Source organism: Alosa pseudoharengus, unplaced genomic scaffold (genome assembly GCF_046254945.1).
Source record: "Alosa pseudoharengus isolate Yale_2024_CS ecotype anadromous, Long Island Sound unplaced genomic scaffold, YU_APseudo_1.1 YU_APseudo_1.1_scf_14, whole genome shotgun sequence".
NCBI lineage: Eukaryota > Metazoa > Chordata > Actinopteri > Clupeiformes > Clupeidae > Alosa > Alosa pseudoharengus.
In genome coordinates, this window is record NW_027468609.1 from 10,264,677 (window position 1) to 10,322,045 (window position 57,369).

The 57,369-nt window shown below is 42.0% G+C and overlaps 4 protein-coding genes across 6 annotated transcripts; 2 read left to right on the forward strand and 2 right to left on the reverse strand.

Annotated features, from left to right (window-relative positions):
• Positions 1 to 4,105: 4,105 nt before the first annotated feature.
• Positions 4,106 to 8,759, reverse strand: dck (deoxycytidine kinase). Its single transcript, XM_076283824.1, has 7 exons — positions 8,560 to 8,759; positions 8,066 to 8,181; positions 6,224 to 6,417; positions 5,923 to 6,070; positions 5,237 to 5,352; positions 4,810 to 4,909; positions 4,106 to 4,538 (listed from the first exon to the last, which is right to left on the reverse strand). Exons 1-7 carry the CDS (start codon positions 8,645 to 8,647, stop codon positions 4,512 to 4,514), a joined length of 789 nt encoding a protein of 262 aa, XP_076139939.1. The 5' UTR covers positions 8,648 to 8,759; the 3' UTR covers positions 4,106 to 4,511.
• Positions 8,202 to 13,410, forward strand: cunh18orf54 (chromosome unknown C18orf54 homolog). Of its 2 annotated transcripts, none has more exons than XM_076283823.1 (8): positions 8,202 to 8,261; positions 9,952 to 10,261; positions 10,433 to 11,320; positions 11,662 to 11,815; positions 12,012 to 12,087; positions 12,208 to 12,402; positions 12,499 to 12,554; positions 12,672 to 13,410. In XM_076283823.1, exons 2-8 carry the CDS (start codon positions 9,988 to 9,990, stop codon positions 12,769 to 12,771), a joined length of 1,743 nt encoding a protein of 580 aa, XP_076139938.1. In that variant the 5' UTR covers positions 8,202 to 8,261; positions 9,952 to 9,987; the 3' UTR covers positions 12,772 to 13,410. The 2 variants fall into 2 exon arrangements, with proteins under 2 accessions (XP_076139938.1, XP_076139936.1); XM_076283821.1 differs by lacking the exon at positions 8,202 to 8,261 and adding an exon at positions 9,262 to 9,589.
• Positions 13,411 to 14,248: 838 nt separating this feature from the next.
• On the reverse strand, positions 14,249 to 21,930 carry wdr91 (WD repeat domain 91). The gene is made up of 16 exons (XM_076283820.1): positions 21,898 to 21,930; positions 21,416 to 21,546; positions 21,142 to 21,321; positions 20,705 to 20,912; positions 20,246 to 20,328; positions 19,914 to 20,020; positions 18,759 to 18,924; positions 18,311 to 18,466; positions 17,641 to 17,825; positions 17,374 to 17,524; positions 17,102 to 17,196; positions 16,845 to 17,001; positions 16,042 to 16,150; positions 15,381 to 15,493; positions 15,009 to 15,206; positions 14,249 to 14,773 (listed from the first exon to the last, which is right to left on the reverse strand). Exons 2-16 carry the CDS (start codon positions 21,536 to 21,538, stop codon positions 14,609 to 14,611), a joined length of 2,196 nt encoding a protein of 731 aa, XP_076139935.1. The 5' UTR covers positions 21,539 to 21,546; positions 21,898 to 21,930; the 3' UTR covers positions 14,249 to 14,608.
• A 3,838-nt stretch (positions 21,931 to 25,768) lies between these two features.
• On the forward strand, positions 25,769 to 56,811 carry rab27b (RAB27B, member RAS oncogene family). Of its 2 annotated transcripts, XM_076283825.1 has the most exons (7): positions 25,769 to 25,888; positions 25,990 to 26,072; positions 44,859 to 45,030; positions 50,308 to 50,393; positions 51,733 to 51,836; positions 52,134 to 52,257; positions 53,026 to 56,811. In XM_076283825.1, coding segments are annotated over exons 2-7 (675 nt in total). In that variant the 5' UTR covers positions 25,769 to 25,888; positions 25,990 to 26,070; the 3' UTR covers positions 53,213 to 56,811. The 2 variants fall into 2 exon arrangements, with proteins under 2 accessions (XP_076139940.1, XP_076139941.1); XM_076283826.1 differs by lacking the exons at positions 25,769 to 25,888; positions 25,990 to 26,072 and adding an exon at positions 36,966 to 37,055.
• Positions 56,812 to 57,369: the final 558 nt, after the last annotated feature.

Genomic DNA, 57,369 nt, shown 5'->3' on the forward strand with positions numbered 1-57,369 from the left:
AATGCGTTGCGAGACTGTTCAACACATTTTAACGGGCAAAGTTGAAGAGCTACTGTCCGTTATTGTTTGTGCAAATAATATGCTGATTCATGTTCCCTTGCATTTTGCAACTATGAGGTCCATGGTTAAGCTCAATCTTTTGACGCAATCTTTTGATTTTCACCCAGCCTAGTCCATGGTATGCGCCCGATAGAAATATTGTTTAATTTTGCGATTGAGATATCCACGCACTGGCGCCCCCCCCTGCGACGTGTTCGCCCCCCGGTTTTAGAGCTATTCTAAATGCAAAAATACATAGAGGGAGTTATGACAAAACCGTGACTGTTAACAAACTATAAGCTATATAAGGTAGGCCCTATGCTAGGCCTATTACACAACACAAATTGTCACTAGGCTATGCTGGCGACCCAAATAAAATCTCTTCTTTGGAACCAATGGCTTACACCTTACAGTATCAAGCTGCCACCTCTTGGCGAAAAGTTAATAGTTTTGCATATCAGTAGTAACACATTTCACGTAGCTGTGTGAATCACGGAAAGGGCTAATGAAGTGGACACTTCTAAATGGAACCCAACCCACTGTACAGTAGCTCAAGGTCTGTGGCTAAAGCAGCCATAATGAAAGCGTTATCATTGTTTGGATACTTCACACACACGTGTTTTTTAATCGCATAGACTACAACTACCAAGCTGGAATCAAAGCACATTGACTCCCCTCTCACACCCTAAACACGCACTTCGAACAAACAAAAAGCGCCTCAGTCTCACGGAATAGCCATAGGCAAAACTGTATCTGACCGGTGTAACGTTGGTACTAAATCATCCATCGCAAAGACTGATTTTTGTAGCACGTGCAACAAATATGTGTATGTACAGCCCTGCCCTGAATACATCTCAACGTGCGCTCTAAAACATCTGGTTTAAATGGAGATGTAGATCATCAAGGGTGCGTTAATAAATCTACATTGCGGCGATTGCGGTTGACACAAATTATTCACTTTGACGAATTTATGTAGTTTCAGTTACTTTACTTTGAGCCATGCTCTTCCTTACTTGAATCACCTTTGAAAATAGAGGATTGATAGCCTATATGGGTGTTTGGGAATGAACGTTGACTCAGATGCTTTTTGAGACCTTGAGCAGAAATCAGACAGGTTATCTTTCAGGTAGCCTATATATTTTCCATTAAAAAACCATCACGTAGCGAACGTGTTGTGGCTAACTCACTTAGCTCCTGTTAGTAGCCTAGGTTATGGTCATAAGCAAATGAGATGACAGTCGAAAGATACAATTAGTGCTGTTTTCGATTTGCTTGGTAGCCTATAAACGCATTTATGGTTTTCTACAAATACATCAATAATCAAATTGGCCTCCATCACTCAACCATGCTAACCGTAACATTATTTTACCTACTGTTCTGCTATTGATAGGATTAACGTAGCCTATACCTGCAGTAAAAAACAAGCATGTCCGATAAACATTCTCAGATTTATTTCGGCTTCAAGAGGAAATGGGAATTACATGTCATGCAGAAATAATCCTACCCTTAGACGTTCTCTGCGGTAAACTACTGTAGCCTACAGTCTTGTCCTTGTAGGAAGCGTAGTGTCTTTCCAACCCACTTTTGATTAACTTCCAACAAAATTACGTCTCACTGCAACGATGCGCCATCTAGTGGACAAACGACTACTTATCGCCAATACTGGAAATGCAGCCATGATAATGATGAATATTTATTTTGGCTTTCTTTTAATCCTACTGAATTTGTAATTATGTATCGGCCGTTCTAATACCGATGTGGTATGTGGATGCCTGTGTGTGTGTGTGCATGTGTATATGTATATGTGTGCACCACCATCTACAGGCCAATGAGTGTACAGTCACTAAATGTACACATAACTTAATTTTTTAGACCCCCCCCCCCCATGGATGAAATTCTACGAAACTTGGCATACCCCCAGAGAATGTCAGGTTAATCATACAGATAAAATTTGGTGCAGTTCTGAACGTCTTTACTGAAGAGAGGGGCGATTAAAGCAGAATGATATTGCATTTTCATTTTTTACCGGGGGGGTGCAAATCACAAATGAGTGATTATGGGCTAGGTTGATGTGGGCCCTTGAGACCAACATACCATAAAAATGTCTTCATCCTCGGTGCCACGGTTCAGGTAGTTATTTAGGAAAATCTGCATTTTTTGGGTTACGGGGGGCCCAGCGCGGAGGGGGAGTGGCCCCCGGGGACCAAACAAAATTTTTCCGTAAAAGTCTAGTGGGGCTACATACCCACCAAATTTCATGTGCCCCGGTGTTTCGGTGCCCCGGGTATCGTTGACCAAAATTTCAGGAAGTAGATGACGGGGGGGGGGACTTTGACAATCCCTATATGTTTTAAATAAAATATTATGGAAGGCCCTTCTCTGGTATCATAGAGGAATTGGATCAGTCTCTGATAATCAAGGGGAGGGCAAATAAACATCTCAAGTTTGGTAACAATTAACCATAAGTTGCAAGAGGTTCAACCAGGCGCTCAGGTGAAGTTATCAAGTCCTCAAGCGGTGCTCTTGGGGTAGGGAAAATCCAATAAAGCAATAGCAGGTCCCAGGCACTCAAATATATAAAAAAGGAGAAGGAATTCTTTAAAAAGCCTAATTGAATCTGGCTTAGGTCATTTAAAAATATTGAGCCAACATGGTCTTCTTCAGGGCAAAGTGAACTAATTAACCATTATTAATTAACCATAAGTTCTCTGGCCTAGTCCACACGTACCAAACCGATCTTTTTTCCCTCCGTCTTCCCTGTATCAAGAATATTTGCGTCCAAACGGATCCATCTCAACACGACTCAACACGTTACTTCATATCCCAGGCCTATAGGTGGCACTGTTTCTTTACAGAAATTGACCAAAGCTTGTGCGCTGTAGGCTATACAAACAGACAGAATAGGCTACGGCGAAAATGGCTAGTGCAAGGAAACCAGAATTGTTTGTGTGGACTGATGGTTAACTGTCAACTGTAAATCTAATAAACTTCATTTTTACAGTTTACGCAGGTACAAATAATCTCCTTTACTTTCTTTGGTTGTAGGATAGTCCGCGATTCACATTAGTTTTGGCCATCACCGCAATTGCATAGGCTACTAAACCAGAGCCTATCTATATGGCTCTGTACCAAACGCTAGGCCTACCCAAGTTCTAGGCTATTCCGTCGCCACATTTATAATATTGCTATAATACCTTCGTTAGTAACAGTCAATACTTTTGCCCGCATCAAATCGCGCATTCGCATTTAGTGCGCTACCATCAGCTTAACATGAGTTCTAAGCGTCTTTGTATGCTCATATCTGACTTCACTAGACTGTGAATGCATGTATTTATGTTGTAAGACATGTAAAATAAATGAATGACACCAGCACTACCCACAAATTAATTTAAACTTACACCGCACTTCCATAATAACTTCTGACTAGTTCCCTCGCGTCACTGACAGTAGTTAGCATAGCAACATGCTAACACATTCGCGCCACGCACCAGAGCGTTTGAGTGCACGTACCGACACGGGAGAGGTATGACTCAAGTCGTGAAAGTTAAGGTAAGAACATATATTACTACTGACATTGGGTGGCGTGTTCCTTTAATGAAATGCCAATAAGTATAGATCTAGGCTACATAAGGACATGCATGTTCAGTTACCACCCTTTAAACTCCCATGAGCTGCACTGCATACATCAGAAATTCTGCCATGCCTGCAACCTGTACTAGAGATCTGCAACAAAACCACATCAACATCTGTCTGTCATTTTGTTTGATTTCTCAAACCTTTACTTAAAGGAACCATATGTAAGATTGTGGCCAGAACTGGTACTACAATCACTTTCAAATTACTGTAGAGCGGTGTATCCCCTCCCCCTCCCCTCTGACTGGCAGAACTGGCAACCCGGATGCCGAAACACTACTGACTTCATGATTAGTAGATAGGTGGTGGGTGGCGCATTAGGCCAAAACACAACATGACATCAGTTGAGGGCTGCAACTTCACTTTTTAAATGACAATATCCTGGCCGGACTACTGTTGAAATGAACATGATTTCCTAATGTCTAGCGACATATCAGGGCCATTTTATGATTTATTGAAATACATTTCTTACATACGGTTCCTTTAATTTAATTAGTTCATTACAAAAAAACAGGATACAACACAAAATGCATACTAAATGTACAAGCATTACCCACATCCAGGGATGCATTAAACATAAATACCAGGGTAAAAGCACACACAAATGGGAAAACAAAGTTAACAGACGGAGGTGTAATGGAAAACAAGCTGGGATGATGAATGCCCATGTAGTATGGAATCCTTTTAAAAATGTTTGTCATAAAGTCAATAATTGTATATATTATTAAGTGCATACGAACTGGAGCTGTCATGGTGCATCTTCAAACAAGAGGATCTCTGGCAATTTTTTACATACATGCACATCAACAGGCATGATCAAACACATACAGAACAATCCTTCACAAAGTGCTCAGGAATTCTTCAACCTGGAAAAAACCCATTAAGACACATTATATACAGGATACATAAGTAGTGTAAAGATTTAGGTCAGTATACAAAGCAAAACGATTTAAACTAATGTGTTAGATATTGCTTTGTAAGCAGTGACTTCATTCTATTCACTACCATCAAAGAAATTACTACATAACTCAGGCCTCATTAGTGAAGCATTTGTAATAAAATGATTACAAGACACAAATTACAATTACAATTTAAATATAGATTTTGATAGGACAACCAAAAAAATAGTGGTCAAACCTTTTCAATCATATTGGAGCATTTTTCCTTGTTTCCTTTAAAATCTTCATTCACGTCCAGAGTAAGTATAGGGATTTCACTCAGATACTCAAACTCCATGCTAAGAGACAATGATACCGTTGGAAGGATTAGTATTTTGGTTTTATGTATCTTATGAAATATTTCTTTTGTGGAGGGTGAAGTGGTCTTGCACACTGTTTAGTAAGGTAATGTCTGGATGAAGCATGATAATATATGCTTACTGAAAAAGAGAGTTAAATCTAGTTCAAACACTGCTTGAAATTATTTAACAAAACTGAAATTGTTTCCCAAAGTCCAGTAAGCATTCTCAAGTCTGTGTGTCACAAAGCTGTCCCAAACTTGCTCTCAAGCATCAAGAGGAAAACACATAAGTACCAGAGTGATACTGTTAGCAAGTAGGTCTCACCTGAGGTTCCGATGTTGGAGCCAGCTCTCATGTTTGAAGTGTAGCTTCTCCAAGTACTCCAGTGGAATACACTGCTCCTCCTCTCGCCCCCTCAGGTGCAGCCGCTCCATGCACATCTAAACAAATACACAAGACAACAGGCATTTTCTGTTTACATATTTGTGCAGGTTGTTCATCAAAGTATAATATGTATTAGAGAGATATTCTAGTTTGGTCAGATGACACTGACTGCAGTATGCCCTTGCTGACTAGGGGTGGGACAAAATACTGAAACAGCACTATATTCATAACTTCTTTTTGCGATACGTTATAGATACACTGGCCCCAAAATATCAATATTTTTACAAAAATAATAAGTTATACAATTCATATTCTAAACTGACTTCCCAGAATCACTACTTCATGTATCTTTGAGGTCAAATGAGAGTAATCCTCTATACACTGTCACATTATTTTTAATATTTTTAAGAGGCACTAAGCTAAACCTCTATGCACTTTGTAGACTGTTTTAATTCCGTTATGAAATACATAACTCCAGTCTTTCTTCTTCTCCTTCTTCATTTACACAAATATTGTGATATTATCATTATCGTGAGGCAAAGTATCGTAACAGTATCGATGTGCGAGTTATTTTGTGATTCCCAGCCGTTATTGCTGATAGCTGTGTGCAAATTCCAGTTTCAGACCTCAGGCTTGGCCCGCAGGTAGATGATGCCATCGAGTTCAATGTGTTTGCCAAACTGTCGGTGCAGCCAGCCATGCCAGTCCTGGTATATGGCCCACTCTGTCTCATTGACACACTCGCTTTCATACAGGTTAGCAGCAAAAATGTACCTGAGAACAAACAAACACGGAAAGATTTAAATTTAATAATTGCAGCAGACATTGCTGCAACAAGAGCACATAAAGCAAGAACATTATCTTGGTACACAGAGAAGTTTAAGAAATGAAATAACATGACTTATTAACAACTATGATGGCCCTTACCGGTCACTGTAGACAGAACGCTCAAAGAATTGCACAGGGTTCTCCGCCTCTTTCAGCTTCCCGTTGGTGGACTTCATCTGGGACCGGATCCGGCTCATGCAAGCATAGCTCTGGAAGGTGTAGGCCCAGCGTTCGGGCTTCTCATACATCATCTGGAGAACGTTTCCTCCACTCTTCTGAGAAGTGGTCAGCTCCTGAGAGAACAGGAAGTCAAGGTTTAAACACTTGCACAGGGGCATATTCTAGATAGTGGCAAAAGGTTCTGAGTGCAGTTCAGTGAAAAACAACTGATGAACTATTAACACTTACGCCAATCCGTCCGGCATCTTTTGTCTTTTTGTTATGTGTCTTGTATGTGGAGCGCTTTGTGTTGCACTGTGCATGTAAAATGCGCTATAAAAGTAAAACTGACTTGACTTGACTTAGACATGATAGAACATGCTGCAGGCACAACTTCACGGTGAGACTTTTGCCTTATAGACCCTTTCATGGAATTTTCATTATCAGCATCATAATTGGCCCCACAAGACTTCCTTTTTAACATTCCATATGTTATCTTATGCAGAGGAAGTAGATTGGGGCCCAAATAGAATGTTCAAGCATTGTTTTTGTTTACCTTGTTGAAAGGGTCCATAGCAATCCTAATGAAAAACTGTATTAGTATGCTAGATGAGTGGACACTCAATGCTGTGGATGAGTAACAGTGACAGTATCGTTACTCCTCACAGAAGAAATGCAGTCTTTTTACCAAAACAGCAGGCTTGTGAGATTATGATGCCCTCTAGTGAAAAGACTACATGAGGCGTTGAAAAACATGGGGCTTTCAGACAGGAAGTGGTATGTGGTGTGCTTGACGCTGGGTTCAGCACAACATAGTAGTTGCCTAGTCATTGTGTGCCTATGTCAAGGGTGTGAGCAAGAGCGAACTGAGCAGCGAGCTGGAGCTTGTGCTGCGCTTCGTACAGCGCAGCGCCAAACCATTCTTGCGGCACACATTGAAAATAATGGGTTTCAAAGCGCAGTGGTGCATTTTACGTCCAAATATAGTCTTTAAGATCAGAATATAACTGATGACAAATGCTTTAATCACTTAAGTTAACTACCACTTTCACTTTTTTCCCAGAACTGTGCAAGAACAACAGAACTACCTTAAAATTAAATAAAATGAATAAAAGAACAATATTTCTAATACCACATAAAATGTACCACACAAATGGTAGTGAACCACCCTGTGTTTAGGTAGTTAAGGTAGTTAGTGTTACTCTTCTACAAGCCCCACTGCAGGTGTTCTTAGGTTGGAAAAAATGAGAGTTTGGAAAGATGTGTAGGACATGACAGACAGTGTTGGACTGTGCAATACTGTGCACGTTAGTTCTGAGAACATTTCAGACCAGTTCTTCAGCTGCAGACGTTTAGGTCTGAACATGTGAAGACAGTTGCTAGGCTGTTAATTATTTACAAAAAAGGTGTGTGTGCACGTGTAGCCTACACCCATTTTCAGTTAGGGTTTTGAAAGTCAAGTGGTTTTGAGTGAAGCAATTTATAGCTCTGTAGTTTTGGCGGGGTATATTAGGCCTGGCTGGGTGTGACCCAATGCATTCAGCTGTTCACTACACTAGGCTACCATGCAGCATAATCCTCGTGGGGGATCTAATGACGTATGGGCAGGCAGCTGTCATTAACACAGCTGCGAGGCACAAACGGCCAATTCTCTTACTATTTAATGCTATACAAAAAAAAAAGAATAGAACCCTCTCTTAAACTCTTATTGGTTCAATAAAGTCTTGGTCAACCACAGACAAATTACCAGGTTAAGAAGACAAGACAAGATGTTCCTCTTACCTCAAAATCGTTTTGGTTGGTTTGTACATTGCACCACCTTGCGATGGGCTCTGGCACGACTTCCCAGTCCCCATTTCGGTCATCCAAAAGGCGCACAAAGGTAGACTTGCCAGCGGCTTTAAAAACAGGAAGTACCGGGTAAAATTGCGGGGTTATCAAACGCACAAAATAATACTGCACTGAGGCTGAGCTGTTTGTAAGTATTACAAATCGTATTAGATGTTTGTGAACGAACAATTTCGGCGCCTTAATAAAAACGCAAGCTAGGCTTACTTCCAAAACAGCTGCCAGAATTACATCGTGTGTGGGCCAAACAAACAAGCCATGTATGTTTAGGTGTCTGAGCCATAGACTGTTCTATACAGTCTATGGTCTGAGCATGCACTGTCAGGTTCTGCCTTATGTGCAATTGAAATGACATATAATAAGCACACACATAGAGTCCGGGTCCGTCAAACAAAACAGCCAACACAAGGTGCTGGTAGGCTACTCACCAATATTTCCCTCAATGGAAATCCGCTTAATTCTTCTCTCGAAGCTATCGTCGGAGCTGGGGTATGTTCTTTTCGGTGTTCGCGACATAATTATCCTTTTAATGTATTTTAAATGGTTTTTGACGTAAAGAACCACAAAAGGCAACCCTCAGTGCTACCAACACTGTACACAGACACAGGAAGATTAGAAATTTGGCGCTACTTTCCCCCGACTGTACACGACTGTACAGAATATGTAGGCACCGCCCATCGTTAAAGGAGCCGGGTGGGAAGAGTCAAGATTTTTAAAACACATTTTATAGATTGGAAGACCGAGCCAATGTGACCTGTTTATTTAAGGTCTTACGTTGTAAAATAAATTGATGATGGGTTGCCCTGCAGTTTTACCAGGACATGGTTGATGACGCCCGTCCCTTATTAGATATTCTCTGGTATGCCAGTCATAGACTGTATACAGTCTATGATGCCAGTCAATGGTCTGGGTGTCCCTTTTCTAAACTTTCTTTTTGGCCATAGATTTTGTTCCATGTTCTAAAAACGATAATGGTTAAAAAAAAAAAAAAAAAAACACTTGCTGTTGCTGCGAAGGAATAAACGATGTCTTCACATGCTGCTTTTTTATTAGATCTATTTGGTTCCATAACCCCTTAACAAAGGTGCATTGATTGGATACAGTTAGGAAGAGTCGTTTTTCTAACATCCTGTGATTGGTTGTGTGTGAAGCGGGGTTTTCTTAACAGAGGGCGGGTGCTAACCTAGTAGCGTTAGCCCACTGGGATAGTTGTGGGCAAAATAGTTTGCAAGTTAGGATTCAGTGAGACAGCAATACAATAACGTTACGCTTTTGTGTTAAATCTCATCCTTTGTAGAGTAGACACCACCGTCAACTGCCAATATGGAGATCGGTTTGAGGAATCACAATCTAGCTTCATTGGCTAGCCAACTAACCTTAGTGGAATAAAAACCAACCTGTTGACTGTTTCCTGCTTGACAATGCTAACGTTATTGAGTAACAAAACATTTTCACTTGGTGAGTCAACTACCTGAAGCCGAAGTAAACTTGTAATAAGAGTAAGAGTTTATACACTTGTAATAAGAATAAGAGTATGTGGATTCTCGTTACTTTAGATTTAGCTAACGCAGCTAATGTAAACAATTTCAGAGACAAGGCTAACGTTAACGTTAAAGCAGAGTACGTCTTATTGACATTAGACATTATCTGGTTAAAGTAACGTTAACGTTTTTGACATCTACCACACACGGTTATATCATGTCTTTAATTTACAGTATAAAAGTGATCTGACATTTTCATCAACCAAAATGCTGCTCTGCATACTTCCATTCATCTCCCTTAGTTGAACATTGAACAAGTTACTTTGGCTTATTTCCCAGGAAACCATAACCTGAAGTGAATCAGTGAGTGACAGAATGACTACTGCTGATGGTTTCCTGTCCCCTGAGTCTACTGTCACATCCTTACTAGCTAGTTCTGGACACATCAGGAGCACACTGCATCCTGAAACCACACAAAACATCTGGTATAAAGACAAAACCTATGAGTCTGCTTCAGAAGCTCTGGATGCCTATATTGCTGACTTCCAGAGGAGCCAGTTGACTTTCGGGCAATCTACAGGACAACTGAAGATTCCAAAGACCCCAGTTACCTCTCATCTGCCCAATTCTGGGTTCAGAAACAAAGATGGTAAGCTTGAGCTGTACCACAACTGTATTTGAATCAGGGCTTTAAAACAAAATGTGTGGTGCACTGTAGTTTTTCTGAAGTAAAGATGCAGTGTTTTTGGAAACTGCTGTGTAAAAGGTGCACTGATTGCATGATCACAATTACATCCTGTATTTATTATGTTTTCTCCAGTACTGAAGGAAAGCCTGACTGACAGAGAGTTGAATTTCCTCCGTTTGCCTGTTGGGGCTCGACGCCAAGGTCCAGATCGCCTGAGCCTTAGCACAGACGACCTACTGGTGCTGCCCTGTGATGGCTCTCTGCCGGTCACCCGCACCTCCGCTTTCCTCTCCCAGTCTGGGATGCAGCTACCAGGGCACAGCTCCTGTTCTCTAACTCAGTTGAGGATCCAGCCTACAACCACGGCAAGCCACAAGTCCCATTCCAAACCCAAGCATGGACGCAACCCTCTTAAACAAAGCTATTGTCATTGGTCCTCGGTCAGACCCAAGCTGAGTAGCACTACGAATGCCGCTAAAAAGCCATCAGGAGAAAGGTCACTCAGGGTAGAGGCAGCAAAGAGATCTGGGAGTATAGAAGGCCTTCTGCCAGGGAACATGCAGCCAGGCAGTAATCCTGTACACTTGGATAATACACTAGAGGTTCCGGAAGGCACTCCTCTGGTCCACCATTATCCACGTTGGATGACCAGTCAGAGGTCAGAGATGGACTTCTCAGGAATCACCAGCGTTCCTGAGCTTAAGTATCCTGCGTGGCTTCAAGAGTGTGACCCTCCGGCAGAGCCCAGCAATAGTACACAGCCCTATCATCCATCTGTTCCTTCCTGGCTAGGAGAACTGGAGGAGTCATATCAAGAAAAAAACAAGAAGAAACAGAAAGACTTGCCTGGTCATGAGAGCCTCATGTTCTGTGCGGAGACAATGCACAGAACCCAGACAACATCCCTCTTGCAGAATCAGGCCAATCACTTATCTGTGAGGGAGCTCAGGCTGCAGTTTGCTGAGCAACTAACCTTGGAAGAGGAGAATCAGAGACATGACAACAGCCAGCCATTTAGAGGTCAGAAGACCAAAAGTTATTTACTTAACCAAGGTTATTGTGTGTGGACTTATGTTTTGTTTATATCTGCGTCAGTCTTTTTCGTCTAGGCATGCAAATTATGAATTTAAACTTACTAAACTATAAACATACAATTGAGTTTGGTCTGTAAACTATGACATGGCAGCATCATATGTTAGAGTTTGCACTGGTTTTCAGCACATATTATTCTATACCATTTCAAAGCAGATGACAATGAACACATTAGTACACCAACCAACTGTGAAATGATTTTACCTGGTTCACTGTTGCAATGCTGTTTCTGTAGGATATTAACAAGATGGTTCTCCTTGTATTTGTAGATGACAAGATTGAGTCTTTGATCCTGAGGGCAGAGAACGCTCTGAACTCCCCCTCATTGGGGATCAGCAACCAGTCGCAGAAGCAAAGCAGTCCAGGAGGCACAGAAGAAGTCTTGGAAGCAGATCGTTCTTGGGATAATCCACCTGTTACATTGTTAGTGAGAAACTTCTTCCAATGTGTAGTCTTTGATAATCGATTATAAAGAATCTGAAGGGAAAATCAAATATGTAATACAGTGTTATCAGACAAAAGCAGGGAAAGAGCCACCCCTATTTTACAACAGCAATCCTGTTACCTTGTAATTTGACAATCAAGTTCAATGTAAGGTTAATTTTTGTTTTCCCTGCAGTAAATCTCCTGTGCCAGTAGGGGTCAGTGACACTCCACAGAAGTCTGAAGAGGGCCAGGCTACCATCAGAGAAGAGGTTTGAGTTTTCATGGGCAGTCACTCCCTTTTAAACAAATATTTTAAGTAAGCTTCTTTTCATTCATAAACACACAGGGTTATTGCCTTACCTGTTCACCCCATTGTCTGTGCTCCCCAGACCTTCTGCTCAAGCTCATCCGGTTACAGCAGCAGGAAGCATCCTGGTCCAGTGGAGGCCCTCAAACAGATGCTTTTCAGCCTACAAGCAGTGGAGCATAAGGTTGCCCAGGACAACCACCCGGTTGCAGAGGATGACGTGGGTGCTGATAGACAGACCCTGCTTTTACAGGAGCACCCAGCCCTAACAGAAGAGGTCAGGGCCCAGGGGTCAACCATGTGTTTTGTTTTGTTTTTTTCAGTTGAATAAGTGTCTGTGAGCTAGCTTATGCCTTTTTTGATTTTGCCCAAGGTTCCTAACTCGGTGGAGGATTACGGAATTGTACCTGGTGGCGAGTCACTACAAAGGTGGGTATTTTTACATTTAAATAACTATTACTTTTTTCTGAATAGAGCCTTTCAAGGACGCAGTCAATAATAACTGTCTTAAAATGGTCTGCAATTGTGGTGCTGTTAACTGCACAGGGCACTGCATCACCTGGGACGACTGAAAAACTTGGTAGACGACATCAAGGAGAAGAAAGAGAAAGGACAGCAGGCATCCAGAAACAGTCATGTTACATGACAGGTACACATGTTTACCCTGGAACCCCTAGAAGTGCACTACACCTGTTTGACTGTAATCACCTATACATCGTACTGTTGAAAGAATCCTCACAAAGACAATAACCCTGCTGTGCTGTTACCAAATATGAAATGAAGCCAGTTTTCAAAAGGTCCTAAATGCTCTGAAGATTTACACTATAGAAATACAGAAACAACAGATGTTTTGACAATGGGATCAACAACATGTAAATGTTCAGAATTCTTTGGTAATAAATCCTGAAGGAATTTTGACATGAAGTATAAATAGTGCATGGCATTTACACTAAGCTGCTGTTAATGATTATACATCAAACAACACTTTCACATTTAAGTAACAATTATGTGCTACAATGTTACATTCTGGAAATGTTATGTACCTGCTAAAGCATTGCACAAAGAATCCTGTTTTTTTGTTCTATGGATTTATGGGTTTTTAGAGGCCTTTTCTGCTTTTATTGGATCATTTTTTTAATTCAAAGCTGCCATACAGCTCGGCTGAAACAGTAAAATGTATCTCCCATTACAAGAGCAATTCTATTTAATTTCAGCTACACTAATTGAGGATGTCTGAATAAAGGATGTCTGGATATGTGTCTGGATAAAGTTGCACTGCTTCAAATATTTGATTTTTACATTTTTCATTTTTCTTTTAACATTGTAATTTGTTCTGCTGCTCATCGATCAGACTGCTAGCTCTGAGAAATCTAATTAAATGTCGCATTGAACTTTAGCTGTATCCTGATGCTAATTAAGGAGAGCGGGCAGGAGAAGCCACAGGCTGTGTGGTGAACGAGTGAGTGGGAAAAGCAGGGATGAAAGGAGTGAGAAAGAGAAAAGGTGGTGGAACAGTGACTCAGTCATTACTCAGCTGCTGTCAAAATGCTGGTCCATCTCTGGCACCCCCACTTCTATCTCACCTAAGAGCTTACATTGCGCGCAGCAGTGCGTCAGTGATAACTCTGAAGTTCTTATGAATTAAAAGTAGATAGATAGATGGATATATAGATAGATAGACTTTATTGATCCCTAGGGGAAATTCAAGAAAGTACCCTTAAACAGAGGACACTAGAGCAGTGTTTCCCAAACTTTTTTTCTGGGGACCCACTTTTTAAAAATGCCAGACTATAGCGACCCAACTCGTGACTGTGGTAGTTAACAAACTAGATCCTAATGGAAAGCTGTTAGCTTTCTTAAGCTATATAAGGTATTACACAACATAAATTGTCACTAGGCTATGCTGGCGACCCAAATAAAATCTCCTACGACCCACCTGTGGATCGCGACCCAGTCTTTGGGAACCAATGCACTAGAGGACATTCTGAATTGGGCTGTTGTGAAGTCTGTTAAGTTCTTAGGAAATGAAAGTACCCTTAAGCAGGTGATCTACTAAGGCCGTTTCAGCTAAAATGACAGTGATTTCAGAGTTACTATTTACACACAGTGCCAATCTTCAAACCTTTAGAATTGGATCACAGTATGTATTTCTTCAACAACAAAACCTACAAACTGCACTTTTAACCAGTTCCGCTATATTTATACAACAGTGACATATTTATGTCCAGGAGCAAAGATAAGCACAAAATGAATTAACTCAGATGGGTCCAATTATATTTCTGATTTAATACTTCCTGGTATGGAATACCACCATAATTGGTGCCACTGCAGATAGCACAGTGTAGACAGTACTGATAAAACGCTGTTTTTAAGAGAGTTTGGTGATCAGACAACAGTGAGTGTGATCTACATCTGTGATCATCAACTGCTGCCAGCACGCAACACTACGAGTCAGGGATTGTAATCGGACGCGGGTCATCCAATCAGGACTTTTGAGCCAAGAGAGTGCTCAGTTTAATCTTGCCATCCATGGAGGCGGTGAGGCAGGTGCCACAGTCCACAGCAGAGCACCAGTCCACCGTCACCACCGGGGCTTTGTGGCCTCCCAGGGGCAGGACGCTCTCCAGCCCTGTCTCCCCCTTATTTAGCTGCAGAGAGAGAGAATGAAGGAAAGAATGAACAAAAAGAATCAGAATCACATACATACTCTACAGAGTCTGACACTGCAAAACAACACGAGAGCGAAATAAAACAGACATTTGTGCACCTTAACTGAGAAAATGTGATAGAAGTGGGGCTGGATTTAAGTTTAATGAGGCAGCAAGAATGCAACACTGAGGGCAAAATGTTCCATGCATAAAAGATGGCCAGGTAGGAAATTACCCTGTAGATGAGACCTCCATTGCTGGAACAGGTAAGCACATGTTGCCCTTCTGAGTCGAAGGCAAAGAGCCGGCCGCGGGGCACCTGCACCTGTTTGTACCCGCTGTACCCCGACAGAACAAAAGGCCCCGTAGCATCCTGAGGTAGAGAGTACTCCGACTGCTTCACTCCACTGCGGTGGATATTCCACTGGATAAACTGGAGTTGCCATGGTCATGTTGCCATGGTCACATACATATACAAACACATACACACAAACACCACTTGGTCAATTCAGACTACCATCACTGATGTGTTATGTGGATCATGTTTAGTCTGCATTCATTCTTGTTCTTCATCTAGCAAAGTGAAAGGACCATAAATGAATCTTACCTTGCCATCCTCTCCAATGCTAAACACGGTGTTCTCATCGTAGCTGAACTCCACGCTGTACACCTCTCCGTCATGAGCTTTCCAGCTCATTGCACTCTCATACCGCTGCATGTCTGTGGAAGAACAAGAGGAGATGGAGAACGTAAAGAAAGAGAGACAGTCAGAGACCCACACAAGAAGAGTCCATGTCCAGCAAAGTTAATCAACTCAGGCAATCAGCTCAGCTTAATGATTGCTCTAGGGGGTTCAGGCTCTGGGCTTGAGACCATTTCAGTAGTTGCTGGGGCTACATAAAATACAACTGCAAACAGTGATGAAGGGACCAAGGAGCTCCGCAGGCAAAAGTTGCCATGGCAACTTGATACTATTACATCAAACAAATAGGTGTAAGCACTCAAACCAAGTTTTATGTCACGTAAATGCACATCCAACTTTTCACCAGTTGGTGCCACTATATGAAACTTGGTGAAAAGAATCATGGGACTGTCCCAAATCAGTGTGCTTAATTTCACAACCATTTACCAAACAGTTTCTATGGGTTGCGGCTGCATTGACTCCCATGGCAGAAGAAAGAAGATAAGAAAAGGTAGAAATACAGTGGGTACTTTCGCAGCTTTGCTACTTGGCCACCAATGAATAAAATTAAATTGAATCAACCCACCAAAAAGCCGAATAACTCCATCAGCAGCTCCCGTGACCAGTAGGTTTCCATTATGGTTGAAGGCTGTGCAGTTAATGGCTACTGGGCCAGGTTCCAGAGAAAACTGAAGCTGAAGATAGAGAGAAAGAATGCCATTATAATACAAAATAAAAAATAAAAAAATTCAGGGATTGTGCAGTTATTGTGCGATCCATTTGTCCAATGTGCTCGTCTTATAAGTAGCAAGTTGTCCGAAAAACAGGAAGTTACGCAAAATTACGCGACGGCATGCCCCCCTAAACTCGTCTGACGAGAAGCAATCTTGTACAGGTCAAAGGACCCCCAGTTCACGGCGAGTTCTTACGCCAAGGAAGTTACGTAATTTCACAAGTTACAAGTTGTCACAAGCCGTCAGCATGTACAAATGGAACGCACGATTATTACAAATATATAGACCCTTTCAAGAGAGTTCCATTATCAGCATCATAGTTGGCCCCACAAGACTTCCATTTTAACATTCCATATGTTATCTTAATGCAGAGGATGTAGATTGGGACCCAAATAGAACTTTCAAGCATTGTTTTTGTTTTTATTGTTGAAAGGGTCCATAACCAGTATGTGAAAATGAATACATCATGGCCTTCCTAACCTCACAGTCTGCCAAATCCCCTGCCAAATCATACCTTTCCTGCCTGGCAGATTAGTGTTGTTTAGGCTCTAAACTTTAAAGTGCTTTCCCTGGCCTGAGTCAGCACAGGAAGACGGTGTTCTTGTGATGGGGGGCCTTGGGCAAACCCACAGAGACTCCAGTCCTCATCATCTACCTGCTGTTTAATGGTCTTGGTGTCCCAGAGGAGGAGCTTTCCGGAGACAGGAAGTGCGACACGAGAGACAGCCTCAGAGACGCTGCCTGTGCGAGCATGAGCTGCAGCTGAACACACAAACGACGTGCCACTCGGGCTATAGGCAAGTGACAAGATCCTGGATGGAACACACATACATATGGGTCAGACACCAGAGGAGATGAATTAAGTGACTCATTACTGATCACTTCTGTTCTTTTCCTGACTGCTAGTCTTACCGTGGGTGAGCCTCATCGATGGCCATCTCATACAGGTTCTTCTTGGCATCTGTGTCATACAGGCGTACTGTACCCACTCCACTTCCCAACAGCAACTAAGGATTGCAAGAAAAAACAGAATGGCAACAGTTCAATTCCACTCAATTTTTCCATGTTAGATTACAGTGCAACAAATATCCATTATCCATTATTTGTCCTACATAGTGTAGTTACACTTGTAGTTACATTGCAATGCCAGGGCAATGTATAACCACCATTTAAAATATAAATACCAATCTGTCTGGCTTGGTAGCCCATTCCAGTGACAGAAGGGGTGACTTGGACATGATGGTGGCCTTAGTCTGCATTATGGGATTGAAGGACCAGACTTTAATGACGCCGTCAACGTCCAAACTCGCCACTCTTCTCCCCGAGCTATCCACCCTGCACACAGAGAGGGGAAGAAACCCAACACGTGACTTGTTATTTATTACACAAAATAAATGAGGTCCTGGCAACCATGAAATGATCTCGTCCTCCCACCAAAGAGTGAAACCCACCTGCAGTGCATGATTGAGGAGTGATGCTCGCCATACTCCTCCTGACTGAGCTTAATAAATGGCTGCTCCAGGCCTCCGCCAATGTCCGCACTCCCTCGCGCCGGATTCGTTGGAGAATCTGTCGGATCACTCGTCACCTCTGTATGGGGCTCTGAGTCAGAGCTCTCTCCTTTTCTTTCAACATTCTGAGAAGAAACACACACGCACTTGCTAAGATGGCCTGCCTGCAGTTCAGACCCATCACATTGGGTGCAAAATGGAATGAAAAACACAATCAAGACCCTAGACTGTTGAGCTGCTGAAATCCTATAATGGGCAAGAATAGGACAGCATTTAATTCTGAAAACTCCAGTAACTGGGTTTCCTAGTTTACAAACATTTCCAGAATGTTGTTAAACAAAGAGGTGAAGCAACAGAGTGGTAAACATGCTCCTGTCCCAATTTGAATTGAATTCAAATTCATGGCATCAAATTCAAAACGAACATATATTTCCCAAAAAGCTATATTTTTGTTTCAACCATTGCTACGTAGTAATCTCGATTAAATATAGGGTTTACATGATTTGGAAATCATAGCATTCTGTTTTTATTAACATTTTACACAGCGTCCCAACTTTTTTGGAGATGGGGTTGTGTGTGTATGTATAAATATATACATGCTTCTATGGACCTGCTGGATGGGCTTGGAGAAGAGCTCTTTCCTCTCTTTCTCGTGATCCTGCTGTCTCCTTTGTCTGGATGAGCCTGTTGATGACTCGACCGTCACCCCCGTAATAGACACCTGCTTAGACTCCCGGGCTGGGGTGGGGTCTTTACATTTCACCACCTGGGGAAGAGGAGACAAGCCAACAGACACAACAACCCATTTAAATATTAAAAATGCATGAATCCTTTCTTAGGTTTTTTTTTTTCTTTTGTTAATTAGGTTAATGAAGTAGAAATTGGGACATTTTTAATGACACCTAAGTCTGTCCACTAGAACATGTGGCTCTTTCCAAACAAAAACAAAAAGTCTTTCAGACTTCAGTTGTCCTGAGGGAACACTTAAGTTCAGTGCCTCAAGCTGCTGTCCCCGACAACAGGAGCTTTTATGTATCCGGGAAAACATATGGGCTCACATGATTGGCTGCTGTGTCCTTTCTCCCCATGGAGGACTGTGTTGGCGAGGACCCAGCAGCTTGAGGTGTCTTGGCAGGTGCCCGTTTTCCTTGGGGGAGGAACGTGGAGAAGAAATTGCGCGAGGGGGTGGTAAGGTTGGCTGGACGCTGGCTGGACACCAGGTCTCTGTGTGGAGACAGAACACACACTGAACTCAGATTATTTCTATCTCGACACACACACACACACAAACACAAACTACTCCCTTGTCTAAAATCACCCCTAGTAAATTAAATCCCCCCGCCCGCCCCCCCTTTTCTGAGATACTGGGCAACTGAAAAAAGTATGCTGAGAACACACTCTCTGTTGTGGGAGCAAAAGGGTGGGAGTATACTGGTGAAATTCTTTCTCCCTTATTAAGTTATGTCCACAACTTTTCTCAAAGAGAATACACCATACTCGTCTCACCATATCTGGACTGCTTCAGTGTGTAGATTCGGGTGACACTTTAAGTTGCTCCTGCCAAACTTTTAATTTGAACTTGTGTACAAATAATGGCTGATTCACTATTCGAATTGAGTGACATGGACATTTGAGTGTGTATTTGAAGATACTTAATTCAAACTATAATTATAGAGCTAAGAATCCAATGGGCTCTCTGCTTTGCTTTGCTTTGCTTTGCTTTTCCTCTCTCTCTCTCTCTCTCTCTCTCTCATGACATTGCCCAGCCTATTAGGAAGTCCAACACGTTCACTTATCCAGGAGGGCCAACCCCTATGCTTGGAGCACTGGAGAAAGAAACCTCACTGTAATGCTCCAATAGCTGATCATTGACTCTGGCTGGAATTTGTACCCTGGGTGATTTGCCACATACAGAGTAACAAACAAACAAACAAACAAACAAACAAACAAACACCAAAAAAATCACACCTTATCAATGGACTTAACAATTCAGTTGAATTGTTTATTTGTCCTTTATGGCTATTAGCATTAGTCCTTGCACTGTGAAGACTGCCTACAAAATCGGTATTGTAACAATATTATAAATATATTACCTCTGTTTCTATTCTTTCTGTAACAGCTACCAATAGTCATAGTACATTTTCCATATATTACAAAATTAAAAGCAGCCCTTCCCCAATACTTGAAACTCCCAGCCCAAAGTCAGTCCTCACAGCTCAGTGTCTCCAAGACGGTCCATGTGTTGAACGTAGGCCGGAAGCCTGTGATGAACAATGTCTTCGTTCTTCTTCTGCTGAGATTCTCCTTGTAGCGCAAATAACTAGGGGTCGGATGCAAAATATTATAAATAAGACATTCCTCAAGCAGGCACACTTATTTAATACATTTGAAACAAGAGGAATTTGTGCTAATCAAAGTAACATTTCCAAAAAAAGATTTAGATTTCATTTGAATTATTTCACCCATCACCTAGTGAAGACTGTGAGACCAAAACTATGATGTAATATTTTAGATTGTGCCTTTGAATATCTGGTATGTGTCTCACAATTTGTCGAAGCGTTTCAGTCTCTTCTTGGAAACTGGTTATCCTTTGCATCTCTGCATCAAAACTTAGAAGCACTGGAAGGGGTAGCACTGTTAAGGAAGAGATTATTCACCTTCACCCGCACATGTCGCACCCATTTGGTGTGCCCATCATCATCTGTAACTTTCTGTTAAAGCAGCTCACACTCCCCAACTCCAAACAAAAGCTATGGTTATTAATACTTCATAGATTCACGGTATTTGTTATGGAGAAGTACTGGGGAATCAAATTCGCTGTTAAATGTGTACCAAGACTGTTTAAACAGATGTGTGATCAACATGCATCAGAGGGAATGGCTGCCCAACATCAGCTAGAGTTAAATGTAATACTACTATAATCCAACAAACATAAAAACTTTGCAAAAATAAAAAACAGTGTGTGTATCCATGAAACTCCTTCATGACGGATTAACAAGGATATGCATGCACTGGAAGAGCACACTGAGAAAATTGTGGAGTGAGACAAGAAATGTGTCTGCCCACTGGCGGGAGAAGTAAGGGGCGAAGACGGGATTCTGCTCAGGGGAGGGGATGAAGGGCAGGATGAACCATTCGCGCCACTCAGCCTGGCCCTGCAGCTCTTGAGCCTGCTTCTGGAAGAACTCCTGAGTTTTCTCAAGGTTCTTATTCTATGGAGGGAGAAAGAGAACACGGTCACTGTCAGTGTCAGATATCCTTCTCACTCACTGCTTTAGGCTAGTAAATCACTACAGCTATCATTTCTGCTGTTTCAAAGGGATGCATCTGGCTACATTTGTGATGGCCATGGCCCTATGTTGCACAGTCAGGCTGTGAGAAAAAAAGATTGTAGAAGTTATGTTCTGTGTTTCTTTGAAGTTTGCATGCATAGACTATCACCTGAACAGTGCAGACAAGGTAATATCGGAAGAGACTGGTTCTGAGTTTGCTGACAGTGGGCCTGTAAACGTCCTCTAGACGACAAAAGAGACGTCGATCAAGGTAGCCCCAGTAGTCCTTCAGCCCAGTCAAGTCACCGTTTAGGATGAAGAGCTGCAGCTGCTCAATGATCTTGTCAACCTAGGTAGAAATTACATGTTTTCTTTGAGTTCTGCCAGTCAAATAAGTAGCCTATCTGATGTTTGGCATTTAATGTTTGACATCTGATACTTACACGGAATCCTTTTTCTTTGTCGGATTTTATTTCAGAGTCAAGATGTTTAAGTGTGCTCGTAAACCCACGATATACAAGGTATTCCCTGACCAGCTCATCTGTTCTCTCCACGGCCGATGCCATTTTGGCCTCTGTGCAGAAAGGTCCAGACAAAGCTCGGTAATTAGCTACAGAAATATTTTCATAAGATTTCTGAAAGACTGCAAACCAAGTGCAAAGCCTTGCCCAGTTCACTTTTGTCAACAGCAAGCCAATACAATTAATCAAATCGATCGGGCTAGGCTACTACTAACGTTAATCATCATTCACACACATAAGGGTCTAGCAAAATTTGCCAGGATTTTTATTTCTCGTGACGTACCTAAAGTTACAAACAACGCTTTAATAAAAATCATTAACGTTTTCAACATGTACGTACGTTTGCAACTAGAAGTGTTTCTGACTTTGAGTTTGACACAGAAATAGGGGGAAATTCAACTTACCTTCGAAAACAGCTTGTGAAAATACTTCCTGTTTTCCTCTGGTCATCATGTGATCAACTACTAAGGTCACGTGACATGCAGAGCCCTTTCTGTCCGGACGAGAGTGCTCTTGTAACAGTAACAACAGCCTATCAAGTGTTTCATTGTAGTTTTTAAATCGTCTGGAAACGTAATTTTTACAGTGGAAACGCAGGACCGGTCAGACTAAATTAATTGCGGATTTTCACTTAGGCTAATGAATGCCACTCTTTGCCAGTGCCAGTATATCTTGTTAGAGGTAGCCTACGCCAGTTAAGTACAAAAAATAAGAAAAATAGTGGTTTCTGGACAAATTATAGGTTTAGTAGGACTAGTATTTTTTATTTTTTTGCTTTAGGTTAGACTAGTATTATTGATGTAGGCTAACAGGGTTAGGGTAGTCTATAGGCTAGGCCTATACATGATGTACACATGACAAGATATAGGCTACACAAGGATATAGGCCTACACAATTTCTGTAGACAGAAATAAGGGCGTTTCTTTTTTATGAGAGAGTGTAGGCCTAATCACATGACAGTTCAATCCTCAAATGCCTTTGTTCACTTCACTGTTGGTTTGAGTCACAAAAGCATGTCCATTTGGTAACTGTTGTCAGAACAATTTATCTGATTCATCCCCCCAGGCACATGTTCATCTTACTGTCAACAATGAGAGTAATGTCTTTCAATGACTTCATAAATGTTTCACCACTGGAGGAGACAAAAGGAAATGTTCAGCTTCCCTCACTTATAATATAAGGCAAATAACATTCAGTACATGATAACTCTTTGGATAGAAGGCCAGGTCTGGTGCAAAGTAGCAGTGACATTTTATTTCATAAAATAATGTATTCATGTCAGAACTGCGGATTTGGAGGATAGTATGCAGGAGGCCAAAACCCATGGATGTTCCTGTCTGTCACTAGCATGTGTCATCAGGTGTCCAGAGCAGATTCAGATTTTATTTGTCATATACAATGCAGTGAAATGTTACAGTCGGCTCCATGCTAAGTAAAAACACACAACAACTGAAACAGAAACAACCCACCAAAACAGTAACAGACAAGAAAACAATACATTCAAGATGTCAGGGGGTTATTGCAGATAGGGGAAAGTGGTGTACTCAAATATAATATATACCTATGCTTATTTCTCAAAAAGTGCTTAAAAATTCTTATGCATACGCCCCATTTTGAGTATTTTGCCCGACATTGTACATCATCTACAGTACTTAGGAGATCATTGCTCCAACATACTTTGGCCTATAATCAAATGCCTGACCTCTTTGGAAAGCTAAGACACTGTAGTTTCTTGGACAACAGTCAACTGTGTGATGTACTGACACAGAGGTACAGAGGCTAGAATATTATTTTCTCATTCTGCCGGATATAAGCATCTCTGAACTGACCACCATTTCAGCCCTCTAGGTCACTTGAGATGACTTAGAAACACAACTGAACCCTAGCATCAGGTCTTGTGAAGCTTTGTGCAAAAGTAGGTCAATATAGAATGAAAACTACTTACTTTAGACCATTATTTGCCAAGGTATGCTCATGCGTTTTGTAAAATGCCCTATGGAAACTCCCCATAGGACTTTTGCTTATCCAAAATGCATACTGACAATCAACTTACTGCACATGAACCCCTTTGTGTAGAAGCATAATCCTGGTCTCAAATGAAAGGTAACACTTTGAGGTTTCTTGTGGACTATTTAGATTGTATGTCAGGTGTTCTGAAATATGAAAAAAGTCTCTATTTTTGCATTTACTTTGTTGGTTCAATGAGTGTGTATAAGATAGACTATACATCTGTGCAACTAATATTGGATAATACAACATGAAGATTCAATTTCTATGGATTCTTGTGAATATTTCAATACCCAATATGTTGCATCTACTTATTGAGCTGCAGGTCAGGGTAGCACCAAAAGCGGAGGAGGGAGAGGGAGGCATTTTGGATCAAATTTAATTGAGACATAATAAGATTAATCTGAGAATGTAAAGCACTATACCGATTGTACATGAAAAAAGTTGTCATTTTTGGATTCCCAAGAGTCAAAGCTTTCAAATGGTGTATAACATTACTATTCTACATAGCAATATGGTGCATACAATTGATTTAGAATGTTGGGGGGAGGTGGGGGAGGGGGGGTAAATGACCCGGTACTGGAACATGTGCTGCATAACAGGTTTTAAACAGTGCCATTTAGATACTGGACGACTTGGGGGAAAAAACTCTTCCTGAGTCTCTTAGTCCTTGCCGCCAGTGTACAGTATCTGCTTCCTGAGCGAAGCAGAGAGAATGGACCATAGTCTGGGTGGCTGGGGTCTCTCAGTATTTTGGTGGTCTTGTCCTTGCACTGCTTGATATAGATGTCCCCTAGGTTAGGGAGTTAGCCCCCAATGGTACGTTCAGCTAAACGCACCACTCTCTGCAGAGCCTTACGGTCCTGCATGGTGGTGTTTCCATACCAAGCTGTGCATCCAGTCAGGATGCTCTCAATGACTGTTTTGGATGCCTCCTTAGAGGATACAGTCTCTGCCTGGCTTTTTTTACCACGGTGTCCAGGTGGGTAGACCATGTCAGATCTTCGGTGATCTGGACACCGTGGTATTTGAATGTATCCCTCTCCACAGGGGTCCCGTTGATGGATAAGGGAGTGTAGTCCTGCGTCTGCTTCCTACCAAAGTCCACCAGCATCTCTTTGGTCTTACTGTAGTTGAGGTAGAGATTGTTTCTCTGACACCACTGGTCAGGCACTTCAACTCCTCCAGGTAGGCCGTCTCACCCTTGTTGTGGATTAGGCCTACCACTACGGTGTTGTCAGCAAACTTAACGATGGTATTGGAGTCTGCACTCCAATAAGTTGTGATTTGCTACTGGTGTCTCCAGTTTCAAAAGGCTTGCTATGGCCCTGTTTAATAACTTTTCCCCTTGAGACCACTTTCACCCATACTTCTTTGTTGTGAAAAAGCTCCGAAAATCAACCGAATTCTATATTTTACAGGGAGCCAGTGAAGTGCTACTAAAACCAAGCATTCTGAGCTAGTTGCAGGTGTTTCAATGATCTGATATTGCTGATAAAGAACAGTACATTACAATAATCAAGGCATGAGGATATGAAAGCTTCTCTCAGTATCTTCCTGACCTAAAAAGACCTCACTTTGGCTATATTTCTCAATTGATAAAAAAAAACAAGATTTATCAGACCACTGACCTGGCAGACATAGATTTGAGTCAGACATTTTCAGAAAAAGTCAGAGGTTTTTGGTCATCTGGTGTTAGACAAATCCAGTGAGGCTCCTCATCTGAGGAGTGGTCAGGTCCATTAAGTAGCAATAGCATAGGCTCAGTTTTCCCGCTATTGAGCTGTAGGATGTTGCAGGATCTACAGTTTATCAGATACATCATGGCTTCCCCATCTTTTGTGAAAGTGCTGATCTTACAAGATGCCTAAAGAAGATCGTAAGATCGAAACGTTGTGTCCTTTTTTCTATTAAAAGAGTCGTTCAAAGGCAGTGTGCAAGTCTTTTTCACTTTTTCACTTGTATGCCCTTTTGGATTTGGCACCTGCTGAAACATTTTTGGATGTGCGCACTTCACAGTATGTTTTTCCCCATCTTTTGTGCAACATGCTAGCATAGGAAAACATTAATATAATAAAAGTGTATTAATCATTAACATAATAAAAGTGTATTAATAATTTAAGCAATTCATTATAATTGTCACAGTCATTAAGTTAATTTGTTGAATATTAAAGTAACAGAATTAGAAGAAACTCGTTCTATCACATGGCAGCCAGTCACAACCTGTTGAATCTTAAAAGAGCACCAAGATATTGAGCGAACGGCGCTAGGACCCAAACCGATAAGCACACCCGAACTGACAACTGTTCACGCTCAAGAAGCCAAAGTACCAACCAGATTGACAAGAAACCAAAACGAAAAAACCCCATATGAGCTAAGTGATGGAAGGTATGTTTCGTTGTGTGTTTCCATGCATTAGCTATTATGTGAGCAAGACTTGAATAGATGTGATGACGATAAATTCAGCGCCGCCTTCTTGCTTTGCCTAGGTTGAAGAGGAAAATGCGCCTCACCGCTGGGGAGATATGGGCTAGACAGACACCTGCAAGGAACATTTGAGCCTCATTGATATGTAAGTAGCGATGATAATCAACTATTTTCAAAATCCGATTCAAGTCACCTACTTAAATGTCTGGAAATTCCTTTCTTTTGTTTTCCCACCACGTTTGGCTTCATTTTTGGTTCCATCTCATGGACTCCCCTCTTCTCGCCTCTGACTCATACCGCCCTCCCTCACGCAAACTTGTGGGAAGCAGCCTTTATAGCAACCTGCACCATTTATTGTCTAGCGAAATATCCGTGCGCTGTCCTTTTTTACAAAAAACGGAGAAACTTGGAATTAGGCTACTGAAACGATGATTCTGCGCATCTCTGCTGACAGTACTCGAATGGATTGGTGTGCACACCACGTTTATTTCCCCCCATTCGAAACAGTAACACACAATCCATCGTATTAGGCTATCACTGTGTACATTTCTGTGCTGCCATAGAAACACTGAATCGTGTAACTTTTGTAATGATTTGTAGCCATTTCCTTAGATTATTTAATTGATATTTGAGTAGCCTATTATTCTATTATTCACTGGGTGGTATGTAGCCTACAATTTATAGTCATAATGTATGCACGTGTGAAAATATGCTCTGATGGCTCATTTTGGTAGGGTTTTGAAATGTGTTACATTTGATCTCTGTTACAACTGAAGTGCTAAAGTCTTGTAGTTGCATTGAAAGTTTTATCGAAAAAGATGTTCCATTTATCCAGGCATTACTAGAAGATGAGTTCAGTATACACCAACTTTATGGTTTGTTGCCAGAAAGAGCTTAAGTGGCTTTGGAGCATTTCTTTAGATTTGGGTTGAATGAGGCTCAATGAGGCTTTAGATTTCAGGTATCTGGGCCAAAGGTCAGCCCCTTATTCTGAACCTTTAAACATTAAAATTGGTGGTACTCTGGAGAGCAGAAATGCTCTGCATGCTTTAATGCATTCTCTCTTGAAGACATGTAGGCCACACACTTGAAAAGGAAATTGTGTTAGAGTATTTAATTTGACCTAAGTTAGAGCAAAGAACAGAGCTCTGATGATAAGTTCTAATGTTAGTCTCTTGACAGGAAAATAAGCATTCTGCATGCATCTGCGCTTGTCTTATTAGTCATGTTGAGACATAGGTTTCCATCCTCACTATTAGCCCACCTCCAAGACCATCAGTCAGTAAGAATAACCTGTGTGTGGTTTGTTACTCAGTAGTGGATGTTGTGTGAGTCCTATTTAAAGTCATCGTGATATGCATAGTTCACACATAGACCTCAGGGATGATGCTGTGATGCTGCAAAGTAAAAGGCATGGTTAAGTCCTTTCTTCTCTCTTTACCCAGGAAAGACTGCTTGGTTTGGCTCAGATTCAGGATTTTCTTCATTTCTTGAACATTGCAAGATAGGTCAGATTGGGCTTGGCAGAGCTCTCTGGCAATTCGGTTGTTAATAAACAATAGAAATAATATTGTAAGATACAAATACCATTCAGTTGGAATAACTCTACATAGCAAGGAAGAGGAAATGAATTTGCATCTCTGCAATGAAGATTTGCATGTCATGAACGTAAACTTGTACCCTTTAAGGCGTATTTGGTTCCTATTGCTGTGTCATTGTTGGCTGGTTGGTTGCCTCAGATAACCCTGATAACGATCAATGCAGGCAGGACGGGGGGTTCTCACCATAGTGCAGAAATTGAACTGAAAACACTTCTTTTGACCAAGCAGAAGGAGAAACCCACAAGGTTGAAAGGAATAGAACTGTAATGGAGAAAGCTGTTATAAAGAAAAGAGTGCCAAATGTGAAGGATTAGAGGAAGACTGAGCATGTGAAGAAAGAAACACACAGCAGCTGACAGACTGAGTGCCGTCTCCACAGGTGTGCACGCAGAAGTCTGCTCTGGCGCACTGCCGAGCGCCACACACTTGGTAATTAGCGTAGGTAGCAGGAGAGCGGGGGGCCCACTGAGACCTGCGGGGGGGGTCAAGGGTCAGGGGAAGTGTTCGCTGCAGAGGCTTGTCTGTCTCTCTGCAGGCTGGTGAGCCCAGGGGGCACCGCACACGCAGGGGCACAGCACCCTCTCTTTAGGGCTTACCAGCGTGCCCTACTAACCCCGAGAGACTGCGCTCCCCCCCCTACAGGGCTTTCTTTCCCCATTCATCAGTCTGTACACCACTACCAGCTGCCATATTCACCAACTTGCACTGGATGTACAGTAAGTAGCACGGAGTACAGCTATCATAGCGACAAAGAGCATGTGTACCTGCATGGCTGCTGTTATAATTACAGCCATAACACATGGGCAGCTGAGCATCATTATGCTGCATTTGACTATGTATTTAGATTCATCGTTAATCATACTGCCTTGCAACTGCTTCAGATATAGGCTAACAACGCCTTGATTGAAGGGAAGTCATAATGTTGATGAAAGTGTAGAAGTCATTAAGCGATCATGGCAGCATGTTCATGTTATAGTGGATGGAGTGCAGTCAGTGGCTGTAATCGACTCTCCCATTTTGAACATGAAACAAGACTAATTTGTTGGATAAATCATAATTCATACTTTTGAATAAATTATATTTGATTAGTAAGATGAGAGGGTTAGTCTTAGCAGTCAGTTATCTACATGAATAGATAGTGTAAGTGCAAGTACCAGTCTACAACTCTAATGACTATCATAAAGGGCCTTTCATCACTGTTCAAACAGTTCAAATGAATATATTCTACACTGACACTGACTGCATAATGGTAAAATGATAAAATGCTAGAATAATCCATGGGAAAAAGTTATGAATTTGGGTTTTGAGTGCACTAGTGTTGCCCGAAAAACTTCATCTCAGAGAGAGAGAGAGCGCGCAAGAGAGTTTCATTAGCAATGCAAAGACCAGGGCTCAACTCCCACAGAGAGCACATGCACTGAACACTGTATGTAGGCACAGTACAGTAAGTTACATTGTGAATAAATGAATAAATGTTTATATGTATGAGCTAGAAGGCAACGAGCGTGTTTTCATTTGTCATCGCCAATAGCTGTCATCTCATGAAACCACAAAATGGCTGGAAATGTCCTGGTTTTTATATTAGACAACTGTGGAGCTTCACACAATTTGAGGTTCAACAAATGCACATATTTGTTTCTTGTCAAATATAGGGTTGTGTATGGGAAAGAATCTGACAATGTGATATATACAAGTTACCATTCAATATATTGTGTTACCGTTCAATATGTTGTGACAAATGTATTGTTTTCAGAAAACTTGTCATAGTATAAAGAGCCATATGCAACAAATCTTAGTAAAAAAGTTATTATTATTAAGAAATTAGAATAGTGAGTGAACATCTTAGCACTACTTTTGTGCAAACTGAGCAGGGAATTAAAGGAATTAACATTTGTGTGTTTCAGTATTTTTTTTTGTTTTTTAGAAACAATACACTATCAATATTTTCTTACAATCCTTGTCAGCCCCTAATTAACCCAGGCTTATGTTAGCGGAACTTAGCTTCCACTGAAGTCAAGAAATACTAGATTCCCTCTGTAATGCAGCAAATAATGCATAAGTATTTTAATTATTTATCAGTTTATGCCAAAGTTACAATGAGAACTACGCAGCCAGGAGATGACAGATGAAAAGGGCTCATGATATTGAGTCACATGTCTAACCAGCCATTATCATATTGACACCATTGATGAGAGATGGGAAGTTCTCAACAATTTCTCTCTCTCTCTCTCTCTCACTCTCTCTCTCTCTGTTTCCCTGTCTTTCTCTGTATATCTATTTTTTCTTTCTTTTTTCTCTCCCCCTTTCCTCTCTTTCCTCTCTGTCTCTCATCTGCTGAGTATTCTGCAGTAGATGGTGATATCTGAAAGCCTCCCTAGGCATCTCTTATCTGGATAACTGCTGATCAATAATTCATGGCATTATCTACTCCTTTGGTCTAAACTGTATATCATGATTATTTATGATGTTACAATGAGCTATATATCATTGTCTAATGAGCTTAGACAATGATGGAAGCTGATATCATCAAAATTATTTGTGATGTTTTTGTGGTCTATTATTGTTGTTGCATAATGACTTACATTTGAACATGTGTTGTTTTCACTAAACCACACAGTGCAAGATTAGTCTGAAGTCTGTAAGGATGAGGGACTAATTGCTGTTCTTGAATAATTGATGCAGTCCTTAGAAATGCCAAGATGCCTGGCCTGCCTCTCTCTGAGCTGGCTCTCTACCTCCGTTTTGTCTCGCTCACTTACTCTCTTTCGCCCTTTCTCTCTTTCTCTCTGTCAGTCCTTTGGGGATGTGGGCAGTGTGAATATCCTCACAAAATGTTTACATTAATTTCACTACCACATCTCATGGCACAGATTATTGATGAGAGCACGCAGCACAGGATTGTAGAAGAGAGTGTGTGTGTGTCTGTGTGTGTGTGTCTGTGTGTGTGTGTCTGTGTGTGTGTGTGTGTGTGTGTGTGTGTGTGTGTGTGTGTGTGTGTGTGTGTGTGTGTGTGTGTGTGTGTATGTGTGTGTGTGTGTGTGCATATGTGTATGAGAGCGCGAGAGAGAGCAGTGTTGAGTGAAATGGTTAGGGAACATTTGTGGTGCAACTGGAAGAATAAATTTTGTTCTTCTGGTGTAACTTTGGGGAACTGTAAAATAGATTAACTACACATAATGGTGCATCCCAAATTTATTGTACTCATATAGTGTGTTGGGTTTAAGACCATCAGTTAGTAAGCCCTGCATGTCAAGGAAGTGCCTCAGCAGGCTTATGGAAGCATCTGTGCTTTTGTATGGTGTGTAATGACCGCTATAAACACAGCATGACTTCCTAATCATTTAAATGATTATTTGTTGTGCTGCTGTGGAAGACTTGGAATGATGGAATATCCTGATAATTCTACAGGCTATGAGGCAACCACACCCAGATCCTTCCACGCAGAGGAGGCAGTAGTTGCCTGGTGACTGAGGAGATAGAAGAGCAGAGAGACGCAGGGGGAGAGAGGAAGGAAGGCAGCATGAGAGAGAGAGAGGGAGAGAGGGAGAGAGAGAAAGAAGGTGAGGGTGAGGGTGGAAGGAAGGACGAGACAGAGAAAGTAGGAGAGTAGAGATGATGATGCTAAGAATGACCTGCCCATACCTGAGTATTCTTTTATGGGTGTTGCTCAAATGTTCACCAGGGCTGAAATCCTTTTCACCTGGTTGTCTTTGCATGTCTCTGTTGATCTAGTCTTTATCACCTTGTCATAAAGAATTACAACCCAAATGTGCATTTCACCACATTTTCAGATAGTATTTATAGTATACATCTGCAGTAAACACTAACCACCTTTTGTACCTAAAGCAGTGGTCCTCATGCATGCATACATACATACATACGTATATACATACATACTGTACATACATACATACATGCATACACAAACATGCATACATAGTAGGGCATTGGCCAGCTATACTGTATAGGCCTATGTTCCCATTTGGTTGGTATCATGCCGTAGGATGACACCACTGCTTGTCCATGCACACATTCCATGTTGAACATTTACACTGAACAGTAGAGAGTTAACGTTTCCATGGCGATGGCGGCTATGTTGCTATACCAACCTATTACCCAAAGCTAATTAAATAGAATGTCATTTGCAGCGAGATGAAGTGTGCATTGAGACGGCACAAACGTTCTGGTGACCTATCTCACTCATCGCCACTTCCCACTATGATTTTCCTCCCTGTCCTCCTCGAACTCTATCCTGTCAGTGAACCTCTCTCTCTCTCTCTCTCCTGAGATTTCACACCACATTTTATTACCTTTCCTCCCTCGTCCAGTTCCAGTGCTTATCTCGTGTGTGTGCGTGCGTGTGTGTGTGTGTGTGTGTGTGTGTGTGTGTGTGTGTGTGTGTGTGTGTGTGTGTGTGTGTGTGTGTGTGTGTGTGTGTGTGTGTGTGTGTGTGTGTGTGCGCGCGTGCAGGACAAGACGGGGAAGCAGCAGCCACGCTCCAGATTCCACTGTGACAGCAGCCTCTTCCCAAAGTAGAAGCTCATGCATTTTTTAATTTGAGGAATATTGCCTTTGGGCCCCCTTCCCCCCTCGCAGCGTGTCTCTGTCTGCGTCCCATAGCCCAGCTCATGAGTATGAATCATTCACGGGAATATTTCATGCCTTTTCATTTTTCAGAGTCGCCTACAGCTGTGATGGTCTAGAGTCTTTGTGGGCAGATTATAGTTGTAGTTTAAAGGGTGTCTTCCTCTCCTACTGCAGTAGATGTGCTTTACCAAGCACCTCCTTGTTCTCAGGGTGAATGTACTTTGACTTTATTGAGCTTGGGGTCAATTCTTGGAAAGTTCTGTTTTTGAAGTGTTGCTTTCCAAAAAGCTGTGCTGTGTTTATCTTTGGAGTCAATTTTGCTCTATGTTTAGGCCTATAATTTGAATAGCTTTTATTTATTATTTATACTTTAACTTTCAGCATAGAATATAGACAAATACTTATTGACATATATTAAGTAAGGGATAATGTATTGATGGTAATTTTGATACCATAGATTTAATAGAGACCCAGTCAGACCAATAGTATGAAAAATCAGGAACAGAGTTTATTTACAATGATGCGCATCAAGGGAGAGACAGCATGACTTCACCTAAAGATCCATCAGCTGCTCTAACTAGACAAGGAAATAGTTAGGGCTTAAGTATCATTCCAGGCTGACGGGAGATGGCGTTGGTTATCCCATCTCACGTGGACTACACTGATTAGTGGCAACCTGGCAATCCGGAGCATATAGCTACTGATGCAGCCATGCAGAACAGTGAAACACTGCAAAGTCATAATATTCCCGCTTATCTCTAAATGCAGTCACACACAGATATACACAGGGACAGTACAGATATCATACAGTCATTACATAGAATCATACTTTTAGTATCAAAGTGACCCACTAATGAGAAATGCAGAACATTAAACCACATATTGGAATATTGGACATAATGCAGAACATTAAACCACATATTGGAATATTGGACATAATGTTCTATTCCACTTTCTCTCAGTATAGAACGCCAGTCATTATTGGGAAAATAAGTCAGAGAGTGAACCGGACCCCGACACGCAGCGCCCTGAAGGGACTTATTTTCCCAATAATGACCGGCGTTCTATACATTATCCCGCTTATTACACGGCTACTTGCCAAAACTAAATAATAAACTCCCCACGATATGACTTTAGCCTACATAGCCTAGCCTATTTGTTACCGTTCATCGTGGCATTTGCTGAGAAACAAATAGTTTGCAACAACACAGCTGAACTTGAATCAAACCTTCTTCAGAACACAGCTGATCAACCGTCTGCTTTCACTTTTGAATGAAGTTCCAGTACTTGCGTAGTGACATGAAAGACGTATCAGAAGCACAAAACCCGTTGCCATTGACAGCGGTAATTATACGTTTGCAGCGGTAATTACATGAAAATATTTTACCGTAGAACTTTGGGAAATCCCATTTAATCCAATGGAGCGTTCAACTTGCCTTGTGAAGAGCCGTGTAATAATGGTATATATGTTAATGGTGAGTGTTGTAGATGCCACATAAATGAACATTGGTGTTGCATTACCACTCCACCTTTTCTGCTGTGTAGAGTATGTGTGGGACCGTGTTATCTCATTGGCCCTTTTTTGGAGAACCTGTTATGAAACAAGATTAGAACACTATTAGTACAACATTGCAATCTCTTGTGAGCTTGAGGGTTTAACTCTGATCTATGAAGTATGCATTATTGGCATTACTGACTGGACGACAGGGAAAATATAATAAATAATATACTGTGTCTTAAAGTACCCTTATCGGCAAAGTACATTTGTGAACTATGGGAAACATTGGTGTTCGCTCTGGAAAATTCTCTCCACACCTATAGGAATTGTGGTTGTGTAAACACTAAAGACTGGTCCTCATTGGCATTATATTATGCAGTGGCAGCACTTATAGACACAATCACGCTGCTCCTCAGTTAGTCAAAGAACAAGTAAACAGTTTGGTGTTTCCTTGTGGAACAATAGCCTGTCTGAGACATAGCAGCATGCTCTTAAATAGAAAATAGCATTCCCTGCATGCCTCTAAGCTTTCCTTAATTCAGACTGCGTGACTTTTGCTGCCTTGTTTTTCACCCTCAGATTACTCCTCTGTCACTGCACAGGTCAGACTGATGTCCATCTCTATAAGCACTCAAGCAAGTCCACTTTTTCATTTTCAGTTCAGTTTTTTGAGTTCAAATAGCAGTTTTCTCTAATCCTCAAAGGGCCCAGCCCACATGTATGGAATAAGTAGACTACCGACATACTGAATGTCGGCCTTTGACTGTACAGGCATGAGGAAGCTGATAAAGGTTTTATCCAATTGAATGTCATAAGTGTTGTGTCTGTACTGTACATGCCTACAGAAACACTGCATCCAGTGTTGACTGCCATGTTGGTGAGGTCAAGAGCAGCAAGATGTTGTCTTCAGTATTTCATATTTAGACACTGCATCCATTTGGGGTGTCTTCAATACAACCACTGATGTTGGTCGGATGAATGGATCGAGAGATACGCAGTGAACAGACAGACATGTACACAGACAGAGATTTCTCATTATATAGACAGATATAATTTTGCCAGCTTTACTGTAGTATCATTGTTTTAATGGGGAGCTTGTTGAAGTCAGTACCCAACCTATGCAGTCTTAAGGCCTATTCACACCAAGAACGATAACGATAACTATAACTATAACCATAACGATAAAAGTGTTCACACTGAACAACGATAAACAAAGTCTCTCCTTGTGTTAATAAATGTGACAGTTAAAATTCAATGGGTTCTGATTGGCTAGTAGCTTTTTATCGTTCTGAAAATCGCTTTGAAAGTGATCCCCAACGATATCGTTCTTCATGTTGTTATCGTTATAGTTTATGTGTGAACGTCGTCATTCATATTAACGACAACAATATTTATTTATAGCTATCGTTATCGTTATCGTTCTTGGTGTGAATGGGCCTTTAGTCTGGACAAATAATGCTGTATTTGTAAATAACAAAAACCACAAACAAGACTTGCAAGTGCTCTGTAAAAACCTGTTGTTCCTGCCTTTCTGATTGTTTAATCTTAAAGGAAAATTCCGGTGTGATATTGACCTAAAGTGTGTTGAAACATGATACCGAGTGTGAACGTATGTCTCATAGCTCATCTCGGCTTGTCCCCTGCACTGCGCTAGTTAGCCGATGCTACCAACAGTTTTTCGATGGGGATGCCTCGGGCATCGGCCTAGCCATGCAAATAAATCACTGTTTTACACCATTTACGAGGCTCAAAGTAGCTCCATACTTCATTGGTAGACTTCCGAGGGCCTTGGCATTTAAAACGAGACATTGAGAACTTTGAAAAAGCACTGGTAGTTTATTTACAAGACAATACAGACAGTACCTTCATGAAGTTTACCGTTCGCCGCCATCTTGAATTTAGTCACGATAAGTCGAGCGACGAGTGCGAATGAACAGGTATGATAAGGGATCAGATTCCAAAAATATTCTGTAGAAATGCATGGATTCCGGTTGCTTCCAGTAGCAGTAACTGGAATCCATGCATTTCCACTGAATTATTTTTGACTGATGGACTCCCCTCTTTTGTTCAAGGTAGAGTCTGTGTGGAGACGTGTGAGTGTTTGTGTCGTGAGTTAAGCTCTGCGTTGTTGCCCTCTCCGTTGTTCCGCAGTGTTTCCAGAGCCCACACTCCTAAACTGATTACAGCAATAACCTTTTCATTACCAAGGGGCCACTCTGGACGAGGCGGGCGGGAGGCATCCCTGTTGCTGCCCTAAACTGCCTTTTGTCCTTGTGTGAGATCCCACTGCCCGGTCCATCCAAACAAAATTTTTTTTTTTTTTCAGACATCGGGCTCTTGGGGAATTTGACGGCTGTGGCCAGCCGTCTCGTCACTCTGTAAATTGTGTCTGTTGTTTTAGCAGAAGCAGCAGTCTCCTGTGGTCTTTTGACATTTCTGGGTGTGGGATTGGATTTGTTCTGGCGGCCCTTGCTCTCCTCCTCCTCGGAGGCATCTTTATTGTGGTCTCATCGATCTGCGTTCAGGACGAGGCGGCATCTGGGAGGGCTTTTGCACTCTCCACCACGGCCTGTCAGCGATGTCAGGACTCGGAGCGCATGGCATTCCACGCTCCTCCGTCCAGCACAGGTCACCTCCCATCATCCCGATGGCCATGGGAGTTCTCTGACTGCCTGTTGTGTTAGTGTGGAAAAGCCATGAGGGTATATGTCTCCCTCTCTCCTTGAGTAGACCTGCACAGGCTGAGAGTAATGGACGTCTAGGAAACAGGAAATGCAATCGCAGTTGCAGAGGAAGTGGAATCAGCCAATTAAGACAGTGCCTTACTGTTCTTTCTGAAGGCTGCTCCTGGCTATAGAGGGGTCTCTCCCGTGATAAGAGAGTCACTAATGTATGGTGATGCATGTGCTTCACTAAGTCTCTCTAAGTACTTGTAAGATAACTCAAAGATACACCTACTGTGGAATCAGAGGGCATGACAGGCATAATGTTGATGTGACTAAACAGCTCAGTCTTCATTGGAGACAGACAAAAGCTTTGAGAATTAGATTTTTTTATCATTGTCTGAAAAATAAAAACCTAAAATAAGAAAGGTTACTGCCCATGTTAGTCTGGTGTTACCTGGTGTTATGTGAAAGGATTGAATCAAGACTCTTCTTTTGTCTCTTTTGGTGTACTCCTCACCACACACACACACACAAACACACACACACACACTCTCTCTCTCTCTCTCCCTTTTTTCTCCACCCCCTCCTGTCAATAGGGAGAAGGGCAGAGTTTAGAGCCATGTGTGGAAGGCTGACCTCCATGGGTTTGGCCCATGGCTCTGGGGTGTGGCCTGTTTGAGCTGGGTGTTAGTTGGCTTGCTGGGCGCCGGATAATCTCCTGTTGAGTTGAAGGACTTTTTCACTGAAAAAAGGGTACAGGGAGGCTGGAAGAAACGGTAAGATCTGACTTTGGTTGTTTACCTTCTGAAACGAACGGTGAGGTAGTAGGAGGGTCGTTTTGGTTGATGGACAAGAAGAATATCCAGTCAGTAATTTCTAGTTCATTATCAAGACTAGTTTTACAGGGTTAACAAGAATCTATCTCTGTCTCTTTCTCATATTCTCTTCAGTTGTAGCACAGATTGATAACTGCCTGACTTTCCATTTGACAGTACTTCAGTAACCGTGTATTCATAGAGTGTATGCAGTTATTTATTTAATAGAAGGAGCTTTTCATAGGCTGATAAAGTCTTTTCAGTCTAAAAAGTAAAAGTAAATCCTCAGGTTGTAGACTCCTTGAAAGGCGTTGAGAGGAGGCAGCCCTCAGCCTTGATGAATTGATTTAGAGGATGGAGTCATGGCTATATACCTGACACAGTGTTGCAGCGCAGCGATATGATGCTACTTCTCTCTGGGTGAATATCAATTATGGTTAATAGCTGGCTGACAGATTGCTTCTAGAGATTTGTCTCCTCTATGTTTTTGATAGTGTAGGTAAGGTTGGGAAAACCCCACAGACCTTTCAAGACCTCACATTATGGGTGGCCAAGGCAGAGAAAAATTCTGTCTCTCTCTCTCTCTTTCTCTCTGTCTTTCTCTCTGTCTTTCTCTCTCGCGCACAGTTTCTCTGACCCTTAAACGGATAAAAGCATGTGACATCACAACAACTTTCATGACTTGCAGAGCACTTTCTTCCTTGCACCACGGGGCAGAAAGAAACTTGTGTTTGTGACCTATTTAAGCTTCCAATTGGAGCCTACATCTGAACTCCAAAGGCAGCGATTAGAAGTCCATTATGGCCAAGGTTTCATGACTCACATATGGGTTTTATGTTGATGGCATTTTTAATTGATCTGAGCCTCATTCACTTGTAAATGATGCAGTCATTCAAATCAAATAGCCTCTCAGACATTTACTTTTGCTGAAACCACTTAATCTGTGGTGAATTTGGAAGATTATTTGCATACATATAAAATGTGGTGCCTGATGTAATACACATACTGCTTAAATCCCATACTAGTGTTCCGTTCCGTTATGCCGTTTCATCTGTTGAGTATAGTATGGTTTTAGTCCACAAGTTAGCACTGCTTGGTATGTGTGCACTGGAATCTGTACCAATCTGTACCCGTTGATAAGAAATAGGTTATTCGTGTAAGGTATGTGCTCTAACATAATGCATGATTATGGAGTACTGATTTGCACAACTCTTTACTTGAATGTTAGCTTATTACTGTATACCATAATCAGCACATTCTGAAAATGTAAATATCACCTCAGTTTATAGTCTTCTAACCATTACCATTGTCATAATCCTTTAGGGAAAATGACAAACAGGGTAATCTGTGCATTGTTCTTGCAATACCTAGAGGCCTGGTGAAATTGATTTGGGACAAATGACAGCATGACTTTAGTCCAGCCATTCTAGCCTGGGGCTAACCAGCACTAATTGGATAATGGAGGCTGGCAGATCCTGTAATGTAATTGATCCTAACTTTAGTCTTTTATTTTCTTCTTGCCTCTTGTCTAAATGTCACAGCTGTATTTGTGCTATCAAATGTCAGGGATTATGGTCTAGTTAATTTATTTACCCTAAGTGTCTATAAGTGTCAGAACCCCAGTGTGAGAGCAAAAACAGCTGGCAAAAATGTCAGCGCTCGTACACTGTTGCACTAGAGTGGACATGTTTAAGATAGAGCAATAAAGGTGTGGTCAAAGGCACTTAGTAGGCAGACCCAGACCAAAGTAAATTAGGGAAAGGTTTGGTTTGAGACATCCATTGTCAAGCAATCCCCTTGAATTGAATGTGTCCGATGAGATAACAATGACCGAAGATGGCAATGTCGCTGCAGGTCCTGGACAGCCTTCAGGAGTGCTTTTACAAGAAATGAAGCGTAGTGCTTGCTCTTGTTCAAAACAATTAAATGAATTTATAGATAATTGTAGCTTGTCAGACCTGTTTTATAAGGGCCTAGTCATCTCTTCAAACTGATTGTTGCATCTTTAATCTGGGTATGTGATTCAGAGACATGACATGTATTGACCACACCCTGAATTAACCTTGTTACGTCATCGTGTTGCTGACTATTTTAGCAAGAGCAAGGTAAAGGGAATGAAATGATGTGAACCATTTAGACTCCATGGAACATATCCCAATTTATATATATAGTACTCTACACCTTTGCAACTTGGAAGCTTGGTAATGAAACAAAATTCTGACATTCCCTGCGGTGCCACTTGTGCATACGTATGTGGTGTGGTGACATGAAAGAATGATGTAGTTTGAAGTTAAATGTGGAAGTTTTAACTATCTGCAACAGCATTGTAAGATTTACCTCAGGGAACTGTAGTATTCAATCAGAAGCCTTTATGAATGGGGAACTCTTGAGAAGTTGTAAGTTGGACCTGGACCAGCCTGAATTCAGTCTCATTTTGCATTCTGTCACGGCCAAGAATCTTCAAGATAGATAGATAGATAGATAGATAGATAGATAGATAGATAGATAGATACTTTATTGATCCCCAAGGGGAAATTCAAGAGATCTTTTGTGGAAAATCTGTGGTGCTTCTTCTTCTGCCTTCTAATTAGACTACAGTACATCAATAGAAACAGCAGGACATGTCATTGTGTTTTTGCATAATGAGTGACATTTGCTGCTGACTCGGCAAATCAGACAAATTAGACTAGACTAGTGGTTTAACATTTTATTCTTTTTTAAAAGCCAGACAGGATGTGTTAACTCAGAAGATCGATCTGAGATAGATTTCTTGCATTAACCCATAATGTTCTTCCATGCAGAAAGAAGGGAACATGATATGTTTGCCAGGTAGATAAATCAAACTGGGAAATGTGATGGTTTGTGATTGGGCATTAAAATGTTCATTGTTAGAGATAAATGCATTGCCACACTTACACCAAATAGGAATAGACTGTATTCACCAGCATATTCACCAGCAACAAGTATAAGCTATAAAATATAAAATATTTTTTTGTCTTTTCATGACCTAGCATTATCAAAAAATGTCTTGAAACTTGATGGCAAATTAAGTAGTTGTATTCATTCAGCAAGTATTAATTGTGCCTCCCAGCAAAAAGCTCAACACTAAGTTAATTGTATCCTTTGGGAGATAAAGTTTTGGAGATTTGTACTGGCATCAGACTGAAGTCTAAAACCTAGAGAAGTGAGATGGTCTTAACCAATACACAGTATGACTTCAGTGTTTATTCTGCATTCTTTATATTCTTGTAAGCGCGGACTTGAAATGCAATTATGTCTCACATCAGGAAATGAACACATTCAATGTTAGCAGATAGGTAGTGGGTATCTCTGTGCATGATTAGATAATGGTCCCAAATAGTTGTTTTGCTCCCTCTTGACTTATTTTGTGACTAACATAGTGTCTGAGCTCTAGACAGAGAGTGCTGTGCTTCATCAGTGTCAACAACAACAACAGGCACCCAGGGAGAAGTGCTTAGGCTTTAAGTTCTGCCGGGTGCCTATTGGTCTCATATGACTGGACTGAGTTATGGAGCAGGGGCCAGTTAAACCCACACAGCGCTATGTTAAGTGGGATGACTGATGATGAGAGTCCAGAGCTGGAGCACTCCCAGGGCCCAGTGAGTTACGGTGGGAGGAGAGCACCAAGTCACCCAGGGATCAGGGCACAGCACCCCCACCCAGAAGCAGCCCTCAGGGGGCCGCTTGATTCAGCTTGCTCCCTGTGTAGGATCGATAGCTGGTGGAGACGCGCAGCACTGCTAACCTTTTTGGCTCCTGCTCCAGATGCTGGCTTGACCCATGCAGTGCTCCGCACAGGGTGAGCTGTGTGGCTCTGTGGACAAGGCGTTTTGTGCTGTGACTAAATGTGTGGGCACATTTTCTTCATGTCTATTGGCTATTTCTGATAGACTATTCAGAGAGCTATTCAAATACACTATTGAGAGAGCTCATTTTCCATGGCTTCTATTTAATGTTCTGATCTCATGTGTGACAGAACTCATTGGCCGTGGGTGGCTTTTCTGTATGTATAGGCCTACAGAATATGGAAGCAACATGTTATTACAAGGCCGTAGAGGTGGGTGGGTCGAGAGGTTCCCTTTAACTCCATACCATAGATGGAGCATCAGCTATGCCACAGAGCATATGCAATGCAGAAGAAATTGGATTTAAATGCTCACAAATTGAATATGGTAAATGCAGCTAATGAAATGTGTATATTTAATCTTATCCGAAAGGAGTTGAAAGCTGGTTCTTGTTAACCATCAAGAGATCGTTGAGCTCATGGCTCTCTAAAGGACTGTATGGTTGGAGTACATATAACTTTTAAAACAGCACACATTCTCTCCCAATCCAATGAAGAGAAAAATCTTTTCGGGTTGTGGAAGGGAGGGCATTTTTCTTTTTACCATTACTGAGGATATCTACTGGGAATGCTAGTTATGAGGCGACCAATTACCTAGTCACAATGAGAGAGGTCACGTTGAGATGTGACAAGAATGGAGTCAAACATCACTTCTGAGTAGAACCCTTGTGTCCTCTGCCTGATATTGAGGGTTGTAAAATGAGGAAGAGCGCAACACTGCTTTGATCAGCTTGTTAGCCTAAAGTGGTTAAGACTCTCTGCCTGTCTGTCTGTTGGACTGAGATGTCAGATGTCAGGACTGAGATGCGAGCAGGTCAGAGGTCACACATGAGTTGTAATGTGGCAGATCCTGTAATGTCTTTCATGTCAAACTAATAAAAACTGCCGCCTCATCTTTGTTTAACTGAAAAATCTTTTACTTCAGTGATTTAAAAATGCGTGTGCATGCGTTGTATTCTTATTCTATTTTTCAACATTATCTCTTATTTCGGTTGTACTGTATATTTTATATCTGCATACATACATTTATAAATGTGTTCAGACCTCTATTTTAGCTAACAGTGTTAGTTTTGTAATCAGTTCAAAGGCACAACACAATGTCACTGTAATCTATTATAGCGGAGTGCAAATGTACAAACAAAGTCCACACAGTCTGGTTTTGAGAGAAAATGGTCCACCTCATCCAATCAGACACAGTTACCTAATCTGTATGTTTTGGTGTAGCTTATAGCATCAGAGTAAATTCCAACACAGCTCTACCCTTACATCACATGAACTTAAGAACAGTGTTGAAGTCGGTTTGGCTTGTGTCCAAACCATGCCAGTGCCTCAGCCCTAGCTGCTCTAGTGGGCTAGTCAGTGGAGGCTGGTAGCTGTGTACATATTAGCTCTACCAGGCCTCTCTGATAACTGGCCTGATTATAAAAGAGGTGTTGCAACAGCATTCCTGAGGTGACCTTAATGGAATACAAACAGAATTAATGCTCTACCAGGAAGAAAGCCTGAGAGGAAGAGAACACATTGACCACACAACGCTATTGGTTTCCATGGGAATGTGATGACACAACATTGGTTTCCTGCAGGGAAACTCTGACAGCCAGCAGATTACTGCTAAACGTACTGTACTGTATCTTTAGCTGCTCTCTTATTGTGTCTGATTTGTATTTCATTTTCTCTGACACCAAGAGACAATTATCCAAGGATTTCCATTTATTTTGTTTTCTGACGGAGGTAAAATAGTCTTGAAACGAGGATGAAGAAGATGGCTCAGGCCAGACGAATCAGTTTCCTGAACGGCAAGTGCTATTTTCTAATGTTTTGCACGTGTGCTCCCCACATCCCATGATTTCTGGAGCACACCACTGGAACACCCTGCCAGCCACATAGTGCTTGATCAAATTATTCTCCAAACAATTCTGTGTGGGTTTTTTTTTTTAACCTGTAAGATGCCTCTTCGTGTTGAGAAAGTCTCTCCCCTCATGGTGCTCATTGTCTTCTGGGGGTGTTCCCTCTCGGTCCCTCTTGCGTAAGCCAGCATCAGCTGACACGGAACGCTTGAACTGAGCCAAGCACTCCAGACCGGCCGTCTCCTGCAGCGAGTGAACAAACGAGCAAGCCAGCGAGCCTCAGTCCAGCGAGCAGCCTCCACGGACCATAAACCCCACAGAGGACAAACACTGACCAAAAGCAATCTGAAAAACACTAGCCAGTGTGTGAGTGCTGAGCCAGAGTGGAGGAGCAAGAGGCATTAATGATTTACCTCTCCCCCTGTGCCTCCTTCACCAATGCAATTTGTTTGGACCATGTGCTGGCCCAGTTGGAGACCTTGAGGTTTTATGCCTTTATGACAGAGGAAAAGCTACCTCCAGGCGGTCCAGCCACCCAGGCCCTGGCCACCAGATCAATAGCAGCCCACTAATTTCCTTGACACAAAGGGGGCTGAACTAGCTGCTGGGCATTCAGGGGGGTAGTGTGTGTGTGTGTGTGTGTGGTAGGGGTGGGGGTTTGGGTAGGTGGTGAAAGGGCAGGGTGAGGGGTTTGGGGACAGCAGAGGGTGGGTTGGGGGGGGGGGGATGCATCTCAGCTGAGCCTCTGGTGAATCAGAGTCCCATGATCCTCTAAATATACACGGCAAGCGGCACGAGGGTTGCAGACAAACGAGGCATAGATCCGGAGCGCAGCGCATGCAGAGGGGGCAGCAGCCCGGCGAAGATGCAGGGAGCAGGGAAATGCCACGCTCAATCTAATCAGAGGGACGGAAGGAAGCAAGGAGACACACCAGCGGAACAGGCTAGCTGCCATTTCTGTCAGCTCACAATTTTATATCAAAGCTCCTCTGTTTTGATACCACTGAAAGACGGTGCTATGAAGGACTAAGTGAGAGTAAAACATACTCTATAAAATGTCACTACAAATATGTGTTGCAACTGTTGCCCTAAAATTACGTGTGTGTTTACAAAGCACCAATTAAGCTGAGTGATAAGTTACTGTATTTAGGTTTGCCTAAACTCGCTAACGTGCTAATCATCTAGCTGGGCTCATATGAGCTGTCAGCGCTCCACAGAGTTTCCCACCACCCACACGCAGAACCTCCTGATCCCTCATGCGGAAGCAGGGAGGAATCATGTGCCAGGTCCCTCTCCCCCTCGTTCTCTCACTCTCCCCAACATCCCCTCCTGCTCCCACCACCCCCCCCCCACCCCCCCCCTTCCCCCCACCCCTGCGGTGGCCCAGACCCTACCCACTCCGTGAGCTCAAACAGGAGGCATTACGCACAACCCCGGTGTTTGGCTCTCTTGTGACCCCTGTGATAGCATCCTCCTGTCTCTACCCGCGGAGGCCGTCTCTGACCTCTGCCACCCAGCATTATGCTGGAGCACCTCGGGAGTCTGGCGCAAGCAGCCTCTAACCCCCCCCCCCCACACACACACACACACACACACTGAGATACTGCAGGATGAGCACTGAATTCTGCTACCAACTGAACCCTGTGTGAGCCTAGTTGAGTCAGTAGACATGGTTAAATGTGACTCCTGGTTATGATTGATAATGTATGTATAAAGCTAGAAATAGACTTGATCAAAAGGTGCGAGTTCTGGTGTTCTTTCTGTGGAATATCGGACCCAATTTCTAAATAGTTTTTCATTAATCAACTGCTGTTCTCAGATCCTGCCTTACCTATTAGGAGATGAATGCCTTAAATAGCTATCATATGGCTGTGTATGTGATTCATTGATTCTAGAAGAATCTGAAAGCTCATTGGCATTGTGTTGTGCAGTAGATTCATCTGTGATGTTGATGGTTTGCTGCATGAGCCAGGCCTGCCCTCCCTCTGAGGCTCTCTGAGGGTGGCCCTGCTGTCCGCCTCACTGACTGCTGTCCGTTGTGTCTGTGTGCAGGTTCAGCGCAGGCAGCACTATGACTGATGGGGACTATGATTATTTGATCAAGCTCCTTGCTCTGGGGGACTCTGGAGTGGGAAAGACCACCTTCCTCTACCGGTACACAGACAACAAATTCAACCCCAAATTCATCACTACAGTGGGGATAGACTTCAGGGAAAAAAGAGTGGTAAGTTCATTCTCTCTCTCTCTCTCTCTCTCTCTCTCTCTCTCTCTTTCTCTCTTCTCTGTAACACCCCTAACATCTCTTTTCAGTCTTCTTAGGAACTGACATTTCAGTCTTTCAACATTTATCGTCCCATTATTTTCATGACTCGTTCAGATTTACAGGCAGTTAAATACCAGGTAGAAAAATACCTCCAAGTGCTTCCTTATGACTTCCCCATTCTTCCCTAGCAGAGAATCAGATAATGAATGATGATATGATAACAGGATCTTGCTACCATCCATCAAATCCTTCCAGTGACTGTTAAATGGCTACTGACCACTACCCTGTGACTCTTATAAGTAGTGTTGGAGTGGAGTGAGATCAGCATTATGGCAGTAGGTGTGGATGTGTGTGGCAGGGTGTATGCCCCGGTCCCTCCTGTTTGGGGATGACTCACAAACACCTAGAAGCCATTCATCACTGGTGTGTGTGTGTGTGTACAGTATGTGTGTGTGTGTGTGTGTGTGTGTGTGTGTGTGTGAGAGAGAGAGAGAGAGAGAGAGAGAGAGAGAGACAGACAGACAGACAGACAAATGACTGGCGCATGTCTAGTACATTACTAGTTCCACACGTTTTTCTGGTTGAGAATCAGGAAGGGAAAAGGCAAAATGTACACGCAGTAGTGACATACATGCTGTACACAGGAATGACGTCCAATGAAGGCGTCAGTCAGTTTGTAGAGGGATCAGACTGACTGGCAGGCTCCAGAGTGTTATTAACTGAGACAGAGATAGTTACTGTAGGTGATGTCATCTGATCTGAGAGCAGAGAGGAGCTGCTAATGACACTCAGTTCACTCTGTATCTCTCTCTCTCTCTCTCTCTCTTTACTCTATATCCCTCTCACAGTTCACTCTGTATCTCTCTCTCTCTCTCTCTTTACTCTATATCCCTCTCACAGTTCACTCTGTATCTCTCTCTCTCTCTCTCTTTACTCTATATCCCTCTCACAGTTCACTCTGTATCTGTCTCTCTCTCTCTCTCTCTCTTTCTCAATTCAGTTCAATTCAACGGTGCTTTATTGGCATGACAAAATGGCATTTGCATTGCCAAAGCAGTCATAAACATTTATGAGTAACATACATAGATCTAAACTTAGAACGTATAAAATATCCATAGGTAATATAGGTAATAGAGGGTAAAGGAAGGATGGAGGACGAAGACAAAAACAATAGCCCCCCCCCCCACACACACACACACACACACACACACACACGGACACATACGCACACATATACACATAGATCATACATGTAGACTAAAATAAATAAAATAAAACATTGTATACTTACATTATACTAGTGTCCCTCAGGTTATGGCATAATGATATAAATCTCCTGAGAGGATAGCCATTTTTTCATTTTTGTTTAGCTCTTTGAAATTTGGGTAGGTGGTTTAAATTTATGGAAAAAAGGTTGTCTTAATTCTTCATACTTTTTACAGTATAGCAGAAAGTGCTCCTCTGTCTCAACCTTCCCTGACTGACAGTGACAACATGTTGTCTCTTTTTAGGGTTAGATAGAATTTCATCCTACTTTGGCTTGTAGTTTGGTTTCTCCAGTGTTCCAAATAATCTTCTTTTGCTTGTTTGATGATTTTATTGACACAAATTTGTAGTTTGGAAGCAGAACTGGTCTGAGCGTATTGTGTATTAGTGAATTAGTGAGCTTCAGTACCAGCTGGCACAGGGGACTCTTTTCTGGGTTCAGTTCCTGGGTTTTTAATTGCCTCAAACTGGAGAGTGTTTTTGGGACTAGATTTCAGGCTTCCAGAATTAGGGATCTTTTTTTGAATAGGTATAGCCAATGGGTAACGGCCTAATTCTGCTCTACATGCGTTGTTGGGTGTTTTTAGTTTGAACTTTCAATACAGTTCTCTACACTCTCTCTCTCTCTCTCTCTCTCTCTCTCTCTCTCTCTCTCTCTCTCTTTCTTTACTCCATATCCCTCTCACAGTTCACCCTGTATTTTTCCATAAGATTTTCAAATGAATTAACTCATAATTCAATGTAATTTTGAGCGATATTAGAAGCACAGCACCAAAATGGTTTTCCATTCAACAGACCGATTTTAGCGAATTAAAATTATGTTTTAATGTATGAATGGAACACTTCTAACGAATGTATTAAAGGTAGCGAATTGTACACTATTGTGAGGTGAACGTCTTGATATGCGCGAGACAATTCTGATTTTTTGCACTAGCTTTGTGAACTTTCTGAGCAGGCATTGCAGTAACTTACATCGCTCAACCCTTTTCCATCACATGAATGTCGAATTAACTCTCACTAATCCACCTCTGGCGAGCGAATTCATTTAGCACGACAAAATCGATGTTAGAGAGATATAAGTCTTTCCATCACATGTGTCGCACTAACTTTTTGATGCACATCATTTTGAAGCGAATTATTTTTTTAATGAAAAAAGGGCTCGTATCTGTCTCTCTCTCTCTCTCTCTTTACTCTATATCCCTCAGTTCACTCTGTATCTCTCTCTCTCTCTCTCTCTCTCTCTTTACCCTACGTATATCCCTCTCAGTTCACTCTGTATCTCTCTCTCTCTCTCTCTTGCACGTTCTCTCTTTCTGTACTCTACGTATATCCCTCTCAGTTCACTCTGTATCTCTCTCTCTCTCTCTCTCTCTCTCTCTCGCACGCTCTCTCTTTCTGTACTCTATCCCTCTCACACCCTGTCTGTATATGTTATTCTTTCTCCAACATCGTGTGATCACTGGAGATGTTAGAATAGAATAGAATAGAATAGACATTGTTATTGTATTGTGTAGAATGCAACACAATTTGAAATGTTACTCCGCATGTTGCGATCTACTGTACAAATGTTAAAATAAATCCCACATATCAAAAATCCAATTAAACAGAAGAATCATCAAAGTGACATCCTTTGATTTGATATTTAAAGTACTGTACGGTTCTTGAATCTATTCATCCGTGTTTTTTAGTTACGTGTGTTAGGACACTTGGGCTCATTGACAGGGCTCATGCAGCTTAGGAATCCTTCCATTCATTTTAGCAATGATATGAATTAGCTAAGCAGGGTAGTTTTAGCATGTGTGGCATTGTGCTATGCTGTGATCCCAGGAAAAGACCTCTTGCAGGTACACACACACACACACACACACACACACACACACACACAAGTTTACCGGTAAGAGTCTATGCAAATGGAAGACTGTAACCGCATGTAAAATACATGCAAAAGAGCATAACAGTCCAGGCCAGTGTTGTCCCTCTGACGGGGCTCTCTGGCACAGCAGACACTGTGGGCAGAACAGAAAACATAGTCACCCCATTTGAACCTCACTGTTGCATAAGGAATGTCTTTTGCAAACCTAATCTTACTTTGACATGCTCCTTAACATGAGCAAGAGCATTCCTGGTAAATAATGTAGATTAGATAGCCAACAACAGAATCTCTCCTCTGATCTGATCTGATCTGTTCTGTTCTTTTCTGTTCTGTTCTGTTCTGTTCTGTTCTGTTCTGTTCTGTTCTGTTCTGTTCTGTGTGGCAATGTGAGGTTTTAAGGCCCCCTGCTGGTTTGTAGTTATGTGTACAGTTTCCATCCTGTGGGTTTTAAAACAGCATATACTTTATCCGACCCACTCTGTTTAGAGCTCCCTGTGATGTCTGATAGCTCACAGCTGCATCCGATGCATGAGTCACTGCTTATCTTATGTGCATCTGTTTGTATATGGGATAGGAAGACAGGCTGAGGGGGGACAGAAAGTCAGAGCAAGTCAGAGCATGGCTCTCAGCGCATGTGGGAAACAGGCGTATTCATCTCTTATATCATTTGACAGCCTGTTTGCTCTATAGGTAGTCTATAGGGTCCACCACGAGGCAAACGCACTGCTGCTCTAAACACTGTTTTCCTCCTGTGAGTGCTAATGAGGGTTCTCTCTCTCTCTCGCTCTCTCTCTGTGTCTCTCTCGCTCTCTCTCTCTGTCTCGCTCTCTCTCTCTCTCTCTCTCTCACACACACACACACTCACACATACACACAGACCATGTGAGCTGACGGAGAGTTCAGCCTCTGTCAGAAACACACACATTCCTGAGTTGGATCAAACGCTCAGTGCCTTGTCATGTAAAGACCCCAGACTCTGACCTGGGGTGCAGTCACCCAGCCCAAAATCAAATTGTGTAGTGAGGCTCTAGACTGCATTGTGTAGCGTGGCTCTAGACTGCATTGTGTAGCGTGGCTCTAGACTGCATTGTGTAGTGTGGCTCTAGACTGCATGCATGTTTACACATTGTGTAGTGTGGCTCTAGACTGCATTGTGTAGCGTGGCTCTAGACTGCATTGTGTAGCGTGGCTCTAGACTGCATGCATGTTTACACATTGTGTAGTGTGGCTCTAGACTGCATTGTGTAGCGTGGCTCTAGACTGCATTGTGTAGCGTGGCTCTAGACTGCATTGTGTAGCGTGGCTCTAGACTGCATTGTGTAGTGTGGCTCTAGACTGCATGCATGTTTACACATTGTGTAGTGTGGCTCTAGACTGCATTGTGTAGCGTGGCTCTAGACTGCATTGTGTAGCGTGGCTCTAGACTGCATGCATGTTTACACATTGTGTAGTGTGGCTCTAGACTGCATTGTGTAGCGTGGCTCTAGACTGCATTGTGTAGCGTGGCTCTAGACTGCATTGTGTAGTGTGGCTCTAGACTGTATTGTGCATGGTGGCTCTAGACTGCATGCATGTTTACACATTTTGTAGTGTGGCTCTAGAGGGCAATTCCACGGAAAATTGACTTTTTGTCAGATCCATAACGCCAGTGAAATGCCTTGGCATTTGTATGATGTGAATGATAACATTCATTTTTTGTGCATTTTTTCTCATCATTCAGCCAAAAATAGCGTGGCTCTAGACTGCATTGTGTAGCGTGGCTCTAGACTGCATGCATGTTTACACATTGTGTAGTGTGGCTCTAGACTGCATTGTGTAGCGTGGCTCTAGACTGCATTGTGTAGCGTGGCTCTAGACTGCATTGTGTATGGTGGCTCTAGACTGCATTTTGTAGTGTGGCTATAGACTGCATTGTGTAGTGTGGCTGTACACTGCATGCATGTTTACACATTGTGTAGCATGGCTCTAGACTGCCTGCATGTTTACAGTTTGAAAGATGCCCTGTACAGGGCCCATGTGATATACTCTTATATATAATCTTATACTGACTTGTCATCCTCTGTGTGTGTGTGTGTGTGTGTGTGTGTGTCATATTGTAGGTCTACACAGCGAACAGCCCTAATGGGACCACAGGGAAGTCCTTTAAAGTGCATCTGCAGCTGTGGGACACAGCAGGACAGGAGAGGTATGGAGACATGTGCTGCACTAATATTTACACACACGCTGGCCTGCACAGACACACTAACCTTTGACAAACCATATTAGTCTGGATGACAGTGCTATCCTTACCCAAGGCACTAATGTCTAATAGGCACTAATGACGAATACATTCTAGAATGTAAGCCACACTTAGCACATGTAAGATATGAAGGGACTGACTAGCTTACTGGTGCATACATGTAAATGATGGAGCAAGCAGTGCTGAGTGCACAGACAGAGCAACCCTGTCAGCCCTGCAGTCTCCCAGTCGGGAGCTCAGTCTGGATGCACATCATGTTCTCTGGTGCGGCAGCCTCTCTCACTCCAAGCGTCTTCAGATGAAAGCCTCCTCTGAATGGAATGCGAATGTAAATGTGATTCTCCATAATCAAATACACACATCAAACAGCGGACCCCAGAGAGCCCTTCCAGCTGCAGAACTGGACAGACAGGGCTGCCCAGTGTGGCCTCGCTGTGCTGTGTTTTGTTAGACATCACTGCGGATGGAGCTTTTAATCCGCAAGCTGTTTTTTCTTTCCTGTCAGCAGTAATGCAATGCTGCCTGGAGACTTTAAATTTATTTCATTTTTTTCTTTGACAGATTCATCAGTTTTGGCCTTTAAATGTACCATGTAAAGAGCAGCGGCATAATCTAGGAGTGATTTTACCGTATGCGGGTACATGATGATGACGCTTGACATGACCTTGGCATCCTGACATTTATTCCTTCCTCTAACTGCTCGCGTGTTTTACGGGAAAGCTCAGTCAAAACATTTAAAAAAAAAAAAAAACTCCCATCTGTTCAAAAAGGCCATCCTACAAAATTAGTATTGAGTCAAAGTCTTTGTATAACAAGGCATGTTTTTCTTCCCACTTAAGCATTGATCTCAGAAGAAGGGGATCATGGTTGGGATCTTCATGCTTTGAAACTAATTGTAAAGCTATGAGTCATGTTGTTATGTAAGTGGTGTATTTTGGGTGATTTCCCTGGGATGTCTGAAGCTGTGACTTCATATTCATACTGCTCCTCAGGGACATCACCCCGGCCAATAACTGAGCTGGAGAAATTGGTCTTTCAGTGGGCAGTGCATTAAACAGACTCAAACCTGCCTGAAACAATACCGATCAAAACAAATAATATATATTTTATATTAAATCAGTGAAGGCATTCATATAGCCACAAAAATACAAATTGGGTCCTCTGTGCAGAGATGATATATGTAATGTGTAGTACAATGAGACATGCTCTGTGTGCATTGTGTCTTCTACGGAATTGTGCTTACTGTGTTGCTGTGTGTGTAAATGTGTTTGGCTCTGTGCTGTAGATTCAGGAGCCTCACCACAGCCTTTTTCAGAGACGCCATGGGCTTCCTGCTTATGTTTGACCTCACCAGCCAGCAGAGCTTCCTCAACGTGCGCAACTGGATGAGTGAGTATACACAAGAGAGAGAGAGAGGAGAGAGAAAGTGTAGAGAGAGAGAGGAGAGAGAAAGTGTAGAGAGAGAGAGCAGAGAAAGTACAGAGAGAGAGAGAGAGAGTGCAGAGAGAAAGTGCAAGTGATTTATTTGTGTTTAGTTGTGACCTGACTCTTGTGACCTGCTGTGCTGCTCTGAGACGTTGCTATAGTGTTTGAATGTCAGGAAGTCATTACTCAGCTGTGTTCTACACACCCATGCTCTCTGACCTTTCGTTAGCGGATCATCACTCATGTGCTGTGTGCTTGCAGGCCAGCTACAGGCCAATGCGTACTGTGAAAACCCCGACATTGTGTTAGTGGGCAACAAGGCCGACCTGGCTGACCAGAGAGAGGTGCAGGAGAAACAGGCTAAAGAACTCGCCGACAAGTATGGGTCAGTATCACACCATCAACCTTTCCACTGAAGCCCTCTGCAAAGTCACCCAGGCCAGTATCATAACAAAAGTCTTTATTTATGGATATGATATATGGGCTAATTGCATCTTCTTAAATAATCACTTTATTGGTATCTACTATAACCAGGTAATTATAGTAATGACTTTTTAGTTAATAGGCATTTGCATTTCACAAACTGAGTTTGGGGGGGGGGTTATAAGTATATGAGCTTTGATGACAGTGCATAATGCTATTGTGCCAAACCTTCTGTTTTTGGAGTGGAAGGAGGCCCCCGTAGAATTATAAGATTAATTTGTAAATCCACAGGCAGGAGGGCTCGCTTGATCTCTCTTTTGTCAAATGTACGTAATTATGCTTGAAATATGTGATTTGGAAAGAGAATGACAGTGAAGGAGGTCTATGCTACAGCACACATGAAACAATCCCTCCGTTCTTGGAAGCAGTTCTCTCTGATTATAGTCTCTTTCTGTCTTTTGATTGGTGTACCCTGCTGTGGCAGATATTTCCCTGCTTTAGAGCTTTACAGTAGCAAAGTAGAAATGCATAAAGACTATTATTCAAATGAAGTATTATTAGATTAAGCTTTTCACCAAAGCAATTAGACAAAAAAGCAGGAATTGTAAAAACAAATCCAATATTGTGCCATGCCTAATACCTTTCACACTGTACTTGGACTAGGCAAATAGTTCGCTTCCTTTGTCTTCCCTCTCTGTCTGCTCCTCCGGGCCTGTGACTGGCTGTCTAGTATCCCGTACTTTGAGACGAGTGCAGCCACAGGAACGGATGTGGACAAGGCTGTGGTCACCCTGCTGGACCTGGTCATGAAGCGCATGGAGCAGTGTGTGGATAAGCCTGCAGCCGACACCCAGAACGGGGAGGGCACCAGCAAACTGGACGCGGCGCCGGCCAATGAGAAGAAATGCGCCTGTTAAAGTGCTGTTATATGCGAGGATTTCTCCCCCCTCCCCCTCACTCCCCACTCTGCCACAACTATACCTCTCCTTTAATACCCCCTCTAGTGGACAGATGTAGAGTTGCAGCTTGGCCTCCTCCACAGGAAGGTTGGTTGATGGAAGCTGATGACGGCTGGGTGAAATGGCTTTGTCCAGTCTGTCTCTCTGTCTATCCTCATTTGTCCAGGCTCACCACATTATTTAGGGGTATGTCTGAGCTGTGTAATACTGCCTTAGAAACAAAACGTTAAGACTTTGCCCAGAAAAATATTTTCTTGTCTCCATGTTCAGCTCTTCATTACTGGTTAACAGAGGTATTATTACTTAAAAGGTATGAAATTTGGTGTTATTTTAAAATATCAGTAAGAATAAAAGCAAAATAATATTTAAGCATTTTTTTTACTTTTAGAACTAGTTTTTTCCATTGAGATTTTATTTAAAAGAATAATATAATTATTATAAGATCACAACATTTAATATAGCATCTTCTGATTAACGTATTTTGACATTTCAAAGCAGCACCTGGTGTTACATGATTACTAATTGCATACTGCAGATTCCAGCTCATTTAATGTAGAGACGATGACCTTTACCACAGCGCAGTAATCCGGATTTGGGATGCTGCGGTTCATATTTCCCTTACTAATCTATAGAGATGTAGACAGGTGTTTGATGAATTTACCTGTAGACAGAGGAGGGTAACACTGTATACTCTGGTAACAGAATAGCTTGTTATGTTAACATAACTACACTACTACTGACTACTGTTGCACCATCAAGGCCACATTACCACTGTGCTCTGTCAGTTCGGCATGAATGGAAACATTTGTGCCCTTATTCAAGCCTAATCATTCCTCTGGCAATGCATTGGTGTGTAGGCTGTGAAAACCGTAGGAAAATCATAGGACTCAAGCAACCCACAGTGTATAGATACCTGTAACCTGTAACCTGTTATGTGTGTGTGCCAAAAGCAAAACTGCCTCCAGATCAGTGGTGTCTGCCTTAAAGAGTTTCACCAGGTTTAGCACCTGTAGAGTATTTTGGGTGCTAAACTGCATATGTCATTGGATCACTCAACTGTACTCTCTCTTTCTCCATACTCTCTCTCTCTCACTCACTCACACACACACACACACACACACACACACACACACACACACACACCTGTGCTATCAAACCCTTTCCAGTTATTGTCTACTGAATGTGATCTGTGAGATGATCTTGTTAGCCATATTTGTTTCATTTTAACAGTTCTAGTTACTGTGGTGTAAGGCGAAAAAAGATGAAGTACAATATGTTGTGTTTGTACTGTACTGTGGCTGGGTGAAGCACAACTAATATGTAATCCTCATACATGGTCAAGCTTGGCTGATAAAGACAATGTTGTGTTGTCTTGTAAAACGTCCAGATAGCAACCACACCTCTCGTCTTTGTGGAAACCCATTCAGGTTGCCGTCTGTGAGGTCAGGGGTTCCCCACTTCTAAAGTCAATAAAGACTCTCGTAATCTGATAACAACAGGTTTCCTTTATGACTTTTGTTTGAGAATTCCACTGAAATCTTGTTATTTTGTTTACCTCCATTGCCGAGGGAGCATTTGCATCCTTTAATTTATAATTAAGACTGGACAGCTGTGTCAACAGACCCATTGGTGTAGCATCTCAGTGTGTTCATTCTGATGGTGATGAAGACAGAGATGTGTACTGTAACTCATGAGGCATGTGAAGCCTCGGGGGCATACGGTTTGTCCTGTTTTACTGGCAAATCCACACAGTCCCGAATAATTAGGCTACTAGACCCTGTTTTATATTCATAGGCTTATTATGTAATATTACACTAAATTGCTGAATGCTATTAGCATAAATCAGTGGAACCAAAGTGGGCAGAGAGGATACATATCCACAAGGCAGACTGGATACAACCGTGTGTTAGTCCTTCTTTTTGAAAGTGATTTTGTTCAGTCATTAGATTAAAAAACACTAGTGTGTGCAAATCAAATCTGGCACACTTGTGGTTAAGCAGTGGACCTCTTGCTATTGTCAGGTAGAGAAAACAGTGTCTCCTTTTGTGTATGACTACGTGACAGCGAAGAGTGTTTTTCTGAAATATAACACTGCTAAATATAACCTATCCTAGATGGGGCAATGTTGACCTCACCACACGCACACACACACACACACACACATAAATACTGTCCACATAGACCTTAGGGAGTACTCTTTTGTGTCCTAATTGTCTTGTGAAATGTTAATTCAATTTACATAATTGAATAAACCTTTGCCTGAAGATTATATAAGGTAAAAAGGTTGACATCACTCTAACAGTGCCAAAAACAACTAAGCAGAATGTTGCAAGCTGTAAGTGGGCCACTATAGAGCTGCATGTGAAATCTCAGACATCCACACACCCTACTCTTAGCTTTCGAATCACCCAATGTGCTTCTCCAAGGCCTTGACCTTAATTTTAGTATTTTACGTTTGACGATCTGCATCAAAAGACCAGACTTCATTGTCTCTCTGTATTTTGATCGTTGTATATGTTTTGTTTTTTGCTTTGTTTTTTTCCTCGGCCAGAAAAGGTTTTTGTGCAATGTGTTTCTTGTAGGTGAACACCTTTGGGAGCCATAACTAGTTCCACTCAGTTGATAAATTAGGACAAGCTCTCTCCAAATGGAGATGGCGATCTTTTGATCTTCGTTTCTATCCTTAAACAAAACTAAACCCTAATGTTTGGCTTGGTCTCTCACCACTCTCTATGTCAGCTTGTTCCCAAGGCCCCGTCAAACGTTTACATTGTCTGGAGGATTCTCTCTCTGTGCCTGTAATGCTCTTGACCAATGACATTGTGTCTGATTGTTTGAGAAGGTTGTGATCACTTGAGTCTTTTAATGCATACAGAACTATATTTAAAATAAAGAATTATGGATATATATCATTATATATATTAAATATTTAACAAGTATAACAATATAACAAGCTCAACTGATTTATTGTACTTTTGAGAGCATTTATTTTTTAGAATAGGTGTCCCTAATGCATTGAGGAAAAGAGGACAACCTCTTGTTATGCCTTTGGCTTGTGTATAGTATGTCCACACTCCAGACTTATCTGCAGGTCTATGTGTTGTAAGCATGGGCCACCTGAAGATGACCTCTGAGCTGGTCAGTGTTCTGATGTTCTGATCGGACTCATAATGGCCATGATGATATGCTAATCCATGTTTACTGTAGTGTATGCTTTGCAACCCCCAAAATTGCTAAAACACAGATTACATTGCACATATACAAAGACACACAGAGACACAAAGACACACACACACAGAGACATGGTAATGTAATTATTGCTCATTTGCTTGATCTTATTAGCTTGACTGAATGATTTCTGTATAGTGAGATGTTGTTTGCTTGGACCTCTCTTTTGTTCCACTGTTTATTGAACATTTCCAGATGCTTTGTGGCACACCCAGAATGATGTTGGATGTCTGCTGTTTGCTAGTGAGTTTTGTTCATTTTATTTAACTGATGCCATCTAGTAATGCTTTTTTATCATCATCATCAGGTTAATAAAGTTTTTAAACCAGCCTGAGCTTTCCCATCTCTGTCATACATTAACGGTGGTTGAAACAGAAGTTCAGGAGGAGAAATAATGATTTGTGAAATGTGTTGACCTTGTGTCTAACCTATTTACAGTTCACCTTTTCCGCTTTGACATTCACAGTATTACCCCCCTACTCCCCTATTGGCACCTGTCCAATTGGGAATGTTTGGGGTGCATGCACAGATCCTGCTTGACGCTTGTGTGGCACAGATCCTGCTTGACTCTTGTGTGGGCAGTGACTCCTGCACGAGACATGCAAAGACTTTTAGGACCCTGGCCAGAGACCTTGCTTGAATTGTAAACAATAACTTAATTTTCTGTGCAATGTTGCTGTTTGTGTGTGTGTGTGTGTGTGTTGGACGTGTGAGTTCATACACCAAATGTGAAATGAATCTAAAGAAACTTCTCGGAATGGTAGAGGTTTGACCAGTGAAATAGACATTCTATCTGATGCCAGATGGTGGCACTATGCCAGACATGCATTTTGGACATGTGATTATCGTCATAATCATCATGAGTGCGTGCATGCACATGTGTGTGT

What these genes read in the sequence shown, in the direction of transcription:
- dck (XM_076283824.1), bottom strand. Translation starts at nt 8,647, where the DNA reads ATGTCGCGAACACCGAAAAGAACATACCCCAGCTCCGACGATAGCTTC. An exon ending in CCAACCAAAACGATTTTGAG is followed by an intron (nt 6,418 to 8,065) that starts GTAAGAGGAACA and finishes CTGTTCTCTCAG; the next exon opens with GAGCTGACCACTTCTCAGAA. An exon ending in CTCCAACATCGGAACCTCAG is followed by an intron (nt 4,910 to 5,236) that starts GTGAGACCTACT and finishes ATTGTCTCTTAG; the next exon opens with CATGGAGTTTGAGTATCTGA.
- cunh18orf54 (XM_076283823.1), top strand. Translation starts at nt 9,988, where the DNA reads ATGACTACTGCTGATGGTTTCCTGTCCCCTGAGTCTACTGTCACATCC. An exon ending in TGGGTTCAGAAACAAAGATG is followed by an intron (nt 10,262 to 10,432) that starts GTAAGCTTGAGC and finishes TGTTTTCTCCAG; the next exon opens with TACTGAAGGAAAGCCTGACT. An exon ending in ACCCAGCCCTAACAGAAGAG is followed by an intron (nt 12,403 to 12,498) that starts GTCAGGGCCCAG and finishes ATTTTGCCCAAG; the next exon opens with GTTCCTAACTCGGTGGAGGA.
- wdr91 (XM_076283820.1), bottom strand. Translation starts at nt 21,538, where the DNA reads ATGGCATCGGCCGTGGAGAGAACAGATGAGCTGGTCAGGGAATACCTT. An exon ending in ACAAAGAAAAAGGATTCCGT is followed by an intron (nt 21,322 to 21,415) that starts GTAAGTATCAGA and finishes ATTTCTACCTAG; the next exon opens with GTTGACAAGATCATTGAGCA. An exon ending in CCAAGACCATTAAACAGCAG is followed by an intron (nt 16,151 to 16,844) that starts GTAGATGATGAG and finishes CTCTATCTTCAG; the next exon opens with CTTCAGTTTTCTCTGGAACC.
- rab27b (XM_076283825.1), top strand. An exon ending in ACTTCAGGGAAAAAAGAGTG is followed by an intron (nt 45,031 to 50,307) that starts GTAAGTTCATTC and finishes GTCATATTGTAG; the next exon opens with GTCTACACAGCGAACAGCCC. An exon ending in GAACTCGCCGACAAGTATGG is followed by an intron (nt 52,258 to 53,025) that starts GTCAGTATCACA and finishes CTGGCTGTCTAG; the next exon opens with TATCCCGTACTTTGAGACGA.